Source organism: Capsicum annuum, chromosome 4, assembly GCF_002878395.1.
Source record: "Capsicum annuum cultivar UCD-10X-F1 chromosome 4, UCD10Xv1.1, whole genome shotgun sequence".
Lineage (NCBI taxonomy): Eukaryota > Viridiplantae > Streptophyta > Magnoliopsida > Solanales > Solanaceae > Capsicum > Capsicum annuum.
This window is the reverse complement of record NC_061114.1, coordinates 8,991,431-9,063,519: the sequence shown is the minus strand read 5'-3', so window position 1 is coordinate 9,063,519 and position 72,089 is coordinate 8,991,431. Positions and strand designations below refer to the sequence as shown.

General features: G+C 30.7%; 6 protein-coding genes across 13 annotated transcripts in view; 2 read left to right on the top strand and 4 right to left on the bottom strand.

The window, feature by feature from the left end:
* Positions 1 to 9,751, bottom strand: part of LOC107868325 (F-box protein SKIP27-like) — a 10,647-nt gene extending 896 nt beyond the window's left edge. Inside the window, exons 1-2 of one of the 4 annotated variants that reach the window (XM_047410660.1) lie at positions 9,706 to 9,751; positions 236 to 462 (exon numbers count right to left, since the gene is read on the bottom strand). In XM_047410660.1, coding sequence (XP_047266616.1) covers positions 236 to 462; positions 9,706 to 9,736 — 258 coding nt within the window. In that variant the 5' untranslated portion in view covers positions 9,737 to 9,751. The other 3 variants (XM_047410662.1, XM_047410661.1, XM_047410659.1) reach the window with 3 other exon arrangements.
* Positions 9,752 to 30,628: 20,877 nt separating this feature from the next.
* On the top strand, positions 30,629 to 37,627 carry LOC107868327 (sphingosine kinase 2). Of its 4 annotated transcripts, none has more exons than XM_016714992.2 (10): positions 30,629 to 31,088; positions 34,222 to 34,344; positions 34,447 to 34,547; positions 34,872 to 34,944; positions 35,379 to 35,465; positions 35,593 to 35,670; positions 35,752 to 35,822; positions 35,940 to 36,209; positions 36,460 to 36,582; positions 37,281 to 37,627. In XM_016714992.2, the coding sequence occupies exons 1-10, from the start codon at positions 30,752 to 30,754 to the stop codon at positions 37,479 to 37,481; spliced, it is 1,464 nt and encodes a 487-aa protein (XP_016570478.1). In that variant the 5' UTR covers positions 30,629 to 30,751; the 3' UTR covers positions 37,482 to 37,627. The 4 variants fall into 4 exon arrangements, 3 of the variants coding, with proteins under 3 accessions (XP_016570478.1, XP_016570479.1, XP_047266614.1); XR_007054394.1 differs by having other exon boundaries at positions 30,723 to 31,088; positions 36,467 to 36,582; XM_016714993.2 differs by having other exon boundaries at positions 30,789 to 31,088; positions 34,869 to 34,944.
* A 1,181-nt stretch (positions 37,628 to 38,808) lies between these two features.
* LOC107869856 lies at positions 38,809 to 41,214 on the bottom strand. The gene is made up of 2 exons (XM_047410657.1): positions 40,062 to 41,214; positions 38,809 to 39,148 (listed from the first exon to the last, which is right to left on the bottom strand). The coding sequence occupies exons 1-2, from the start codon at positions 40,768 to 40,770 to the stop codon at positions 38,838 to 38,840; spliced, it is 1,020 nt and encodes a 339-aa protein (XP_047266613.1). The 5' UTR covers positions 40,771 to 41,214; the 3' UTR covers positions 38,809 to 38,837.
* A 2,929-nt stretch (positions 41,215 to 44,143) lies between these two features.
* LOC107868328 (ADP-ribosylation factor GTPase-activating protein AGD5) lies at positions 44,144 to 51,000 on the bottom strand. 2 transcript variants are annotated; one of them, XM_016714995.2, is made up of 12 exons: positions 50,651 to 51,000; positions 47,681 to 47,739; positions 47,489 to 47,579; positions 47,297 to 47,351; positions 47,119 to 47,209; positions 46,777 to 46,987; positions 46,627 to 46,707; positions 46,352 to 46,532; positions 46,075 to 46,226; positions 45,553 to 45,744; positions 45,409 to 45,470; positions 44,144 to 44,521 (listed from the first exon to the last, which is right to left on the bottom strand). In XM_016714995.2, exons 1-12 carry the CDS (start codon positions 50,699 to 50,701, stop codon positions 44,362 to 44,364), a joined length of 1,386 nt encoding a protein of 461 aa, XP_016570481.2. In that variant the 5' UTR covers positions 50,702 to 51,000; the 3' UTR covers positions 44,144 to 44,361. The 2 variants fall into 2 exon arrangements, with proteins under 2 accessions (XP_016570481.2, XP_016570480.2); XM_016714994.2 differs by having other exon boundaries at positions 46,075 to 46,229; positions 50,651 to 50,998.
* Positions 51,001 to 58,419: 7,419 nt separating this feature from the next.
* On the top strand, positions 58,420 to 59,618 carry LOC124897626. The gene has a single exon (XM_047410656.1). The coding sequence runs from the start codon at positions 58,635 to 58,637 to the stop codon at positions 59,586 to 59,588; it is 954 nt and encodes a 317-aa protein (XP_047266612.1). The 5' UTR covers positions 58,420 to 58,634; the 3' UTR covers positions 59,589 to 59,618.
* A 685-nt stretch (positions 59,619 to 60,303) lies between these two features.
* LOC107869857 lies at positions 60,304 to 64,605 on the bottom strand. Its single transcript, XM_016716266.2, has 2 exons — positions 63,075 to 64,605; positions 60,304 to 60,629 (listed from the first exon to the last, which is right to left on the bottom strand). Exons 1-2 carry the CDS (start codon positions 63,354 to 63,356, stop codon positions 60,507 to 60,509), a joined length of 405 nt encoding a protein of 134 aa, XP_016571752.2. The 5' UTR covers positions 63,357 to 64,605; the 3' UTR covers positions 60,304 to 60,506.
* Positions 64,606 to 72,089: the final 7,484 nt, after the last annotated feature.

Sequence of the window (72,089 nt, the reverse complement as noted above, 5' to 3'; positions counted from 1 at the left end):
AAACACAATCAAGCTACAATCTTGAACTATAAAAAAAGAATTAGGTTTGAGAGAACATGAATATTAACAAGAAACTTCGCATAAAAAACACAAAGCATATGCGACGCGACAGGTGAGGCTTGCTCAGGTAGCTGAGCACCTCCATCATAAACAGGCAGGTTGAGGGTCCGAGTCATCCTAAAGGGTAAGTGGGAACACGTAAGAAACACGAAAAGGAAATAAATTATGAACTAACCAAGATATCTTTAGGCAAGGCTTCAAGGACAGATTTCTCATTCGTAGAACACGAATTCTGACTGCAAAATTTCTTCGTTGGTGTTGTTGAAATGAAGTCGACGTCAACTGTGTTCGATAAAGTGACTCTTTTTCGCCCAAACGAGGTACTCCTCACAATGCCTAACCCCAAATCTTCACAATTGGTCCCCAATGCCATTTTCTTCTTCTTCACAAGAAAAAGCTCAACTGCAAGATCCAAATATTTTCACCAAATCAGACAACAGAACGAATAACCAATCACTACTATCCCAATAATCGACCCCAAAACTCAGCAGAAATGAACAAAGTATCCACGCTAAATAATGAATTTTCGGAAATGGACATAACTATGATGCAAAACCAATTAGCATTACCAATAATCAACCCCCACAAAACAGCAAAATGAACAAAGTATCCAAGAACCAAGAAACCGAAATCCGATTAAACTCTAAGCATAATCCAACAGCCAAACAAATGAAATCTTTGGAAATGGACAAAACTAGCAAATACCGGAAAAAACCAACTGCAAGATCCAATTTTTTTTCACCAAAGCAGAAAACAAAATGAACAATCAATCAGTATTAACCGATACTCAACCACCAAACATCAGTAAAAACAATAAGGTGACCAACAGCCAACAACAACAACAACAACAATATACCAGTGTATTCCCACCTAGTGGGGTTTGCGGAGGGTAGAGTGTACATAGATCATACCACTACCTCGGGAGAAGTAGAGAGGCTGTTTCCGATAGTACAAGGTGACAAACAGCCAACAAACCAAAATCCAATCAAGTTCCAAGCATAAACTAACACTAGAAGATGAAATCTTTGGGGATGGACCAAACTAAAAGTACCCAAAACCAAATCTTTGGACATAAAAATGAAATCTTTGGAAATATTGACCAAAACTAAAAACACCCAAGTAACCGAAAAAACTAAATCAAAATCAATCTATCAATCAATACCTAAAAGATTGTCTGTATAAGTTAAGCCAACTGTATCAAACAGCAAATGTATATATGCACATAACCAACCCAAAGCTTAGCAAAATGAATGAAGTATCCAACAACCAAGAAAACAAAATCCAGTCTTAAAAAATGCAATCTTTGTAAAAATGGAACAAAACTAAAACCACCCAAGAAATCCAAAACCAAAATCTTTGATAATGGACATAACCAACCCCCTAAAACAGAAAAATGAATTAAGTATCCAACAACCAAGAAACCAAAATCCAATCAATTAAAACAATGAAATCTTTGGAAGTGGACATAACCAACCCCCCACCCCAAAAAAAGGACATAACCATCCCCCAAACTCATCAAGAATGAACAAAGCATCCAGCAATCAAAGCTCTAACCATAATCTAGCACCATAAAAATAAAATCTTTGTAATTGACCAAACGAAAAATTACCCAAAACCATATCTTTAGACATAACTAGCCCCCCAAAACAGCAAAAATGAACACAAAGTATCCAACAAACAAGAAACCAAAATCCAATCAACCTCTAAGCTTAATCTAAGTATCTAATACAATAAAAATGAAATCTTTATATATATGCACCAAAACTTAAAACACCCAAGTAACCAACCAAAACCCAAATCCTTGGAAATGACATAACCACCACCACCACCCACCACCCAAAAAAAGGAAAAATGAACAAAGTATCCAACAAACAAGAAACCAAAATCCAATCAAGCTCTAACCATAATCTAAGTATCTAATACAATAAAAATGAAATCTTTATATATATGCACCAAAACTAAAAATACCCAAGTAACCAAAAACCAAATCCTTGGAAATGACATAACCACCACCACCCACCCCCACCCCAAAAATGGAAAATGAACAAAGCATCCAACAAACAAGAAACCAAAATCCAATCAAGCTCTAACCATAATCTAAGTATCTAAGACAATAAAAAGGAAATCTTTATGTATATGCACCAAAACTAAAAATACCCAAGTGACCAAAAACCAAATCCTTGGAAATGACATAACCCCCCACCCCACCCCACTCACCCCACTCCACACCCTCCAAAAAAAGGGAAAATGAACACAACGTATCCAACAATCCAATCAAGCTCTAACCATAAAAAAATAAAAAAATGAAATCTTGGAAATGGACATTAACCAACACTCAAAAGTATCCAACAATCAAGAAACAAGAATCCAATTAACCTCTAAAACATAATCCAACACCATAAAAAATGAAATGTTTATAAATATATACCAAATCAAAAAAACACCCAAGTAACCAAAAAAACAAATCAAAATCAATCTATCAATTAATACCTAAAAGATTTTGTGCATAAAACAGCCTATGTAAATGTATATACTTCAAAAACAAAAGTGTATAACATGTATATATAGAATACAAACCTTGTAAAAAAATAAGACTAAATTAAAGGGCAAATAATAAAATTGATAAATTTTGAAGTAACGGTTGTTACTGAAGAAGGAAACTCCAACTGCAAAATCCCTCTACTTGCTAGACAGTATACTGTAAAATGAGCAAGTTTTTTCCTTATATATACACACAACTTCTTTTTTTAATTAATTAATAAATAAATAAATAAAAACTTTTTATTATTTGCTCCAAACTATTGTACTCCCTTCGTTTCATAATAAATGAATTATTAAATTTTGATTAAGGAAGACATAAATTTAATACAACTTTTCAGTTTTACCCCAAAAAAAAAAACTGATCTTGTAATACCTTTTCAAAAGTTAATTGATTGTCAAATCATAAGGGTAAATTTGAAAAAAAAAATTTAATAATTCACTTATTTTGAAATACAAATAAATATGAATAAAAGATAACATAATTATAAAAATATCAACTAATTATGTATATTCTTTAAGTACATCGAGAAGCTAATTATATATCTCGATAGATCTAAAATTGAAGAAAATATATTGAAATCTAATTATTTATCTTTATAAAGAAAAAAGTATATTCATTAGATGTATTATGTGTCTCGACTGACTCAAAATAAAAAAAAAATATCAAAAGCTAATTATATATCTTTATAAATGAGAAAATTGTATCTTTACTAAATATATTGGGAGCTAATTACGTATCTCGATAAATTTAAATTTAAAATTTTTAATTTTACCCTTTAGTTGACAAATTTTAAAACTAGACAAAATACTTCTCAATTTTGTGATTCTGAGTAAATATTTTTTGATTAAGTAATGCACATATATTTTCGTCGTCTAATAATAATATCTTTTTAGTTTCTAAATAGTTGTTATAATTTTCTTTTTGAGACTTATGCGGTATAAATTTTAATTAATATTTTAAGTTAATAATTATTTTGAAATGAAGAAAGTAGATATTTACCCTACTCGTCTAATAAATGATGCATATCTATTATTTTCATAAATTTTTTCCTTTCTTTTTTTTTTCCTCCCATACTGTATTATTTTCTTTGCTTCTAAGAAATTATAGGAGTACATTTAAAATGGTAATAAAAGATTGTAAAATAACATAAAGATTCTTTCTTGATATAGAAAAGGAAATCGAATTTTCTTGTGATTCTTTTTTATTATTTTATTTTTTGGGTTATGTAATTAAATATTACTACCAAAATTAAATTTTAAAATTATGTGGTGATTTATTCTGTCCACGTTGGTATGTCGGTGTAGCTTCTATCATGTTCTATAACTTTTAATAAAGGTTATAAAATTACCTTTATAAAAAGTTCAATAATTGAGCAAAATTATTTTTATGAATTGTTTTTTTAATATATTACTATCTATAATAAGTGGGGATAAGCAGGCACGTCTTGGACATGCCTGTGTGTGCTGCCTGCTTTCAGCTGCTTTAATTATAATTTTATTATATTATTCCTAATTAATTATTATAAGTTATTTAAGTATTAAAATTTATATTACTTATCTATAATAAGTGGAGATAAGCAAGCACGTCTTCGACATGCCTATTTGTGCTGCTTGCTTCCGCTGCCTCAATCGTAATTTTACTATATTACCCCTAATTAATTAGTATGGGTTATTTAAGTATTAAAATTTATAATATTTAATAAAAAATATAGAATAGACATAAAATAATAAATTAATATTTGATTTTTTAATTTAACTTGATGTCTATATATGAGACCTATTTATGTTTTTTTCACAAGTATTTTTTATAGTAATTTTATTATATCACTTCTAATTGTTATAAGTTATTTAAGACATGTCTTCTTCGCTGCTTCAATCGTGATTTTATTATATCAACCCTAATTAATTACTACAGGTTATTTAAGTATTAAAATTTTATAATATTTTATAAAAAATATAAAATAGACATAAAATAATAAATTAATATTTAAAATTTTAAATTAACTTGATTTCTTAGCTCATTTATGTTTTTTTCCACAAGTATTTTTTATAGTAATTTGATTATATCGGTTCTAATTAGTTGTTATAAGTCATTTAAGACATGTCTTCTTCGCTTCTTCAATCGTGATTTTATTATATGACTCCTAATTAATTATTATGATCGCATTAGAAAATTAGTAATATTTCATAAATGGACACAAAATGATATGTGTTGACTTTTGAAATTATATTAGTGTCACTTAAATTGGAATAGAAGAAAAAGTATTATAAATCACAATAAAATATTTGATTGACTATCGAAATTATAAAGTGCCATGTAGGTTAACTTTTGAAATTATATCAGTGTGTGTATATATATATATATTGTGAATTGGTTTTGATGGCTTTTTTAGTCAAGATTCATTGAAAATAATCTAAGATCTACGCATATTTTATCCTATTGAGATTCATTTTATGAAATTGTACATAATATGTTATTGTTATTGTTATAATAATTGTATTATCATGTGACGTTTAGCTTTTGAGTATATTTGAATGGTCGTTAATGTTGTTTTTATCGTATTTGGATGGTTGTTGCATTCAGAATGTATTTGAATAGTTGTTAATGTATTGTTTCGTACTATATTTGGATGGTCGTTATATACCGTTTCATAATATATTTGAATGGTCGTTAATATCGTTTAATAATATATCTAAATAGTTGTTAATGTACCGTTTTCATAATATATTTGGATGCTCGTTACGTATCGTTTCATAATATATTTAAATGGTTGTTACATACTATTTTATAATATATTTGAATGGCCGTTACATACCGTTTTATAATATATTTGAAATGATTGTTAATATACCGTTTCATAATATATTTGGATGGTCGTTACATACCGTTTCATGATATATATGAATGATCGTTACGTACCGTCTTATAATATATTTGAAATGATTGTTAATGTACCGTTTTATAATATATTTGAATAGTTGTTACATACCGTTTATTATATATTTGAATCGTTGTTACATAACATTGCATAACCTTTGGATGGTCGTAACGTATCATTTTATAAGTATCATACTATATATTTGAATAGATTATATTATTTTTTGTCATTATGTAATGTCAAACATCGATAGTTTAAAAGAAAAATATAGGAAAAAAGTACGATATAAGGTAAAAATATTATAAATTAATAATATTTTGTCACAAAAAATATTTTTTACAATAATTAATTTTTAAAATAAAATAGAAAAAAAATTATAAAGATTATAGAAAATCTAAGAAAATATTTTGAGAGTAAGGTAGGTGGAGATCGATTCAAGGGAGTTTGTTTTTCCACTTTTTTCTTTTTAAGAAATTCAATTTTTTAATATTTAAGAAACAGTAATTCTGGTTTAGCTATAGATATTGAAATTTTAAATTTTTAAAATTTGAAATTACATGCATTTTACTTGAAGAGAAATTTAAATTTTTGTGAGGGAAAGTGAAATTTCTTTCAAAATTAGTACGGTATTTTTCAACGAATTTTCAAAATTTATAACCAGATAAATATTTGCTGATAAATTTACAAAATCTTATCCAAAATATATGGTCAGACATTAATTTATTTCTAGAAAATTTTGGACTAACCAAAAATGGAGAAAAGTTAAAACAATTTTCTATATAAAAACATATCCTAAGTGAAAAAAATATGGATATAAGACATAATCTTTGTTCATTCTACTAGGTGTATGTTGGGAAAAGTACTACAATATTGATATTGGAACTGAATTAATAATAGTAAAAGATTTGTCACAAACACTGTGTTGTGGCAAGCCACTGCCTTGAAAGCGATTTCGGCCCGACTCCGGTGCAAATCCTTCTAGTCGGTCGCTCCCTAAGGTTCCACAGCTACTTCCAAATACGTGCACTCGTAGCTGGAAGTTTGAAGGTTGCCTAAACCAATTGCCCAAAATAAGGAACGTAGGAAGAGGAAAGGAGGAAAATATTTTTCTTTCTTTTGTTGTGTATTTTGTTCTCCAAAGATATGTGTTTATATAGGATGCCAAAAAATTGTTTGCAAGAAGAGTATTAATGGCATTAAATTATCATTAAATCAAAGTATAATTAAATCAAGTTTATTACAGACTTTTATTTTTTCATTTGGAACCGATATGTAGGTTCATCTTCTTGATAACGGATATTTTTTTCCTTTATTCTTTGCATTACAAAATGCTTTATGAAGCATTAACTCCACAATCCCCCACTAATGCAAAGATAAATAATATGAATAAATTTTGGACAAAAGGAAGAAACATGTACTTAAGCGTCAATATCTCTCGATTTGAATTGACACGTAGTGATATGAGGCAACAACAAATATCCAAAAAGTGAAGTACTCTTGAACTAGATGGACATAAGTTGAGACCCCCACAACACATACCATATTCTTGATTTTAAGCAACCTCCGCGATACTATAAAGTTCCTTTTATGGTCATGCACACAAACCTTGAGTCTCATGGGTGCTCTAGAAAGATAATCTAAGTCTTTCATAAAAAGGTGACCAACCTTTTACACTCACATAGGTGATCCATCAAGTCTATCTCATAGACCATCTTAAGGCTATGGATCATTAGGAGCAAAAGTAAGCCCAACCTTATAATACACTACCTCACACCATAAGGATAGGATATGTAGTGTTTATTGACGGCCTATATGGTTTTGTTTGACCATAAATAGGTATCCACCATATTACCTCAATCCATGGACTTTAGCCCCATCTCCCTCGGCGATTCAAGGACCATTTTTCTTGTCAAACCCCTGGTCATAGGATCCGTCAAATTTCTTTCGGATCTTACATATTTCAAGAAAATAACACTATGTTTCAACAATTGTTTAACTGCACCATGTCTGATGCGAATGTCTCTTTTTACCATTGCATACATTATTTTTAGCAATCCCAATTGCCGCCTATGAGTCACAACGTAAAGAGACTGGTGACATTTGTCTTCCCCATAAAGGCACATCTGTCAAAAGATTTCTCAGCCACTCAGCTTCTTGCCCTACCAACTCGAGAGCAATGAATTCAGATTTTATAGTAGAACGTACTATACAAGTCTACTTTGAAAACTTTCATGAAATAGCACCTGCAGCCCAAGTAAACACATAGCCACTGATAGAGCTAACTTCATCATTGTCAGTCACCCAGTTTGCATCATTAAAACCTTCTAAAACAACAGAAAATTTATTAAAATGCAAACACCAATTCATAGTACCTCCCAAGTACCTTAACAAGCGATGAAGAGCATGCCAATGTTCATTACTGGGATTATGAGTATATCTACTCAATCTACTAACAACATAAGCTATATCAGGCCGAATATAGTTCATGAGAAACACTACACTCCCAATTATTTTAGCATATTCAGTTTGAGAAATACTGAAATCTTTATTCTTTTTCAAGTGTATGCTAGGATCATAAGGAGTTCTCACTGAAATTATATCAAAACAATTAAACCTTTTCAACATTTTTTCAATATAATGAGACTGACTCAAAGAGAAACCATTAACATTTCTTTTGAATTCAATTTCTTCTTGAATACCCACTTGTTACTTATGGGTTTACAACCTTTAGGTAAATCATACAAGTCTCATGTGTGATAAGAAAGTATAGAGTCTAATTCACTTTTAACAGTCTCTTTTCAAAATATCGCATCTATTGAACTCATTGCTTCATCATATGTTTTAGGGTCTTCTTCTATTAAGTAGATAGACATTAATTCATCATTTAAAGTATCGATATCAAAATTCTCAGTTAAGAAGATGGTGATAAAATTAGGACCAAATCTAGTCTCAGTTCTACGTCTTTTCCTCCTTCTAAGTTCATTTTCATGCTTATTAGCATTAACATCAGAAGCAGGCATAACATGGGAGTTAACAGACACAGATATAGAAGTATTATTTTGCATACCACTAGGCACATCATTTTTCAAAGGAAAAACATGCTAAAAAAATTTTGCATCTCTAGATTCACAAATAGAATAATCATTTAAAGACATAAATCTACATGGAACATTGTTTTGAGAATAACCAATAAAGACAGTATCAGAGATCTTAGAACCTACATTTACTCGTTTAAAATCAGGTAGACCAATCTTAGCCAAACACCCTCACACTTTCAGAAATTTCAAGTTAGGGGCAAATCCTTTCTATAACTCATATGAGGTCTTGTCTAAATTTTTATGAGGGACTCTATTAAGAATATAGCATGCAGACAAGATAACTTCCCCCACATATAGTCAGGTAGACCTGAGCTTAAAAGCATAGAATTCATCATTTCCTTAAGAGTTCTATTCTTTCGTTCAGCTACACCATTTTGTTGGGGAGTATAAGGAGCACTAAACTCATGGATAATACCATTTTTCTCACAAAAATCTTTTAGAGTTTTAGTATTATATTCACCGCCCCTGTCAGATCTAAATCTCTTGATTTTTCTGTCTAATTGATTTTCTACTTTTGCTTTGAATTTTAAAAATATATTTTCAGCCTCATCTTTAGACTTAAGGAGGTATACCTTAGTGTACCTAAAAAAGTCATCAACAAAAGTAATGTAATACTTCTTTCACCTTTACTAATAGTGTTCTTAAAATCTGTTAAGTTTGAATGTACTAGTTCAAGCAATTCGATCTTTCTACTAGTAACATATTTAAAAGGTTTCTTAGCATGCTTTGCTTCTACACACACAGGACATTTAAAAATATCATCAATATTTACTGTAGGAATTAATCCCATTTTTTTAAGTCTTTTAATAGCAACAATATTAACAAGACCTAACCCACCATGCCATAAATTAATAGACTCAGCAATATAAGCAGAATTAAGAATATTTGCATTATTGCAATCTCGTGATCAATGTTCAGTACAAATAAGCCCCCACTAAGGTATCCTTTCCCAATAAAATTTTCTCCACGAGAAATAATTATTTTATCAGCTTCAAAAACAAGTTTAAGGCCTACTTTGTTGAGAAGTACTCCAGAAACTAAGTTTCTACGGAGCAAGGAAACATACAGAACATTGTTCAAGGATAATATTTTTTCAGAAGTTAATTTAAGTAAAAAAAATTCTTTACCCATAACTCCAGCAGTAGTGGAGTTACCCATGTAGATGCACTCTTCATCGGTATATTCCTCAAAGTCATGGAATAATTCTTTGTTAGCGCAGAAATATCTTGAAACGCCTGTGTCCAACACCCAATCAGTCTTGTTAGCTATCAGATTTGTCTCGACGATTACTGTAGCAATTACTTCATCACCCTCGGTAAGATAAGCTTAGGCATCATCTTGTCCTCTCTGTTTTAGTTTTTGTCCTTTTCTTAGATAACATTGGACAGCCCTGTGGCCAAATTTTTCGCAGACAAAACAAGGCCCCTTTGATTTTTTAATTTGACTCTCTGGCTTGTTGAGATTATTTTTCTTCTTCACTTGTTCCTTACTATGGACATTCTTTTGTTTGCCTCCATACCTATATTTTTTAATAGTACTAGAAGATTCAACAAGATTAACTTTAGAAGAATTAAGAGAAAGAGCTTTCATCTTATCTTTAAGACGGTTTGCCTCCTCTGTTCTCATGAAACTGATAAGTTCTTGGAGAGTTAAATTCTTTTTCTTACGTTTCAATTGATTTCTGTAATCACTCCAGGATGGTGGAAATTTTTCAAGCAGAACATTAACCTTAAGAATCTCACACATCTTCATGCCCTTATTTAGAATATCAACAGTTAAATTTTCATATTCGTGGACTTGTTCCATGATTGATTTATTATCAGTCATTTGAAATTTAATCCATTGTCCGATAACATATTTTTTCTTTCCTGCATCATCGGCACCATATTTCTTTTCTAAACTATCTCATATTTCTTTAGCAGATTTATAGGTAACAAATAAATCAAACAAATGATTAGTCATATGGTTCAACAAATGTCCTCTAACTATTTTGTTATCCTTTTCGAATTTTTTTTTAGCAATGTCATCAACCACAACAGTGTTAGATCCAGTAGTAATATTAGAATCATCAGTTGGAGGTTCATTAAATAAAACATAATCAACTTCTAATTATTCGAAAAAAATCAGAAGTTTTTGTGACCAACGTTTAAAATTATTTTCGTCTAATGGCTCTATCTTTGACAAATCAAGAAAAATTTTATTCAAAGAAATAGCCATTTATCAATATTGTATGTAAGAAAATCGCTTTCAAATTGTTGGAAAAAATACTACAATACCGATATTGGAACTAAATTAATAACAGTAAAAGAGTTGTCTCAAACACTGTGTCGTGACAAGCCAATGCCTTGAAAGCGATTTCGGCCCGACTCCGGTGCAAATCCTTCTAGCCAGTCGCTCTCCAATGTTCCACAGCTACTTCCAAACACGTGCACTCGTGGCTGAAAGTTTGAAGGTTGCCTAAACCAATTGCCAAAAATAAGGAACTTACGAAGAGGAAAGGAGGAAAATATTTTTTCTTTCCTCTAGTTGTGTATTTTGTTCTCCAAAGATATGTGTTTATATAGGATGCCAAAAAACTGTTTGCAAGAAGAGTATTAATGACATTAAATTATCATTAAATCAAAGTACAATTAAATCAAGTTTATTAGAGACTTTTATTTTTTTTCATTTGGAACCTATATGTAGGTTCATCTTCTTGGTAACACTTATTTGTTTCCTTTATTCTTTACATTACAAAATGCTTTATGAAGCATTAACTCCACAGTGTAAAGTAAACACATATAAATAATTTATGTGAAAGTGTGTGATTGAGCATCTAATTTAAGAATGATCGTTTATTTTATTTAAAAACAAGAGATTTAAAATAAGTCAACGATATTTGTGTTAATTATTAGTAAATCATCTTATTTAGAATAAAATTAAAATTTGAAAGCTAAATTATAGTACTAATAAGTGTTAAAAGATGTCAATATTCATTTTCAATAACAACTACATGTTCAATATAGTCTTTTTTTTCCTTTGTTAAACTGATAATTTAATCAATAATAACTAAATAGTAGGTTCAGGGGTTGCTCGATATTGTTTGGACCACAATTTTTCTAGTTGAAAAAAGTTCTTGAATTGTTAAGCCGTGTTTTTGCCATGACATCTGCCACACTATTTTGCTCCCTCTATATATGTCTGGGAAGTGGAGCATTCAGCCGGAGCATTAGTGACCATGGTGATCATTAATAAGCATGTGAACGGCTTCTACGGAGTCAAATTGGATTTTAAGGCGAGCGAGCCTGTAAGCCATGGCAATCTTGAGGTCCTCTAGTATAGCCACAAGTTCAACTTGAGTTGAGAAGATAATGAAATTATTTCCGACGAACAATACACATTTCGTTCTATATTATTTGGCGCTTTGACTTACACACTCTTAAAGAAGGTTTTATTTAAAAGTTTTTTTTTTTTCTACTGAACTGACCTTATTAATAAATATTTTAAAACTCTAGATCACATGCCCCAACGCTGAACGTTGATTTGAAATTATGATTTGAAACATAAGATGAAATGACATGTCCAATGCTAGGCTAAATATAGAAAAATATTATTTTTTGGAAATCGATTAAAAGGAAAGATCTAAAATAAACAACAACAACAATAACAATAAATCCTGTATATTTACATAAAATGAGATCTGTGAAGGTAAGTGTACGTTGTTTATACCGCTATCTCAAATACAAAAAAAAAAAAGGTTGTTTCCAATAGAAAATTGAGAAACTATATTTGATAAATAATATTCAATTTTCATATTTTTTTTATTATAAGATTCTTAAAATGAAAATAAAATAATTTGATTGAAATTACAATATGATATGTTGGTTCTATGTAGTGGAGTGGGTAAGGGAGACAATAGTTGGCAACTTGCAATTTGCAAATGGGAAAAGAATTATAAATGTGCGGCTAGTAATATAATAAGAGTATTTTATCCCTTCCATTTTACGTGATATTATTATTTCTAATTGTCTCAAAAGAATATCGTTTTATCCTAACTAGAAATAATGTAACTTTAAAAATTTGCTTTTATACTTAGTGAAATAATTTTTAATTATATAAATATTTAAAAATTATTTTAAAATATAATTTTTAAAAATTATTTTATCTTGAATATTGTATCGAATCAAATGGTGTCACAGAAAATAGAACGAAAAGGGTACTTTTTTCTTTTATCTTTACTTGTCCGCCATGATAAAAATAAATATACGATGATAGAGTATATGTTTAGTTTGAAAACTTAATGTATAATTATCCTTTTTCTATCCATTTACTTTTGCTACTATTAAATTGTTTTCACTACTCAATGCATTTCTCACTGTATTACATGTATTATAGCCAAAGAGTGATATAATAAAATCATACCTATTATTTATACTTTTTGGTAGGAGTTCCACCAAGAAAATTTTTTCACTTTAGAGAAAAAAGTAAAAATTGTAATGTTTGGGCATAAAAATAATTTCACTTTAGTATAAATTATTTTTAACACTTTTCTGACTCATATTTCTCTAACAAAATTTTTAAAATAACTTTAGTTTATATTTATGACCAAATATAACACCACTTCAATTTCAATTCTAACTCCAAAAAAAAATATTATTATTATGAACAAACAGACCTTAATCTATATATTAAGTTAAAAGTGAATAAATATTATTAAATAGTGAATATTACTTAATTTTTATTAATATTGGTGGGAATTTAGGTCACCCAGTTGGCCATTTTTTGGTGGGGGTTGGTGGGGTCAAAATCTGTTTTTAAAGTGGCTATAATCTTAAGACATTTGTTGATTGAGATTTTTGGGTGGGGACAATTAAAAATTGAGCCACATGTTAATGACCACCCAAATTTGATTGTCCATTCATTTCATTTTATTTTTTTATATATAATTTCTAGTTTCTTCTTCTTTCTTCTTGCTTTAATAAATAAGTAATTGATTTTTAAAAATTTGTCAAAATGTTATTAACTCGAAATCATATTTCAATTATACTGAGTACTTTATTGGTGTATCCCACTTTTTAATAAAATGTTTCAATTAATTCAAATTTATTTAGTTAATTTAATTTGTATCCCACTTTTTAATAAAATGTTTCAATTAATTCAAATTTATTTAGTTAATTTAATTATCGAATAAACGAAGGAATACATACATATATATATATATATATACATATATATATATATTAATTGAAACTCTTTATTACGAATTGGTGTGGAACATGGTGTAATTTAAGTGTCTAAATAAAATATTCTGACAAATTAAAAAGATTGAACATGTATTTATCCTTTTTATTTATTTGTCTTATCGGAAATAGTTAGAAAGTATTTAAACTACAATATATATATATTTAATAATCAAAATAAATTTTGATGGGATGACTAGAATTCTTTTATTCTTAATCAGATATTGCGGATTAAGACCGTAAAAACAAACAAATTCCTATTAAAAATGTCACCCTAAAAAATAATTCCTACAATGAAAGACTTTAGATTTAATCTGACTCTAATACATGAACACACACCACATGAAAAATAAATAAAAACTCAAATAACTAATGAGTCATATCACTTTATCCAACAAAGACAAAAACAATATATCCAATATAAATCCTCAAATAAAATCTTGGCAAGCTAAGTATAGACAAATCCAACTTCAATATTTATGAAGCATAACGACTATTTTTGATAGATCTTTGACTCACGATCTGAGTATACAGAATCTATTGACTAGAACGGGCTAGCTTAAGTCAAAGCCGAAGCTAGCCTTTGACATTGGGTTTCACTGAACCCCTGTTAGCAGCAGAAAATTATATTATTTATATATCACTAAAATTCTAACATTTAAGTTTTAATTAAGACATTTGTTTCACTTGTGTTTAAGATTTTTGTAGGAGGGGAGGCAAAATGAAATTCAGCCACAAAGCCAAAAATAAAACATTTTCTATCCAGAGACTTCAAATCATGAATGATCAACTATTTTAATCTGAAAATTTATACTGATTGCTCAATTAATATATTTGTATTACTACTAATTAATAATGTTTGAAAAAAAAAAGAATTTTGGCGTAACTAGTAAAGTTATTGTAATGTGATTATAAGGTCGCGAGTATGAACAAGTCGTAAAAACAACTTCCTGCAGAAATGCAAAATAAAACTGCATATAAAAAATCTTTGTGACTCATTCTTTCTCAAACCTCATACATAGTGAAAGTTTTAAGCGTTAGCTGTTGTACCTTTTGTATTTTATAAATGACGATTAACATTTGACTGTAAAAATAATACTCTCTTCATTCATTTTTAGTCGTCACATTTTTTGCTAGACACATCCATTAAGAAAATAATTATTAATATGTCTGTTTTACTATATTATCTCTATTAATTGATGTTTAGAGTACTATGTTTTGAAAATAATTTGAAAAATAAATAGTTAATGTTAAAAATATAATATGATTTTTTTTTTGTCTTTTCTTAATATGTCAAAAGTGACGAACAAAAAAAATCATTTTAAAAATGATTCACAATTAGTTGCTTAAGCACTCATAACCAACACTGTAGTTGTGTCATTAAGGTGGATAATATTGGACCAAAAATTTAATGTAGATTAACATTTTTCTATATTAAATAGTACATAGATGAATTAACTTTTTTCTCTTGATCAAATATTTTTAAAATTTTAAATGGCATAATATGTATTATATCAATTATTGTGGAAGTTAGTTATTGCACTTATATTATGTATTACTATATTAATCCTTAAATGTTAAGTCATGATTGAAGGTATTAAAAAGAATGAGGTGAACTTGTTAAATTAATTTACATAGCATTATTAATTTATTATACTCCTACCAAAAATTTAAATTAATAAAGACTTGAATAATTTTGAGTTTTTCTAAGTTGTATAAAACTATAAATATAATGTTCTATCTATTAAATGATGTCAAATATTTTAAAATGTTTCAACAGAAAAAGTCAAATAAATTCAAAGAAAGAGAGTAGTTTGAAACAAATCAAAAATAAATTAAAAAAATCATAGTACCTATATTGCTATCACATTAAATTATGATAATTAGATCATCATAAATGAGAATTTTGAAAGATATGATCTAGAAAAAGAAGTATTATTATAATATTATTATTATTATAATATAAGTTAAAATTGGGTAGTGATTTTGTTCAACTAATACAAGATGTTATGTGGAGTTGGTTCAACTACCGCTTTTCTCAAAAATTAATACTTTTAATTGTAGAAATTTCCTTTATGGAGAAAAAAAATTAAAACTAGTGAATTTCTTTTTTTTTTTTTAAAGATCATTTAGTTATTACTAATTATTTAGAATATATTGATCTAATTAATTTAATTTCATATCACAAAAAATACATTATAGAGGACATTAATAATCGACTTCATTTTTCACATATGAATAACTTCTCGATTTATCTTTAAAAATCAAAAGTTTTTTTTTTTTTTTTTTTTTTTACTTTCATGAGACACAAGGAACTATACATACAATAGTTAGTAGAAAGTATAGTAAAAAAAATTTGAGTCAAAATATTTATATTTATTGACATTATCTAAATATTGATTGTTTAATAACTATTTTGTAATGCATGGGACTCATGGGAGTAACCATATGGAGTTAGATTGAGAATGTGCCATGTTTAAGCATGTAAGGCTTGACCTTTTTCAAATACTATATATTTTAGATCACAAAATTTAATAATTTTATGCAGCCACACAAATATTATATTTTATTATATTATTATATCATATTTGAGATTATGGGTTCGATCCCCAATAATAGTATAATAGTTTTTTTTTAAAATAGTTCATGCTTGTGGATATGCAAAGTAACGTAATTCTCACCTCACCTTCCACATACCGGAGTCGAAAGAGATAACGTATCCACAAAAAAGTTCTTTTTTTGGAACAATTTATTCTTGTGTTTAGCGCGTCAGTTGCCTTCCAAATATCGTTCATCTAATATAAAATTAATGATTAGATCTGACCTCCCCTTCTACGTATTGTATTCATAGAAGGAATAACTTATCCGCAAAAGATTTTTATTTTTTTGAACAATTTATTCTTGTGTTTTTCACGTGAGTTGTCTCACGAAGACCGTTCATCAAATATAAAATTAATGAGTAGATTTTACCTTCTTTTCCACGTACCATCACCGAAAAGGATAACGTATCGCAAAAGATTATTATTTTTCTGAACAATATCTATTCTTGTTTGTAGCGCAAACAATTCATTCTAGTGTGTAGCGCATGGACTCATGTCTACCGAAATTCGTTCATCTAATGTAAAATTAATGATTAGATCTGACCTCCCCTTCTATGTATCGTATCTGAAAGGAATAACTTATCCACAAAAGATTTTTACTTTTTTGAACAATTTATTGTTGTGTGTAAAACAAACAATTCATTCTTATGTTTAGAACGTAAGTGTCTCACGAAGACCGTTCAACAAATATAAAATTAATGAGTAGATTTCGCCGTTTCTTCCACGTATCATAGTCGAAAGGAATAACGTATCGGAAAAGATTATTATTCTTCTGAATAATTTATTTTTATGTGTAGAATAAACAATTCATTCTTGTGTTTAGCAAGTGAGTTGTCTCGCGAAGACCTTTCATCAAATATAAAATTAATGAGTAGATTTCACCTTCCCTTTCACGTATCATAACCGAAAGGAATAACATATCACAAAAAAATATTATTTTTCTGAATAATTTATTTTTATTTGCAGCGCAAATAATTCATGTCTGTTGAAGTTCGTTCATCTAAGATACAATCAACGAGGAATAACGTATCGCAAAAGATTATTATTTTTCTGAACAATTTATTCTTGTTTGTAGCGCAAACAGTTCATTCTTGTGTACACCTGAATTCATATCTATCGAACACCATTTATCTAATATAAAATCAACAAGTAGATCTTGAATTTTTTATTTCTAGAACTTTTTCTAGATCTCTTGTACTTTATTTTTCTTATGTCAGGGACATTTTTTACACCCAAAATATATAATTTATTAAACCAAAAAGGCAAATGATGAAGTAACATGCTTTCAACTTAAGAATGTATGTGTATAAATCATGATTTTTAATTATTATTTCAGTCTTTAGTTAGGATAAAAATAATAATTGAGAAAAAAAAAACTTAGGAATGAAGAAACTCCAATAATAATAATTACTTATAATTAAAAGAGAGATACTCAAAGATAATATTGATTATGATAAAATCACATACGCCTAATAGTTCAAGTATGAAACTCAACAAATTGAAATATTTGATATATAAAAGGTACATAAATCTTAATCATTTTGGAGCTAATTACTTCCTATTCTAATTTTTTCAAAATTTACTTAAAATCTCTGATTTTGTCCATACAGATATATTACATTCTTTCGGATACATAACTTAATTTTACACAAATACATCATTTTCTTTTGAATAAATCACTTAATTTTTACATGGATACATCACATTTTTTAGTGATGTATTCGAGTTTTTAAGTAAAAACAGTAGTTATGGTAAATTAAATAGAAAAAATAACATAAACATACATCTTAACTTATCATATTCATATAAATCTCCATTCTTAAAAAGTAGTTACAAAAATTTTCAACTAATTATATATCTTCGTTGAATGTATCAGGGAGCTAATTATGTATCTCGACAGACCCAAAATTAGATAAATGCATCTGGAGCTGATTATGTATCTTTACAAAGAAAAAATGTATCTTCGTTTGATTTACCGAGAGTTAATTATATCTCAACAGGTTCAAAATCGAATTTTTCAGTAATTATATAAATTTTGAAATTTTCTGAAATTAAGTTCCAAATTGGAGAATTTATTCCATTACTGTGCCATTAATTCATGGGCCTATCAAATTGGGCCTTTTTCTGGAGAACATAAGTCAATTGGGTTTTTCTTTTTTAAAAAAATAAAAAAAATTCTTTTTGTTTGTAGATAATTTCAAAGATTTTCTTAACAGTTTATCGTCGTAATGTTTAACATTCTTTGTAATTTGTGATATTATTTTTCACTCTAACAACACTAATTTCAAATGATAAACTTTCTACAATATCCAACAATGTGCATTTGTGGTTTTAGTAATTAAATAAACTTTAGTTTTTTTTTTTTTATAAATGGTTATCGTCAATTTGAAACTGCGATATCAATTCAATGTTATAATTAGGCAAACTCAAGAACAACAACATATGAACACTTCTAAAAAAAAAAGATTTAGAAACTACATATAAGAGAACGATACAATAACCCCCAAAAGGTGAACACATAAATTTTTTGCTCAACAAAATACCAAAAAGAAAGTTCAGCACTAGTAATTATCTACGGTCTAATGAAACACACCTGCAAAATACCATAAACAACAAGATAATTATGTTATTTTAGAGTTAAACCAAAATCAAACCACATAAATATCTATTTTTAAAATTTAAAACTAAATCAAACCAAACCTAATTAAATATCGATATTTTTAATCAATTTAATTTAATTCGCGATTCGATTTGATTTTTAACCCAGCCGTGAACACCTCAAATCACAAGTCAAAATTTTCAAGAGTTACCTCTTTTCGTTGTTGGTCCAAAAGTACATTAAAACAATGGAGAAAATATTAGCTTAAAAGAATTATGAAAAATACTTTTATGTCAAATTCAATAAATAAATCAGTGACATTTTCAATAATAGTATGCTCAAATTAATTACAAATGTTATATCTTGGTTTAATTATAGGAATCTTTGATAAGTCATGTCACAACAAATCGTATAAAAAACAACTACCTCTTATACTTTGTTTGGATGATTGTTTTTTATTTTATTATATAGTATTGTTATTTTAAATATAATATTATTATTTATTTTAACTGAAAAATATTTTAGTTATTATTAAATTTATTATTTTTCATCGTTATTTTTTATTTTATATATATAAAGCTAAAAAGTATCTTATTTTGTGTAGTAATTGGTATATTCAGCAGTATCCTCCATTTATGCTTAATGAAAAATATTATTTTATTTTCAGAAATAGACCCTATAATACATATACGTACACACAATATATTCGTTGTCATCTTATAAGCGAAATTTGAAGAGGATAAAATATACACAAATCTTATTTTTATCTGTACCTCATAAAAATAAAGAAATTGTTTCCCTCGACCCTCATCAAAAAAGACTCTACAATATACAAATTCATATTTAATCGAGACACAATACAAATTTCAAACATATAACAAACCTATAATACATATGCATACATATAACATTAAGTGGAATTTGAACACAATAGAAAAGTATACATAAACCTTATTCTTATTCTCAAGTCATAAGAATTTTAAAAATTATTTTCAATAGATCATTGACTTAAAAAATCATACAATATATAAATTTATATTTAATCAAAATCCACTACACATATCAAACAACCCATGACTATCCAAACAAGGAAACAAACTCTTGGGTACAATCCCAAGAAGAACCTTCCTCTAAATATCCACACTTTTGTTTCATACTAATACCCTTCCCTATACATATATTAATTTTTTTTTGTTTGTTTTTACTTGTTACTTTTTTTATATGATATATTTATTAAAAAAATAATTATTGATAAAATTATTTTATTACATTATCTCTATTAATTGAAAGTAATATATTACGAAAATAATTTAGAGAATAAACAATTAATGCTAAGAGTAAAAAAAAAAAAATTATCTTTTTTTGATACATTAAAAACGTCAAGAAAAATGAAAATTCAATTAAGAAAATAGTAACAAGTAAAACGGAAGGAGTATATACAAAAAAATATAATTTATCTAATCACACAAATATAAATATTATATTTATTTTAAATTAATTACTTTTCTTCGTCCTATTTTATGTGACATATTTTAACAGAGTATAAAGTTTATTAAATGAAAATGTGTGACACTTCAACTTAGGAGAGAGAGTCCCACATCGGCAAAACACAGGAGGTATGTTGGGTATATAAGTAAGCAAGTCTTATTCCTTAGTGACGCATTTTAGAGCTGTGCGGGCCTGGACCCAGAGCGGACAATATCACTACTGGACTAGGCTAAGGGGTCTCTCGGGCCTTCGTAGTTCAGAATTCTCTTCGCGGCCAGGGCTTCGGCTCGGGTCATGACAAAATGAGATAAATATATCCCAAATTATAATAAATATATATACTCTTCATCATACTTTAAATACATATATACCCCTATCGTTATACCGGACCATTTATCATAGTTCGAATGTATATTTGTTCCTTTTTCATTTTTTTTAATTTCAAATAACTAACCCCAATCCACTACTCAACCCAATAAACTCGTTGAACCCTTTCAAACCAACTCAATTCATCCTTTTTTTGTTTCAAACTCGATACTCCCTGTGTTTTTCTCTTAAACGCGAACCTCAATTAAATTGCAGTAATTGATAACTGCTACTAGTTAGTGTTTATTGATTGAAGGGAGTGAAAATTAGACCGGAGATGACCGGAGCTAGGAGTGTGGCGATGGTTCGCCGGTGGGTTATTTTCGATTCGACGAAGACGGTGGCTATGTGGTGTTGATTGATGGTGGATAATGTTTTTCCGATGAAATTGTTAGTGTGAGGGACATATATGTTCCATTTCTTTAATAATAGGGGCATGTGTACCCAAAGTTTGACAGACGGTATATATGTACCATCTATCATAGTTCTAGAGTATATTTGTTCCTTTAATAAAGAAAGACTTTGTGATGTTTACCAAATTATCGTTTATTAAAAAATGTACTGCTACTATCTTTAATTGAATGTGTAAGGATAAAGGAATTAACTAATAGATAATGATATTGTTTTGATTTTAAAATTCAAATGTATATGTTGCAGTTGTATTCCCTTATCTAGTGGATATAGGTATACTGTCCTTTGTTTTGAGCCGGGGGTCTATCGGAAACAGCCTCTCTACTTCGTTAGAGGTAGTGGTATGGTCTGCGTACATTCTACTCTCCTCACACCCCACGATGTGAGAATCTACTGGGTTTGTTGTTGTTGTTGTTGTATCTAGTGGATATAGGATTAGCTTAAACTCACATACTAGAGTCCTACTTGGACTCTTCATAGCAGTAACTTAGTGTATATATAGAGAGGTCTAATCCTCTAAACTTGATATAATATTGTCAAGGATTAAATCCTTTCAGAATGAGACTTTATAAGTGACTTCAATAACGATAAAAGTGAAATTGTGTTGCTAAATAAAAAGATATGACTTTTTTTTTTAGAATGGACTAAAATAAATGACGATATGTAAAATAGGACGGAGAAAGTAAAAGCCAACATAAAGTGTACCAAATATAGCAATTGTTTTTTGAAATTACCAACTATTACAAAGTGGTTCAACAAAAACTCAAATTATTGTCATTTCTCAAAATTTCCCTATTATATATAATGAATTAATGATCCTTACATGGAGTGATATTAATTAACTATTTTTAATATACAGAAATCTTAAGAAAATCACCAAATATATACAACAAAAATTCAAATTATAGACGTTTCTAAGAATTTCATGGCAATATATTTAATCCCATTAAATTAATATGGACAAGACAAAAGAATTGGACAATGACATAATCCCACCAAATCAATCATTACATAAAAAATTTAAAAAAAAATAAATTTCATGACAATATATTTAGTACGAATTCAATATAATACAGTAATTAAGTAATAATAAAAATTAATATTATATTTAAAATAAAGAAAATTTCATAAAGCACTTCTACTTTTAGATAGATGCTAATTACTCAATATAACAAACATGAGTTGTGGTTTCACGCACTACTCCGCTCTTAATTAGAGGTCTCAAATTCAAGTTTTGGGTATGGAAAAAATTCTATTGAGAGCGTCACTCCTAGAATGGACCCTGCAGTGCTTGATCCAAATTAGTCGGGACTCCAATTCGAGTACCGAACACCGAATGAAAAACTAAAAAAAAATTTAAAAAAATTACTCAATGTAAACACAATTAATTTATATCTACAACTTAAGCCTGGCGAACAATATTTATCTAGCAAATTTTTTGAATGAAAGGCTACTTTTAAAAAAAATTATGCAATGAAAATAAAAAATCAAGACCAGTTCATTCGAGGATCAAATTTACAAATTTAACCTCATCATTCAGAGTTTTAAATATTTTTTTATAAAAAAAAAAAATCATTAAAATTGTCAAAAATAAACCTTAAAATTCTCAAAAGAGAACATTCCACTCTAATCCACCTATTTGGATAATAAAAAATTTAGAAAAAAATTATCTAGCGAATTTTCTAAAATAAAGACTAAATTTAGAAAAAGAAATTATAGTTTGGGACCAAAAGGTCAAAATGGTCCATCTGAAAGCCATTTGTAAACTTAACCATAGTCCTTTGATTAAGACATACATAGGTATATTTCAATACAATGAATTTACATAATTGATCGGAAGTTTTATCTTATAATTAAAATTTAAAAATTAAATACATTGTCAGTAATTATTCATATCTAGCAGGAACATAAATTCTGAACTACACATTTCGAAAGATAAAATTCAAGACTAGATATTTTAAAAATAAAAAATTAAGATCAATCACTCCAGTAGGCAACAGAAGACATTCTAACTATTACCCATAAGACATAGTTCGTACATTTTAGGATAACGAACTCACACAATTGATTAAAAATTCTGTTTTATAAGCAAACATTAAAAATTAAATATGTTGCTGCACATAAAACATACGTTCTAACTACTATCAAGATCAATCGCTTTGAGAGATACTGGGTGTAATTTCCTGAAATATAACTACCTATCATTTGTTTTTTTGATTTCTCATTCGATCTTCGGTATACATATTGAAACCTCTATTAATCCAGATCGCATATTGCAGGGCCCATTCCAGGGATGACACTCCCAACATGATTTTTTTTCGTATTAAAACTTAAATTCAAGATCTTTAATTAAGCAGAGAATTTCATCACTATACCACAATCCATGTTGATAGCTACCTACCAACCATATAGAATAGCCCATGACTAATATCTTTTTTTTCTTTTTTTGGTTAGAAAGGATTAATATAAATAACAGAGTAATAGTTACAGGATAGCCGGTTAGTCCGGCTCAAAAATAACAAGGTCCGCATTAAAGTTTGTGCTGCTGGCTTTCACAGATCTATTAAAACAAGTTTCTAAAATATCTGCCCAGACATGTTCTATTGCAAATATAGGAGGAACTTCAAAAATGTATGTGGGTCCAAAAATCCGCTTGCGTGCTCCTTTCTTTGTCAGTGAGTCTGCTACTTGATTTTGTTCTCTAAAACAATGCTGTACTGTTGGTCGTCCCAAACAAGGGAAAGAGCACAACTTCAAGTAAACAACAAACTCTTGCGTGCAATCCAACAACCACCTTCTCTATAAGTCCGTCCTTTTATATTTTTCGTGTATAAAATATTTTATATTATTAAATAAATTTAATATTTTTTTTTATGTAAAAAATTAGGTAAACAGTAATATCAAATTAAGTTTATCTGATAGTATAAAGTAATTTCTGAAAATACACAAAATTTAAACAGTTAAACTCCACATCATCTCGTGTTTTCCTTACCCATTATAAATATTTTCTTCCTTCATTTTTTTTATTCATTTCTATTTTCAAGGCGTAATACGGGTAATATAATAATATAATTATATCAATAACTTTTTAAAATTACATGTTCAATCAAACTAAGCCATTTGGAGGGAGTAAGAAAATTACCAAATATATACAACAAATATTCAAATTTATTGACATTTCTATGAATTTTCCCTACTATTATGTAGTCCATCCATCTGTCTTATTTTATTTGTTTCAAATTTTTTAATTTAATTTTTTCTTTTATTTATTATTTTTTATAAATTAAGAAAAGATAATTTTTTTTATGTTTATCTTTTATATTAATTATTTTTTTTTAAATTAAAATATAAATATTATTTAATAGATTTACTATGTAAACTAGTTATGCTATTAATTATTTTTCTAAATTAATGTATGAGGTTAATTTGAGACAATTAAAATGAGATGGAAGGAGTAAAATAATGATCATTACATATATAGTTGATACTAAATTACTAATCAACTAGAAATAATTTCTATGAAGCTTATCGCATAAACGTACGAATTAACTTATCGCATTTACACAAATTCCCACCCTAAGTAATTACAAAAATCTCGACTGATTATGTATCTTCATTGCATGTATAGTAGAGTTAATTATGTATCTTGACAGATTCAAAATTTTTTTTAAAAAATAACGGGAGTTAATTTTGTATCTTTACAAGAAAAAAATATATATTCGTTGAATGTATTATGTATTTCGACATACCTAAAATCGAAAAAAATATATCTTCGTTGGATGTATCAAGGGGTCTATTGGAAGCAGCCTTGTTACCTCTCCGGAGGTATTGGTATGGACTGCGTACATTTTGCCCTGCCTAGACCCCACTGTGTGGGAATACACTGGGTTTGTTGTTGTTGTTGTTGTTGGCGACAGATGTAAAATTAAGATTTTCAGTAATTATGTAAAATGTTAGAATTTTCTGTAATTAAGTTCCAAATTATCGAAATTTATATTGTTTATCCATAATGATAATCTCGAGATAAAATTTTGATCAACTTTATTTTCATATTTATTTGATGCATTAAATTAATTTTATTTTATGAGATATTTCATTAAAAAAAAGGAATAAAAAAAATTAATAGCAAAAAAAAAATGTAAACCTTTATAAATATTAATTGTTCATGTTGTCTTTCGGTGCAATGAAATACGACCCGATTACACGACTTTCAACTTATTCAATCCACGATGTCACACATTTGCTATTCTTATTTTACCCCTTACAATAAATGCATCCTATCAAATTCTTTTCTTATGCTCACAAGTCACAATTTTCAAGAGTTTAAACGTGTACTTCTTTTCATTGTTGGTCCAAAAGTGCATTGTTTTTTTTATGTCAAATTAAATAAATTAGTGTTAATTTCCATCCCTTTTGTGTTTATAACAATTACTACAATAAGCTTCATTTTAATATTGGTATACATTAATAGAGATCTATTAATAGTAATAGCTAGTAAGTCAATAATAGTAGTCTCAAATTAATTATAAAATTTTTTTATATCTTAGGATGAATTAGAGGAATCTTTGATAAGTCATGTCACAACAAATCGTATAAAAAACAACTACCTCTTATACTTTGTTTGGAATTTGGATGTTTGTTTTTTGTTTTATTATATAGTGTATTGTTATTTTAAATATAATACTGTTATTTATTTTAACTGAAAAATATTTTTAGTTATTATTTAAATTTATTATTTTTCATCATTATATTTTACTATCTAATAAGAGGCAAAAGGCAAGAGAAGCAGGTAGCTCTCTGTCGACACTCCTGCTTCATCAGCTGCTTCTTTCGTAATTTTAATTATGTGATCTCTAATTAATTATTGTAAGTTATTTATATATCAAAAAATTAATAACATTTAATAAAACAAAGTAAAATAGATATTTATGATCCTGCCTGCTTCATAAGCTGCTTCCTCCATAATTTTATTATATCATCTTTAATTAATTATTATAGGTTATTTATGTATTAAAAAATTAATAATATTTAATAAGAAAGTAAAATAGATATTTATGACATGTCTGCTTCAGCTGTTCCACCCAGATATTTTTGTAAAATAATTTTGTTATATCACTTCTAATTAGATATGTCTGCTTCGCTGTTTCAATCGTGATTTTACAATGTTACGCCTAATTAATTATTATGACCATTTAAATTTTTTCATAAGTATTTTTTATAGTAGTTTTGTTGTATCGCTTCCAATTAGTTGTTGTGAGTCATTAAGACATGTCTGTTTCGCTGCTTCAATCGTAGCTTTACTATATCACCTATAATTAATTATTATGACCATCTAAGCATTTGAAAATTACATAAAAAGTATTATAAATTATAATAGTTAACAATTTAAAATATCTAAAAACATTAATATGTTATACTATATATTTTTTTAAATGTTATAAATCACAATAATTAAAATAGATTTTTAAAAAATATTTGTTGGGCCTGTGCCTTGCACGGGCTATTAGGAACTAGTATTTTTATATCTAAAAATTACACAAATACACAACTTATGTTTTCAATATTACAAAAAGTCTCAACTCTCTAAACATATTATAAAAATCCCAACATATACATGGAATGCTATGCATATGTCCGCTATGTTATGTATATTAATAGGGAGAGAGAGTAAAATAATTAAAAAAATGGGAGAGAGTGTAATTAGTTCCAAAAAGATTGATATTTATGTTATTTATACTTTTTATATAAAGCTAAAATGTATCTTATTTTGTGTAGTAATTGGTATAGTGTGCAATATCCTCAATTTATGTTTTTTTTTGTTTTCCATTCGGTATTTGGTGTCCGCATTGGAGCCCCGACTAATTTGGATCGCACGTTGTAGAACCCATTAAGGTGGCTCCCAACATACAACCTTATAATACACATGCATACATACAACAGGGTAAAATTCAGAAATAGTATACTTATCCCTTTAATTATGAGTTTCATAGCAACAGTTTCATAATTACATAATATAGCAAGTTGTATTTGTATATTTACAAACTGTTGCTACAGAAATACAAATACATATGATTTTTACTGCCCTTATAATCGATACGTATTTTATATTTTTATAAACGGTTGCTACAAAAATACAAATACATATGCTACAAATGTAATTTGATAAAAGTGTTTCTATTTTCTATAATTTAATATTTAAATATGCTACTTTATATATTTTTTCTCATACAATATACTCAGGCCAATACCATCTTATAAGTGAAACCGGGAAAGAATAAAAGCATGTACACAAATCTTATTACTATCCTTACGTCATAAAAAAATAATTTAAAACTATTTTTAATAAATCATTAATTCAAAAAAAATTGTGCAATATATAAATTTATATTTAATCGAGATCCAATATGTATACCAAACATATAACAAATAACCCATGACAATCCAAACAAGGAAAAGAACACAAGTTTGAAGTAAACAACAAACTCTTACGTGCAATCCAAGAAGAACCTTCCCATACCCATCCTTGTACAGATACTTTTTCTCTGTTGGTTTTTATTTATCATTTTTTATATGACGCATTTATTAAAAAAATAATTATTAATATAATTATTTTTATTAATATATCATTAAATGATTGAAAAATAAATAATTAATATTAAGAATAAATTAGAAAAAAATTATTTGTCTTCTTAATATGTCAGAAGTGATAGAAAAAAAGAAATTCAATTAAGAAAATAGTGACAAGTAAACACGAATAAAAGGAATGTATATAAAAATTATAATTATGTAATCACACAAATTTAAATATTACATTTATTTTAAAATGAGGATTTTAAGAAAGATTATTATGACGAAACTCAAATTATTACGTAATATTTATAAAAGTTTTTTCAGCAAATTCTTTTCTTTTTTTCTTTCACGCAAGTCGATTTGAGTAAACTTTAAAGTTAAGATGAGGTAGATTAATTTAAAGGAAAAAGATATTGTGTAACCTTTATAAAAAAGAACAAGTTTGGGCATATGAACATATAATGTTCAATCGGGTAAAAAAATGTCATTTTATGGCCATTTTCTATTCTTTCCTAATTTGGGTCATTTTGGCTTACGTAATCCTTATACAGTCCATATATAATAATGATATAGTATTCAACTTGGGTAATTCGGCCCTTTTAAAAATATTTCAATTTTTTTTTGTTATAAATTTTTTAACTGATCAAATATTCTGTTTTTTTATTATTGAGAAATAATAATTAAATTATATAAAAACGATATAATTGTTAAATAGAATATTTATCTATATAAAATATATGTATAGAAATTGTATAGTTCTATTAAATATGTATATGTATAAAAAATATATAAAAATATATAGAAAGTGTCTGAAAATTATATAATTATTGTATAAAACGTGTAAAAAAATGTAAAGTTATTGTATAAATTGTGTATCAAAAATTTATAATTTTCATATAAAGTATTTATATGTATAAGATTTGTATAGAAACTGTATAGAAGGTGCGCAGAAACGGTGTAGAACAAGCCAGTAAATTGAAATGATTAGAAAGTGAAATTTAAATTTCATGATCATTTTCATGAAAATAGTTTAATTTGAAGTGTTGTTTCTGTCATTCCCCTTTTTAATATACAGACCAATAAAACAGATGGACTATAACAAAAATTTTAAGAAAATTACCAAATATGTACAAAAAAAAATTCAAATTATTGACATTTCTAAGAATTTCATGGTAATATATTTTTGGACAATGACATAATCCCATCAAATCAATCATTACATGAAATAACGTTTAAAAAAAATAAATTCATGACAATATATTTAATAATCTAATAATATTTAAGTAATAATTAAAATTAATATTATATTTAAAATAAAGAAAATTTCATAAAGCACTTTAATATAGATGCTAATTACTCAATATTGAAAAAAATTAAATTTATATCTACAATTTGAGAAACTTCCATTCTAATCCACCTTTTTGGATAATAAAAGTTTTTTCTAGAAAATTTTCTGAAATAAAGACTAAATTTAGAAAAAAAATTGTTGATTGGAATCAAAAAGTCAAAATGGTCCATCTGAATGCCATTTGTAAACTTAACCTCCCCCATCCCTCTTAATCATAGTTTTTTTATTAATACAATAAACTTACATAATTGATCAGAAATTCTATTTTATAATTAAAATTTAGAAATTAGATAATATTGACGTTCTAATTCTTATTCATATTTAGTAGAAACATAAATTCTGAACTACACATTTTGAAAGACAAACTTCGAGACTAGACATTTAGAAGACAAAAATTCAAGATCAATCACTATTATTCACAGGATAAATATTCATACATTTCAAGACAATGAATTCACATAATTGATAAAAAATTTCATCTTATAAGCAAACGTTAGAAATTAAATATGCTGCACATAAAACAGAAATTCAAACTATTCTTCATATTTACAGACACAAAAATTCCAAACTACATATTGATTTTATCAAATATTTAAGAGATAAAATGATCAAAACCAACCGCTTTTAGACACTAGGCGTAACTTCTATGTAATATAGCTACCTACCATCACTCTACCCTTAAACAGAAGTCTCGAGTTCGAGCTCTGAGCATGGAGAGAATTCTGTTGGAAGCGTTATCTCAGAATGAATTTTGCAATGCACGATCCAAATTAATCGAAGTTTCAATGCGGATATCGAATACAGAGTGAAAATAAAAAAAACAAAGTAGCTACCTACCATATACTACAATAGGCCATGATTCTATCCAAACAAGGGAAAGAGCACAACTTCAAGTAAACAACAAACTCTTGCGTGCAATCCAACAACCACCTTCCTCTAAAACTCGGTCGTTTGTATTTTTCGTGTATAAAATATTTTATATTATTAGATAAATTTATTTTATTTAATTTTTTTGATTTTTACATAAATAATTAGGTAAGTAATAATAACAAATAAAGTTTACGTAATAGTACTATTAATGTACAAAACTTAAATGGTTAAACACTTAAACCCCATATTCTTTGGTGTTTTCCTTATTCATTCTAAATACTTTTTTTCGTTCATTTTTTTTTTTTTTTTGGTTTCTATTTTCAAGGCGGAATACGCTAATACATTAATTAATAGAAATAATATAATAAAGTAATTATATCAAGACATTTTATTAGTGCGTTTTCCTTATCCATTCTAAATACGTTCATTTTTATTTATTTATTTTAATTCTTTTTTTATTTATTTCTATTTTTAAGACATAATACTCTAACACATTAATTAATAAAAATAATATAATAAAGTAATTATATTAATAATTTTCTTAAATTATGTGTCTAATCAAACTAGTCCATTTGGAGGGAGTAAGAAAATTACCAAAATAGATACAACAAATATTCAAATTTATTGACATTTCTAAGAATTTTACCTACTTACTATATATTATATAAAGTGATACTACTAATTAACTAAAAACATAATTCTATGAAGCCCACTCCAACTACTCCGATCATTCTCTCCGATAATATTAAGGTTAACGGAGTTGAAACTCCGGTGACTTTCACGGCTGTTGACGGCAAACTCCGGTGGCCGGGAAATTGCTTGTCGATTGATAAACATGTACTCGGAATTTCTATCGAAGGCTTTACGATTAAAATTAGGGCGGTTAAAGAGAATAAATGTGAAGACGAATTCGGCTGCTGCTGCTGCCGCCGGTATAGTACTGGAGGTACGATGAGGAAGAGCTATAGTTTTGAGATGGTCGATGAAAATTCTGCGAGAATTTGGAGTAACAAGCTTGAAGAGTTCATTGATTCGCTTGGTAAGTGTTGGATACTTTTTGAAAGAAAAAATGAAAAAAATGTTCCGTTTCATCCTGAACTGTAGACGAAATTACTGAACACATTTGAACTTTAGGTCTATTATCTGGACTAATTAAAACTATATTTTTGATAATTTTAGTGCCCTGTTTAGCATATACGTGGCTAGAGGCGGAGCCAGGATTTCAAGTAAAAGTTGAATGGTTCAACACCAACTATAACCACATAAAAAATAATTTTAATCATGTATAAATAGTATATTTTTCAGTTTGGCTCCGCCTATGTTAATGTGGTACATAAGTGAATTAACACACTAAAAGTCTATGCAGACACACGTATGAGTCATGTAGACACTAAGATTGTCAAACTCTTAATTATAGCATTTTCTGAAGAAAAAATATCATGATGATGATCATCCATCTTTTTGTTTCGTTTTATAATAAAGTTTTGGATACGTTTGAAAATGCTTTAAGTGATGGACAAACCTTCGTTTGAATAATTTACTTAGAACCTCAACTAAAATTGATACGTATTAAACACTTTAATTAATTATTAAGAGTGGGTATATGTAGAATACAAAATGATGATGTGGCAGAAAAAAAAAATGTTTCTCGCTTTTGTTAAGCGCGTGAATTGAGTTCCTTAAAAATAATGAAGACTATCATTCATTTTTTTTGTTTTGTTTTATAATTGTGGTTCGATTTTTGTTTTGTTTTATAATTGTGTTCGATTCAGCTAGTGCGTACTTCAAATTTGGTAATTATGTATACCAAGGCTTTGACATGACAAATGATAAGAAATTAAATTATGATAGATTAGTCTTCTTTGTGTTTTTTTGAATTTTCTTTTATAATACGGTTCGATTCAACTTGTACATACCTCAAACTTGATAATTATGTGTAACCAAGGTTTTGACATGACAGATGATAAATTCTTCTTTGGTTCACTTTTGCTTGATTTTGGCTTTTTGACCAAAAAAATTAAAGATGTACTCTCTCCGTTTATCTTATCTTTACTTATCACGTTTTGCTTTATGAAAATTAATTTGACTAAATTTCGAAACTAAATTGAAGTAGATCAATTTAATATCTTAAATTATAAATTTAGATGTTCGGGAACTATATAATTAATTTAAAATATTAAATTAATTTTATCTAGTTTAGTTTTGAAGATTAGTCAAATTACTTTGTGGAGAGAAATATTACAAGTAAAAGTAAACAGAGGGAGTACATAGTATTTTTATTTTTTTTTCCTTTGCTTGATTTTGAACTTGAAACCTTGTGCTTCTCATCCTAGTTCATTTAGGGGCATAGCTAGAAGCCCCGATCAACCTAGTAACTTTTGCTGAAATAATATATTTGTGTTAAGAAATTTATTATAAATATCCCATCTGTCCAACAATATTTGACCTCCATTGATTTGACACACAGGTTAAGAAACAACAATTAATTGAGTAATTTTACTGTATCACCCTTTGAATATAATAAATGTAATGCTTTGGGAAATGCATTGAGTGATGAATCATATTTAATAACAAGGGTAAAGTGGTCAGAAAAGGGTAAATTATCCATTGATTTTTCAAATTGGACAAGTATTGTTGGGCGTCTGTTTTTAGTATAATGGATAAGTATTATTGGACAGAGGGGTATTAGATTTAGGACACAGTTATTATCTATGTTGCTCGGACTCTTCAAAAATGTCAGCAGGTGCGTGTCGGATTCTCCAAAAGTAGTGTATTTTTGGAGAATCTGACACAAGTGCAACATCGAATGTGAAAAGTCTATGCAATTTAGGTTATTATTACTTGAAATTATCATTAAAATTTTGAACTCATAAAGTTAAAATCCTGACTCCATCACTTTATTAAATGGTGGACCACACCCTTGGTGCTCTGACAATGGTGTTCTATTTAGTGTTGAGTAGTTGCAACTTAATATGGCACCAGAAAGGACCAGCTTTATTGAGTTGGTACGGGTTTAGATGAACTCAATAACTTTTGCTTAGAACTTGTAGTTGTATAAATATTGAACTGCGAACGCATTTAACTGAAACAAGCTACAAGTTCGGTCACAAGTAGTGGCGAAGTCAAGATTTTTAGTAAGGAGTGACGAAATGTTGAGGAGTAGTAAACCTAGCTACATAGTATAATTTTCCGTCCAAGACAAAGAGCCCGTTTATATAAGATTAAAAAAATAGTTTTTCAGCTTAAGTGATTAAAAGTTTAAAATAAGTTTTATAAATTAAGCAGATAAGTGTTTGGATAGAAGTGCTGAAACTGAAAAAAAGTTGTTGATGCGTTTTGGTAAACAAGTGATGTTAAACGTTTTTTTGTTGTTAAAATCACTTAAATGTCCTTAAAGTTGTTAACACCGTAAATAAGGTGAATTATTTATAATTTTTAATTTTTAAAATAAATTTTTTGAACAAACCTCCGATTAATGATGGATTCGATAAAAACAAAGAAGAAAGATGAAGAGGAAATTGAAAGAAAGAGATGAAGCGAAGCAGCAAAGTAAAAAAATTATATATTTAAGGATTATAAGTTTAGGATATTGTTGGAATGAGAGGAAATTACAAGGGATAAAAAGGTAAATATTTTGGTCAAACCTAAAAGAATTTTAATCTAAAAAACAAAAAGCTGGGGTACCAGCTTCTTACTTTTTGATTTTTTTAATCAGTTTTTAACTTTTTTTTAAGCACTTTTTAGTTTTACCAAACACCTTAAAAAGTTAAAAAGAAGATTTTTAATCCTATCCAAACAGGCTCAAAGAATTATGGCTTTTTGGATTGTCAGTGTATATAAGACAAAGGCTTATGTTGCTCGAACTCTCCAAAAATCTTGCCGCACCTTGTGGGATCCTCCAAAAATGCACTACATTTGGAGGATCCTGTATGCACCCGATATCACACAAGCAAATATTACGTAATTAATGTTTGAAAAGAGAGGTTGTAAAGCATATTCTACCGCAATCTCTTTAGCTAAGTTGCTTTATCTCAGAAGAAAGAAGCCATTTCAGGCATGCTTCATGCCGATTCTAGTTTAAAGTGATCGTTTCAGTAGCTTTCGACAATAATAAAAGCATTACTTGACGATGCAAATATTGACTATGGATTCGTAACTTCATGGAATTTCAGGTCGGCCAAAGAGACTTTTTGTGTTTGTGAATCCTTATGGCGGAAAGAAATCTGCGTCAAAGATTTTTGTTGACAGTGTAAAGCCATTACTTGACGATGCAAATATTGACTATACAGTGCAAGGTTAATAGGGACGATTTTTCTTGCTATCCGCTTCTAGTTATTGTTTGTTATATGATTTTTCAGTCGTTAGTCATGGTTCTTATTCTTAATTTTGATTCGCAGAAACTAAATATCAGTTTCACGCGAAGGAAGTTGCTACATCGTTGGATATTATGAGATATGATGGAGTTGTTTGTGTCAGCGGGGATGGAATTTTGGTTGAGGTAAGCTTTTGTTGCCTATTTTTATTTATTATTCCCTTATTGATTTGTCAGTCCTATTTGTTATTTGGCGTTTGTACGGTCATATTTGAACAATTATGCTCAAGAGCGTCTTTCATTGTATACTTGACGAAGGAATGACTTTACTTGTTTGTGGATTGGCGTTATGCGCTCTAACATGTGTGCCAACTTAACATCTATGGCATGAGTTCAAATGATAGAAACATCAGAAAGCTCGAACCTTAATTTTCTGTCGTGAATGCATGTATAAACATACCAGTGATGATCCCTCACTGTTACGCTTTCTCTTTTTTCAACGTTTAGTAGGTAGTTAACGGACTACTTGAAAGGGAGGATTGGGAATCTGCAATAAAGATGCCTCTCGGAGTAGTACCTGCAGGTTTGTCTCCTTTCCTTTACGCTGTTTTCTTTTTGATAAGCACTACGCTGGTTTTGCATATTTTGTTTAGCTTCTTGATATCTCTACTTCTTCGGATGTTGTGGTATGGACTGCGTACATCTTACCCTCCCTAGACCTCACTTTGTGGGAATACACTGGGCCTGTTGTTGTTGTTGTTTAGCTTCTTGATATCGAGTGATTTGGTTTGTTACCAGTACTCACATAAAATTTGCAGACAAGTAGTGAAATGTACGACCTGCTGCTACACATTTCTATCACCTGTACGGCTGTACGTATAGGATAGACATTGGATATTGGTTGATATTTTACCATCTGATATATGCGTGCTCGTTGGTTACTAACTTTTAGGAAAATCTTGGTACATAGGAACCTCTAACTGTCTTTGTAATCGCGTGCCATATATGTTAATACAGGTACCGGAAATGGCATGGCGAAGTCTCTTCTAGATGCTGTCGGTCTATCTTGTACTGCGTCCAATGCAACGCTTGCTATTATTAGAGGTGGAGAATACTAGGATTTTTTGGAAGAAAAAAAAGACCGTGGTTTCTTCATGGTGAAGTTTCGATTACTTTTTTTTCTCAAATAAGGCTAAGAAGCTTTCTTTGCACGCGTGGTGGTTTCTTGCAGGCCACAAGCAATCACTAGATGTAGCTACTATTTCACAGGGGCAGAGCCGGTTTTTCAGTGTGCTGATGCTCGCGTGGGGTATTGCGTCTTCCATTCTTTCGTGTGGTTTCACTTGCACTGATTTGTGTTTTGTCCTATAATTAAGTATTTGTTTTCCAGGTCTAATAGCTGATATTGATATCGAGTCTGAGAAGTATAGATGGATGGGTAGTGCTCGAATAGATTTTTATGTACGTTTTACTATCTCCTTCCTTTATGGCAGTAATACCGGGTACTTTGAGTACATGGTTACCTTTAAAGCATCATCATTATACTCGTTAACCTCTAGTTCGATGCTATTTGGCCAGGCAATGCAACGAATATTCCGGCTTAGGAGGTACAACGGCTGTATAAAATTTGTGGCTGCACCAGGTTATGAAACTTTCGGAGAACCAGCTGAACCGGAAGGTGAAACCATTAGTGAAGTTAAATCGAATTTCGTTCAGCACAAGGGATATCGTGGTCCTGCTTTGCATATGAAGGAATTCAACCGTAAGATTGAGGGGCCTTTCGTATCAGTTTGGCTTCATAACGTACCCTGGGGAGGTCAAGATGCTCTCGCAGCTCCTGACGCCAAGGTTGGTTTTTGTTTCAATTTGTTTGTCTCGTTTTGACACGGCATTAAGTTTAAGAAAATAGTAAGACTTTCGAATCATTTAGTTTTTACTAAAGATATGTAAAATGTACCAAAATGCCCGTACCTCGATTTTACTGTTTCTGTCTCTGCTGCCTTGGAAGCATACTCGATAGAATGGTCTTTCTTCGGAAGCACTAAGCTGCAACTATCTTAACTTTCAATACGGGCATTATAACTCGGCGCTTTTGCAGTTTTCAGATGGTTACTTGGACTTGGTGTTGATAAAGGAGTGTCCGAAGTTAACATTGCTATCGTTGATGACCGAGTTAAACAAAGGCGGCCATGTGAAATCACCACATGTCTTGTACTTCAAGGTAAAGTTACTGTTTCAATAGTGATCTAACTCGGCAATCCCACCCGTAAGCTATCCATTCTAACCCGTCTTTGCCTAGCAAGACTTGTCTAGCTCTCGATCTGAAATTTATCTGTGTTGTTTTCTGTCTAGCTTTGCAAGCAAACCTTCTAGTGGCTAGCATAAAATTTCTATATCTAAGGATCCCCTACACTCCTAGAAGCGTTGTTCCGTAAAAACTTGTTAAATCGTGTGATCATTTCTTCTAAAAGTTGAAGACTATCAAGAGAGCGGACTTTTGGTCCGATCTGAGCCTTGGAGTAACCGACAAAGTTGCTGTCATGCAATTAGGAGGTCATGGGTTCAATCCTTGAAAATAGCCTCTGACAGAAATGCAAGGTAAGGCTTTGCACAACACACCCTTGTGGTGAGGCCTTTCCCTGAACCCTACGCATGGCGGGAGCTTTAGTACACCCGGCTGCCCTTTTTTTTTAACTTTTGGTCCGATGTCATAACTATTTGTAATGGACATTCTTTGTTCTTGCTTTTTGTTGTTTGTCTAAATGATATTTGAAAAAAAAAAAACGATTCTCTTGAGTCGCATCCTATCAGAACCAACCTCTCTGCCCTACAAAGGCAGGGGTAAGGTCAGCGCACCCCCCCCCCCCCTAGACTCGACTCGTGAGATTTTACTAGATATGTTATTGTAAATAATAACAGGTTAAAGCGTTTGTTCTGGAGCCGGGCGCACGAGTAGATGATCGATCAAAAGAAGGGATTATAGATGTAGATGGTGAAGTTCTTGCAAGTGGTAAAGGAACATACAAATCAAATTACAAGACATTGATGACATATGACAAGATTTATATAAAAGTAGATCAAGGGTTGGCTACTGTATTTTCTCCTAGTACTATTTCTTAAAAAAAAAAAAAAAAAATTGGCTGTTTTGTTTTTTGAAAGAGAAACTTTATAGTTAGTTCTTGTGATAAAAAAGTAATGTATATACTATGATATAAAAAGGGTAAATAAAAGAAAGAATAAAGAATTTGGAAACAACTTTTCTCCAAGTTTGTGAATTGGTTTATGTATGCATATCCTTGAGCCGGGGTCTATCGAAAACAATCTCTCTGTTTCTCAAGGTAGGGGTTAAGGTCTGCGTATATCTCCAAGTCGGATTGGGTAGGGTCGGATCGGGTTCTACACCATGGCCTCCCATTTTTGTGAATTGGTTTATGTATGCGTATCCTTGAGCCAAGGTATGTTGAAAATAATTTCGCTAATATCAAGGTAGGGGTTAAGGTATGCGTACATCTCCAAGTCGGGTTGGGCCGGGCCCTACACCATGGCCTCTCATTTTTATACTCACCACACAAATTATTGACTGATAAATTATTTGGGTTAGGTTTATATTGAAAATGATCTAATTGTGTGGAGGAAAAAGAAACAAGGTTTTTAATGTGCTAAATATTTTTGAAACATATATTTCTTTTGTTTTAATTTATCTGTCTGATTCTAATTTAATACGGATATTAAAATGCCTTTTTAGAACCTGTTTGGTTGTGCTTATAGCTTATGACTTTTGATTTGTTTTTATTATTTTGGTTTTAAAACACTTTTTAATTTACCTAAATACTTACAAACAACAACATATCTAGTATATTCTCCCAAAGCGAAGTGTACACAATTTATGATAAAAAATACTAACAAAAGAGCTTAAATATATTTTAGCTTAAAAGTACCTAAAATAAGTCAATTCTATAGTATAATATCCCTTTTTTCAATTCTCCCAAATTTAAACAATAATAAAGGAACAATTTGTACTTCTAAAAAAAACACTAATTCTTTCATTTTGTTGAAAGAAAAAAAACAATATAAACATATACCTTTAACTTATCATATTTATACAAATTTCACCCCCTACAAACTACAAAAATATCAATAAATTATATATCTCGATAGATTCAAAAAAAAAAAAAAATAGCAGGAGCTAATTATATATCTTTACAAAGAAAAAAATGTATCTTCGTTGGATGTTTTATGTATTTCGACAGACATAAAATTAAAAAAAATGTATCGAAAGTTAATTATGTATCTTTACAAAGAAAAAAATGTATCTTCATTAGATGTATTGTGAGCTAATTATACATCTCAACAAATTCAAAATCGAAATTTCAGTAATTATGCAAAATATCAAAATTTTCTATAATTAAACTTTAAACTATCAAAATTTATGTTTTTTTTTAAAAAAAAAAAATAGTATAAACTACTAAAATAAATTTAAACCCCACGATTAATCATTTCCATATACTTTTGTAATGATTGTTCTCTTTGTAATTTCATTTCTTCATTAAATTTTTTTATAAATGCTTCAACCCGCCGGTTCAGCTCATCCTGACTCGGTGACGGTTCAAGTGTTGTTCTTTTTGTGTTTTGAACCGGGGATTCACTTCCCCGGTTCTGATGTCGCCACGTATCCGTCTTGTTGAAGTGTCTCGTGAGCGGCACGTGGCGACCCTCCGTTATCTTCTTCCACGTGGTCTCTAATGTTTCTTGTCTTTTTACTCTTGCTACCCGCAACGATTTCGCCCCTGAATAGTTTAGTTATTTATGATATTAGCCTTAAAAAGAAGATCGAAAGGCAGAATACATCAATAATCTTTAAATTCGACAAACATATGAATATCTAAACACATGATAATATAATTTTATTAGATATATTTTCAACTCAATTTTTTTAAAAAATAAATTAATTAAAGAAAACATTTTATCTCTTCTAACTATACACATCATGTTTAGTTAGACTATATCCAAGGCTTTATGACTTCTATAATGATGTTAAAGCATTATGCATAGAAACATTTTATCATATATTTATTTAATTGTTGGAAAATATGTTGCATGAATACAAAATATATATAAAGAAAAAAATAAAGATGAAGACTTGACAATATGAACAACGAACACAAAATTGGAGGCTTGAAACGCGTGCGAAATGCTTTTCTAAAAACTATTTTTGTTTCCTCTCTTTTGCGAGATTGTTAAGGGGATTGTATGCAAATAGTTTTAGTGGAAAAGGACAAGCTTATAAAATTCTACACTAAACAAATAATGAAGAGAGTTTTTTAAAAAATAAGAAATCAAGAACTTGATTTTTTGGAGAATAAAAGACTTTGTAAAATATATATGAAGAAGATAAAGATGAAGGTTTGATAATATGAACAACGAACATTGATTAAATAGTTTTAGTAGATATGACAAATCTATAAAATTCTGCACTAAGCAAATAGTGAAGAGCAGACTGTAATTTTTTTTGTAAAAGTTACTATAGAAATAGGAGAAGGTTAAATTTAAATAGAATAGGTGAAAATTCAAACCTTTTCAGTGAAAAGACACAAATTAAAAGGACACATTATTTTACTAAAATACATTTTTTTTTAATTAAAAAGACACTTCTTATAATTATTAATTTAATTTAAACAAAATTCAGCGTCAATTTCATACCTTGGGGACTGGACCTCGTCAGCGTTTTCCGCTGACTGAACCTTGAAGAAACCAATGGTTTCTCAATCACTAACTGTTCAAGAAGCTCCCTTTCAGCTTCTGGCAATGTTGAAATGACAAACTTAGCTTCTACCGCTTCAGTCACATGCTCACACATCTTTGATTCAGCAGAAACTGATGGATTGTCAGAATAATGTTCATTCACAACATCAAACATCTCCGGTTCAAATACCGATTCAGTCACATGCTCACACATCTTTGATTCAGCAGAAAGCGATTGATTGTCAGAATGTTGTTCATTCACAACATCAAACATCTCCGGCTCAAATACCGATTCAGTCACATGCTCACACATCTTTGATTCAGCAGAAAGCGATTGATTGTCAGAATGTTGTTCATTCACAACATCAAACATCTCCGGTTCAGCTACTGGTTCAGTCACATGCTCACACATCTTCGATTCAGCAGAAATCAACGGTCGTGATCGATCATCATCAGAATATTGTACCTTAGTATGTGGCGATTGCGAAGTAGCAACTATGATAATGATAATACTGTTAAGTAAAATGTAAAGGTACGGAGGTTTAAGCCATGAAATTAAACCAGACCATATAATAGAAAATTCGTGTAATATCGATGGATTAATAGAGGATGATTTAATTGCAATGACTAAAGAAATCGTTACGATTGAAAGTAATATAACTTTCATCGATGGATAATTTTATTTTCTTCGATTTATTTGAGAAATTGCAAGCTTTTGTAGGTGTGATTTTTGTAAGTGAGAATGGTTGTTGTTATGTGTGTGAGAATTTAGAGTAAAAAGTTGTTGAAAAATATTCGTAATTCACGAAAACTCTCTAGCTTGAGTTGTGTCTGTGATACTGTTCTTAAGGATATTTCAGACAGTTCAAGTGTATATACATGAGAATTGTAAGCTTTGTAGGTGTGGTGTGATTCTGGTAGATGCAAATGGTTGTTATGTGTGAGAATTTAGAGTAGAAAGTTGTTGAAAAATTGCGGAGACTCTTTAACTTGAGACATGGTGTGACGCTGTCCTTAAGAATATTTAACTCGATTTAGATATATAAATATGGGAATTGCAAGCTTTGTAAGGTGTGATTTTTTTTTAGGTGAAAATGGTTGTTGTTTATGTGTGAGAAATGAAGAGATTAGAGAGAAGTATATGAGTAAAGATGGTGGGGTGGGGGGTGGGGGTGGGGGTGGCGTGGGGTGTAAGCAAATGGTTGGTTTCTTTTCTTGTATTTTTCTTGGTAGTAATAATTATGATTGTTGATTAATGATAACTACCATTCTATTTGAGTCAGAATTTTTATTATGGGAGTTCAGAAGTAAACATATAAATTAATCGAATGAGGTTCAACATTTATCATATATACGTGAAAAATAATTTAAACTATATATAAATAATACTTCTTCCGTCCCAAATTATGTGTCATCATTTCCTTTTTAATCCGTCCCAAAATAAGTGTTGTCTTTCCTTATTTGGTAACTTTTTAAAAGCAAAATTACCCATTTATCCTTATTGGTCCCACTTAATTAAAAAAAAAGATATTGACACATTTTTTGATAAAGAATAATTTGGTAAACTTTACCAAGTCTTCCCTTATTTCTTAAACTCTGTACCCGGTCAAATGCCGACACATAAAATGGAACGGAGGGAGTATTAATGTTTCGTCGAAGGTCGTTCGGATGAATCCCTAACCTAAGGACAGTTCTGCCCCTAATTCTATCTATTCGTTTCAATTTATTTATCTGATTTTAACTTGATATATGAATGTAGCGTAGAGTCTGGGAAAATAAAATACTTTTGAAGTTTGTCATCTTATTTTATCATAGTTACTATTTTGTTTTGTTACCATCTGATGTTTTTTTTATTTCTGGTACTCATTTTTCTAGATTATTTTGATTTTTTTTTATGCGGAGGATCTATTAAAAATGATCTTTCTACTTTTGAGGTCTGCATCCATTAAACCTTTTTCACTTCTTATTTTATGAAATTATACTGAATATATTATTATTATTGACTTTAAATTAAAAATTTATAAATCGTATCAAAATATTTTTTAATCTTATTATCTCTTAGGCATGTCAAAATATGTATACGATTGTGATTGGCTGCCTCCCTTGCCGACATTTTGCCTTTTGTGTACATTAAGCCATTGGTCAAACAAATTTTGAGCAATGTATTATTACCACCTTGGTACCAAAATTTTGACTTTAATTTTTTTTTTTGTTTTTATTCGGTATTCGATATCCGCAGTGGAGTCCGACTAATTTAGATTCGCATCGCATAGGACCCCATTCGGGGGGGAAGCGCTCCCTACCAAAGATTTTTTCATACCCAGGGCTCGGATTCGAGAACTCTGATTAAGAGAGGAACAACACCATCCATTGCACCACATCGTTTGGTAATAATTTTGACTTAATTTGATTGAATATAAAGTTTATATATATATAAAAAGTTTTTTGAGTCATACAATAAACATGGAAAATATAGAGAATATTAAGTCATGAATGGGAGCTTTGGGTAATTGATAAAGTTGTTGTCATGTTATCTGAAGGTCACGAGGTTAAATAAAAAATTTTCCTTTTTTATACATTGATTAAAAAAAAATTTGAGATAGTATTATTACACCTTGGTATCAAATATTTGACATTAGTTTGATTATAAAGGGAAAAAAAGTTTTTTGAGTCATGATAAACATGCAAAATAAACATTATCTTTGTTTCAAATAATTTGTATTTGTATTTTGTGGGAAAATTGAGTCGAGGGCCTACCAGAAACAGTTTATTTACTTTTGAGTTAAGAGTTAAGGTTTGTGTATATTTTACTTTTCCAGCATTCACTTTGTGGAATTATATTGAAAATGTTACTATTATTATATTTTATGAAAAAATTGAGTCGAGGCTCTGTAGGAAATAGTAACACAACCTATCTAAGCTAGATATGAGATTCTATTAGATAAGATTTATTAATTAATTAAGATGAGAAAAGATAAGTGATTAGGTCAATCAAGAATACATATAGGTCAAATGTTAATTATTATAATGTTAGAAATTCTTCCTATAACTTAATAATGATGGGAACAAATTAGTCCAAAATAGTTAGGCCAACAAATAATCCATACATGATGGTTTTTGATTTTTCATCTAATGTTCCTATTCGTTTTGAGTTTGAATAATTTAGATTCGTGTCGAGAGGTATCAATTTTGAGGTGAGAACGTTGTCTATCAAAGGCGATTTAATTCTGACGCTAGCAGTATGTTGGAGTACTTATCATTCCATCGCAACCTCTGGGGTCATATACGATGTTGACTATCGAGATAAGTTCAACGTAATGCTTCTTGTATTAAAACACACCTAATTGAGTAGATGGTGATAGTTCAGGTAGGAAATAATGAACGACTGATAGTTGGTTTAATCAACTTTAACGTGTGTGTTAGAGTTTGTGAATAGAATTTTGTTGATCCGATCTTGAAAAGATCGCGTTGCGGCCCATGTTTGAGATTTTTTGGGAGGTCTGTTTCGGGGGGCTCACAAATTAAACAGGGAGACCTGCATGTTTTTGGGCTTGAGATTTGTTTGTACGCACGTATTATATAAGTGCGATCTAGTGGGTTGTTTTTAGCGGTTTTAAATATACATCATTGAGACTTTCGTCTCCTCCTTGTACTCCTCTCCATTATAGTGAATTTCCTCCTCCTCTGCCCGTGGCTTTTCCTGTCAAGGGTTTCCACGTAAAATCTTTGGGTTCTTATTTTCTTTTGATTGTGGTATTGCTTATTCCTGTCCGTTCTATAACAGATTAACTGTGTGTTTTAATACATAGACGGTGATAATACAACAACAACAACATACCCAGTGAATTCCCACAAAGTGAGGTCTGGGGAAGGTTAGAGTGTACACAGTCCGTACCACTACCTAAGATGAAGTAGAAAACTGTCTCCGATAGACCCTCGGGTCAGGACAAATAACAATATAACAACAAAAAACATAGAAATAAACAACGAAATGGGATAATTCAACTTGAAAAAGAGAACAACTGAAAGTTGAGATGTGAAACTCGCGAAAAAATAATAATTCTAAGTATATATAACATGTACCAACCAATAATTCATTGTACACAAAGTATAGTATTATAGTTCCCTTTTATGCTCAACACCTCCAATGAAAAAAATGGGAGAACTCTCTGTGTAACTTTTTATACATGTACAATAGTATTTGCAGATTCTAAATAAATCGAAAAAAAAAATAACGATTAATCGACTAGTATATAGTTTATCGTCTCGATAACATTTCGTGCGTTATCGATGAGAAATCGTAATGGTATGGTGATTGCATTGGAACAACAGAAACTGTTGGCAAACTTGACAAAGGCCTAATAGCTCCTGTTGATGTTGTTGCATGCATTGGTGCTATTGGCATTGCAGAAAACATGCTGCAAATTCGGAAAAGTGAAAACAAGTTATTAGCTTATCGTATAGCGAGCCAAGATATTAACGGTCCATATTCACACACATGAGATTTGAACGCGAAGGCTGATCCAAGCTACGCTGGAAGAGTTTGTTGAATCCTCGAGGATACACCTAATCATTTTACTTAACTAAAAGGGCAGCCCGGTGCACTGAAGCTACCGCTATGCATGGTGTCCGGGGAAGGGCCCTACCACAAGGGTGTATCATACGCAGCCTTAGCTTGCATTTCTGCCCGGGGCTGTTTCCAAGGCTTGAACCCGTGACCTCCTGGTCACATGGCATCAACTTTAACAGTACTCCGACGCTCCCCTTCAATCATGTTACTTAACTGTGTAGGCGAAATGTCCTTAAGGACAGTGTACTCGACATGCCTGTAGTATTATTCTGTTCTCCATACTTTCTCCAACACTTCTCGTATAACATGATCTACATTCTACGATAACAACAAATCTTTCTGAATGAGAGATCTTAGGCAAGGCTGAAAGTTCAAAGCCTGGCTGCGTATCGCTGGTCTGGTTGTAATGGGACAGTTAGCGGATCCTTACACAACTGATGACGGACGAGTTGCAGCATTCACTAACGAGCGTTATTTTTCTTTCGCTGTTTCCTGTTTTAACCCATTTCAGAAGATCACCGTCTCTCAGCTGTTGGTTAAACATCAGTTTTACGTACAGATTAGGCTTTAAACGGTGGCTGTTAAGGTTTCCAGGTTGTTTACTAATGGCAGCAGGTTTGTCTCGCAGATAAAACTATAACCTTTATGCAACAGGAAGAGAATACACATGGTCTCAACGAGGAGGAGAATGCGTGGTATGAGTAAATTGCAAACCTTAGATAATGCTTCACGTACCTCGGATTCATAGCAGCATAGGCTGGTGACATAGACGCGTGTAAATATTGAATGCCTCCCATCTGGATGAAAGGTTCAGTATCAGTAAGAGAGAAGGCATGGTTTAGGATTTATAGAAAAGTTCGTTAGATTCAATAGGCCGACCTGTTTAGTCCCATGGACCTGACCACCAATGCTTCCCCGGTTCTGAGAAAACAACTGGTTACCGTTTGAAGATTGGTAGGCGGTTTGTGAACCACTGAAATGCTTTACCGTAGTAGGTACGAGTTGAGGCTGATGTGGAGGTGGCGACGCTTGCTGCAGCTGATGGACAGAAGTAGGACATTCCATGCGGGGCTACAATGAATAAGACGGATAAAGAAATAAATTATGCTGGGCTACAACGTCTACTGCTTCTCTCCGAATAGTAAAACTGATTGTATGGTTGTTTTTTGACCTTTAAACATGCCTACAAGGGGCAGGATCGATTCTGTCAAGTATTAGCCCAGTGCTATTCCAGTAGTCAGTGGCGGAACCAAGATTTTCACTAAGGGGATTCAGTATACAAAAGAAGCAAATAACACGAACAAGCCAAGGGATTTGCCAATAGCGATTGCGATAACTGATGGATTTTGCAATTATAACTAGAAATGATAAAGGAAGCACCTCGTCGAAGAGATCCATTACCTCATTCTTCACACTGTTCAAGGGGTTTGCTGATACCGGCTGCGTGTTCCAGTGAAAATCTTTAATTAGTTCCTCAATTCCAGCATCAAATTTGTTCTTGTTTTCTATAGCGGCAGAGCTGGCATTCTGTTGGATTACTGCTTTTGGTTCCGCTGCTGACAATTTCGGAGACAATGTCAGCGGTGAAAGATTCTAGCATCGATCTTACATCAACAATTCTAGTCGAGTTATTTAATAGGTATATGTTCCGAGGAATAAGCAGTGGATCGGATCATACGCTGGGGGCCTCCAACGGAATGCATCTTGGAAACAGATCCGTTTTCCTTCATGGCCTCAGCATGGATTTTAGAAACGTTAGCAGCGTGGTTGATGATAGCGGTTTCTGGTTTTGCTTTTGCCACTTGCGGGATTGAGGGTTCTACCTTCTGAACAACGCTTTGTCGGGGATCAGGTGAAACCTATTAACCATGTCTAAACATCAAATTCCTTATCAATCTTAAAAGTATGAAAAGAAAGTCGAAAACTTCAGTTATTCAGACAGCGACGGATTACATTAGCTTTTCGCTTTGCTTCTTCCGCGGAGGCTACCGGTTTTGCATGCTGAACAACTTCCGGCTTCGGATCAGGAGCAGCCTGTTCGGAACATTGAACACTCATACTAGATATATAACAATCCAAAGTGATTCTAAAAGTTGTATTTACCTGCTTAGGCGATCTGTTCCTCAACGCAAGCGTTAATCTATCTGCATCGGAGAGCTGAGTAGATTTCCTATCGGGAGAGAACGACATGTTCCTTTTGACATACGGTGCAGCCCTGTCGGTTCCAGGTTTACTAGCCGAATTACATTCCCCTCTGGCTCCTGGAGAAGATTTCACACTCCCATTTCGCGGTATCCATTTCTTCTCCACATATCTAGCACATTCGCGGTAGTTAGTAAAGTTGATCTCGAAATGAAACATTTCCAAGTTCAGCTGAAGAAACTTAGAGCTTCATTCCGATGACAGAAAGATAATTACGGAACAGTTACAACTACGATGTCATACTTTGCTCGGATAAAATTTTCAATACCAACTCTGTCGGATTTGGTAGGCAACTCGGCTTCCCAATAGCTATTCGATTTCAGATTTCCCATCGCTAAAAGCAAGACGAAGTCAGGTTATTCAACGAGAAGAAGCAACTGATGATCATAATACGAAGAAAAGGAAAACACGGTTGGCTCACTTTGAATAAACGCAATCTGATCTGGAAGCCATGTATCCAATGTAGCAGATCTTACCTGCATACAGATAATGCATAAGTTCCATCGACAGGTTATGAGAATACGTCTAAAATTTAAAATCGCACTTCAATGTGCAAATGAACAGACGTGAAAAAAGAGTCGTAATGGGATAAGCAGAACTGTGAAACCGGCACCTTTGATATATGTACTCCAAGACTCCTGTGAACACCCGAACAATGCAAGCATATAAAGATTCCGAGGTTTACACTAGCCCATCGTGGACCTCTGCATAAAATACACAGTCAATACAATGAAAGCAACCTAAACGACATTTGAGTGTGTCATTTTCTAGTCCACGTTACTGATAGTAATGCTCGTAGATGTACCTGGCTTTGCAGTCAGCGCATTCTCGATTCTCTGGCAATTTGAGTAGTCCCTCAAGTATCTACAAGAAGGATACAATAGAAAAGTTCGTTTTCATGTAGAGGTAGTAAAACTCGAGAGAAACAGTATTCGCTCTTTAAGCTTCTGCAAGGGGGAAATGGAAGACTTCAAACTGAATATACGTTATATAGATGTTTTCTCTGCGTTACAACAACAGTAACAACTACTATGCCTCGGTCCCAAACCAACTCAATGCCGTCTACAAAGGACTAGCCGACTTTAGTAGCTAGAAAAAGACTACCTTTTACCGATGCAACAGCACCGTGAAAGAACACTTGATAGCTATGTTGTTTGGGCTCTACTAAAACGCTCTCCCACCTGTGTCGGATCCTCCAAAAAAATGCCCTACTTTTGGAGTATCCGACACGCACCTGTCAACATTTTTGGAAGGGTCAAGAGTAACATAGCTTGACAACACTAGATTCTACAAATTTGTACTCTCTCAGATCGATGGTTCAATTCCCGGATAAGCTAGATCTTGTTATAATTCTCAAGAGATGCCATATAATCGACACATCTCACTGTCAAATTTTCTTCCTTTCTCGCTTCTTCCTATCTTCTTGCGGCTTTATGCTAACCAAATGACGCGAATCTCAGCAATTACTTGTTCTGATTCTACATATTGATCGCTTTGAACTAAAAGCCAACTTTTGGGTGGAATATTCACATTGTATTAGAGTGTATGACCATGGAAATACTTCAGACACAGTTCACCGGATTTATTAACGGCCTAATCGTATGGCATGTCCTCTCGGCATTTGGTTAAAAAGACCGTTACATTGATATCGATGCCATACATTTGATTCTAGTATTCTTAGGCATGACGATATTCTATTAGGTCATTGTGGTCGGACTCTATTATAGATTTCTGACCACATTCTCGACACCTGCCTCAATAAACAAATCTCAGAACTCAAGTAGGACTAAGATCTAAAACGGCAGCCCGGTGCACAAAGCATCCCCCACTCACACAGGTTCGGCTAAGGGCCGCATTCCAATGAGGTGTCATGTTGGTAGCCTACTCTGATGCCCATGACCTATAGGTCACACAATGACAACTTTACATGTAGGACTAAGGGCCGCTTTTGCTAAAGCCTCAATAAACAAATCTCAGAACTCAAGTAGGACTAAGAGCTAAAGCGGCAGCCCGGTGCACAAAGCATCCCCCACTCACACAGGTCCGGCTAAGGGCCGCATTACAATGAGGTGTCATGTCGGTAGCCTACTCTGACGCCCATGACCTATAGGTCATACAACGACAACTTTACGCGTACGACTAACGGCTAAGTGCTAAGAAAAAGGACAGCAGAAAACAGGCAAAATATTACAAATGATTGAACTTCCATTTGCACCTAACACTACTATTGTTAAACAAGTAAACAAAATCCTCAATGACATTCTCAACATATACAGCTGTTTACAGCAACAACATAATAATTTCACACAACATTTTTTTGTGATAGCTCCAAATTCAACATGAATCACATTGTGGCGGAGCCAGGATTTTCGTTGTAGGGGTTCAAAAGTAAACATACGAACTAGCCGAAGGGGGTTCAACATCAACTATATATACATAAAAAAAATATTTTTAACCATGGAAATATAGTATAATTTTCCGACGAAAGCGGTTAGGATGAACCCCTCAGATAAAAGGTGGCTCCGCTCAGGCGCTCACAACTCAGGAGCAACTGACTCTTCAAAAATGTCGACAGATGTGTGTCGAAGTACATTTTTGGAGGATTCGATCTTTGGAGAGTCCGAACAACATAACTTATTCACATATTGATTATTTTTAGTACTTTCAATTGCTAAATCCAAAAAGGTAAAAGAACCAAAAAATCTATATAGTTAATTTATTTTATTTTTTTGGACAGAAAAGTTGGTCTATTATGCTCAACCAACCTCAGACATATCAAATAAATAAGATCTGTATTAATCAATATTCATTGAAGTACAGATAGGCATATATTTTGGTAATCTGTCAAAGAATAAGTCCAAATATCATAACACCTACTTGTCAAGCAAAGTCAAATAACAATACAACACCAACACCAACATATCCAGCGTAGTCCCATAAGTGGGGTTTCGAAAGGCTACAGTGTACGCAGACCTTACCTATACCTCAGAGGTAGAGAGGCCGTTTCCGATAAACCCTCGACTAAGAATGACTTCTTTTCCTTTTTCATTCTTTTTATCAAAAAAATACGACATGCTCAACGTAGTCCCACAAAGTGAGGTTCGGGGAGGGTAGAGCGTACGGACAACTTACCCCTACCTCAGACATAGAGAGGTTGTTTCCGATAGACCTTAGAAACAACAATAGATCAAAGTTATATGCACACAAGCAAGTGAAAAGTTTCTCCAAATAAAACAGCCAATAAGAACAATTATGAACATAATTCAATACCAGAAAATAAAAATAAAAATTTTTAAAAACTCATTTTTTCCTCTTATTTTTCCTCAAAATTTCTCAAAAATACAACAACATACAAAATTTCATGAATTAGCGACGGATAAATTCTGTAACTACACAACAAAATCCATCTATAATCCTATTTAGCGACGGATTATCAAAAAAAACTATTAGCTACGAGCTATTTAGCAATAGATTAACAACAAAGTTCATACTAATTCTAATTTTTTTTTGTTGTTAAAGATTGTTAAGTAATCTTATAACATATGAACAAAACAATCTATAATCCTATTTAGGTACATATTAGCTACAAATTATCCAAAAAAAAAAAAAAACATTAGCTACGAGTTATTTAGCAACAGATTAACGCCGAAGTTCATATATAATTCTAATATTTTTTTTTGTTATTGTTGTTGTACATACTTAGTAATCTTATTACAACATATGAACAAAACAAAACAAAAACAAAGACAAAAAAAAAAATAAAACATAAAAGTACCTTTGTATGTTTAGCATTAAGCTCTTTTGAAACTCTTGACTTCTCATTCATGGTTGAAAATATCACAAAAACTATAAAACTCTCTTTATATTCTCTTTATTTTTTTATCAATTGCAAATTTACGTAATGATGACCTTCAGTGACTAATAACTATATACTGAAGTCAATGAATCTTTTAATATATAAATAATATATATAAATATAAACATTTGAATCAAAGTTACTGAATTTTGTGAATTAGTAACTGAGATTCTAACCTCTACAACATTTTTTTTTTGTGATGGTAGGAGAGATGTTATGAAAATTTGGAGTTGGAAGATATATAAAGGAAAGAAAGTTTGAAAGTGTTTGATGTAGAATACTCACCAATAAAGACTACTATTTAAATTATTATTATTACTACTACTATTATTTTTTTTATTTTTTTTTATAGGTGTTCGATGAGGCGGAGCCATGTAGGACCAAGGGTTTATCCATCCTAAAATGGTAAAAGTTTGTAATATTAATGTATTATTAAAATTATTTTTATGTATGATATAACAGACGTTGAATCTCCTACATCTATTTTTTGATATTTTATATCCTCTTATTAATAGAAGTTCTGACTATATTATTAGTGTTCGGTACATGCATGCATTGGATCCAATTAAATTTAGATTCATGCACTACAGAATATTCTTGCTCGAATTTTTTCATTCATAGAGTTTCAAATTTCAGAAAACGCATAGAGAGATATGTGCAGTCTGATGGACTAAAGTTTTCATTATGCCAAAATTCGTGGAAGAGTCGGACCACAAAAGTGTATGTTATGCAGTCTTAACTTGCGTTTTCTGAAGTTGTTTTCAAGATTTAAATCTGTGACCTCTTGGTTATATGGCAATAACTTTAACTGTTGTTTTTTATTTTTGTTTTTTTATTTATTTATTTATTTATTATTATTATTATTATTTATTTGTTTATGAATAAGAAAATCATATATTGCGGCTATTTTTGGAATCTTACGCGTGGAAGAGTAGTTATTCTTAGTTGGAGAATTTCCATGCATAAGCTAACATATTTATTTAATAATATTTTTTTCTTTTTTTATTAATTTATTATTGGTGGTGGGACCACAATAATTAAATCTTTTCATTATAAATTTTAATTTTTTTACTTTATTGACAAAAAAAGGTGTTAAATGAAATAAATACTATTCTAAAGTAAACGTAGACCGAATCGTTCACTCCTTTTTTTCATTCTTTTTCTATATAAGTAAAAAATCATTACAATTTAATTGATTAGAATAAATAATATATGTATGATAAGATGCATTCATAGCTAAGTCAAACGTATCCACACTATACATTTTCCATATATTTTATTTTCTTTTGTTTCAAATAATAATATTAATCATTTTGATCAATTGAATTTATTTCATTAGAGTTGGATGTTTTTTAAAAAGATAAAGAGTACTAATTAAATCAGTAATATCTTTAAGGGGAAGATAAAATAATACTACATAGTTTAGGTAAATACTTCAACAATTATTTTTTCGAATACTCCAAACCCCCACCCCACCCCACCCCCCAAAAAAAGGAAACAATTAAATTTATAAAGACTTGTTAATAATACACTAAAATAATCATCTTTTCTTAACAATGTATTTAAGAATAATTATTTGATACGTTGAGAAACTTTTCAAGATTATGAAAAGGTATCTAACTCCTTTTTATATGTACAAAAGAGTTTTGGAATGTTCATTTGAATATTAAGAATTTGAGTTAAATTTTTATCATATTTTTCAAATATTTTAGTAGTCAATTATTGTGATTTATAGTACTTTTTACGTAGTTTTTAAATATATAAATTTTATTTCAAAAATATACTAATAGATTTCATGTCCAAATTCATGATCAAACTTACCTTGTTTGATTCTCGAAAAGCCAAATATGTCACGTAAATTAAGCCGTAGAGAATATTTATACTAAAAGAAAAGAAATTGCATACATGACTCACTAACATGGCAAAATGCTTCACACTTCACACCATGATGAAGTGGAGAAAAGATTATTGGATGTGATGGGAAATCTTATATATATATATATATATATAAGAAAAATAAAATTATTTGTAATGTCTATGGTGTCAGTGATGAAGTCAGGATATTCATTGAGGGGATTCAAAAATAAATATACGAACTAGTCGAAGAGGGATCAACATCAACTATATATGCATAAAAAATATTTTTAATCATATAAAAATTGTATAATTTTTCGTCGATTGGGGTTCGGATGAACCCCTGGAGCACAAGTAGCCCTGCCCCTATGACGTCCCTGACAAATTAAGTAGGAATAACAGATTTCTACACCGGCAAACTTCTGAAGATGAAGTGTGTTTAAATGATATCTTACGCGAATTTCATATTGAAATGGAAAAGAAAGTGAAAAGTTTTATGAAATGTCGTTCAAGTTCAAACGGCACACGCGATTTGCAGCTCAACGTGACATAGCCCAATATATAAATCTACTTGACGAATAATACGTGCTATGAACTTGGACCGTAATTTTGTGATAATATCAAAGCAAATTCTAGGCAAAGGGATTAGGTTGAATTATTCTTAATTTAGGCTCCATAATTAATTAGGAGTTTCAACAATACAAATGCATAATGACACAATAATAATTTGAATTCCAAATCATGTTTCATATGATTAGAGAGTATTAAGAATAGGACAGAAAGAAAATTATAAAACATACCTAATCATGATTTTTTGAGATTAGAAATAGTGCTTTGACCATAGTATATCACAACTGACTTTTATTTTCTCCGTTCATTTTTACGTATCCAATTTTCTATTTTAAGATATCCAATAATATTTGTTCAGTTTATAAAAAAGAATCTGAAATTTATCTAACCTTTGGCGAAATTTATTGTAACACACCTTAAATTTGCTGGGAGCCTATGGCCCCATAGACCATTTATTACCGTATTTTTGTGGTATATATTTGTTTATTTAGACCCTCACGCGCTCAGTGTTTGTGGATTCGCGCAGTGGTTCAGCTAGCAAACATAAGTCATAGAAATACGGTAAAAAATAATCTTTGACCCTCGTAAAGTTGAAGCGTGTTACAATAAATTTTGCCAAAAGTTTAGGTATACTTCAAACCTTTTTCTCAAAACTAACGAATAATTTATCTATTTCTACTCATTTTTTACTTAGCATTAAATATGATTCATTATGTAATGCATTGGAAAATGCATTAAATTTATTAGGGTAATGACAAAATTATCCGTATCAGTTACTGCTTCTTAATCTCTATGCCAATTGAAAAGTGAACAAGCAAAGATGGAGGAAGAAAATAATATTTAAATTTAATGAATTTCTTAATAGAAAAATAAACGGTACAGAGCACAAAACATTTCACATTCACTTAGGATTCGAGAAAGGATTGCAACCCAAAATGAAATCAATTAATATGAAAATGTTTTAGATGGTAAAAGACAAAAGCTGGACAACAAAAACTTTGATAAGATTTTGGTGATTTATCTCCCAATAAATTTATTTCTTATAGTTTGGTATGATGAAAAAAATGGGAAATTGCAAAAATAGACTCTATTTAAAAAATAGCCACAATCATAATTTTTTCTAAAGATTAACTCGCTCAAAATAAAATATAGATTTGTGGAGTTGAAGTTAAAAACTGTCCAAAATTCTCTAAATGGGCCATTTTTTAAAGTCTAAATGGGCCAAATTAGTCATGTTATCTCTACAAGTGGTGATCACCTTTGTGTAAATGGGCCATTTTTGAAAGTCTAAATGGGTCAAATTAGTCATGTTATCTCTACAAGCGGTGATCACCTTTGTATAAATGGGCCATTTTTGTAAATCCTCTTCCTCATTACTTCTCATGGGCTATTTTTTGTAATGAAGAGTTCTCTTCCTTAATATTTCTTATTGGGCCATCCATTTCTATTGGCCCAATAAGTTCAAGAAATCAAATTCTTCTTCTCTATTGAAATGGGCTGATGGTTTATACTAAAGTGCCCTTTTATAGTGGATGACAAGAGGTGGCTACAATATGAATAATTCGTCAGAAAATTTTATTTAGACACCTTAATTAAATTTATGCTAACACACGAAAAATCGCATTTTTTTTCAATTTCTATTATTTCGCTCATATGTCTTAAAAAATCTTGGAAATGAATTTTTGCAGATCAAATTGAATTTTAATAATACACTTTAAAAATTAATTATCATATTTATATAATATTTTGTTCTTCGTTTTGAATTAGGAACTCGATTTTATAAAAGGAAAAATTATTTTCTCATGCACATATTTTTAGACAAAATATGCTAGAAGTGATATAAATATACATTCAAATAAATTATTGTCTAAGAGATAGAAGGGGTCTGGAAGTAGCATTAAAAGAGTTTAAACTTGAAAAAATGTTGGAGGAAAATGGGATAAAAAAATAAAAATAAGATAATAAAATTAAATAAAAATAGGCTAAAATAAGGCTGTCACGCATCAAAATGCGAGTGTAGAACACTCACTTTTCCATGTCAGTGAAAGGGACCAAAATGACACAGTTTGTAGCTGATTTAGATACATAAGATGAAAAAAATATACTATCAAATAAAATATTAATAATATATAAAAATTAATACATGCATTATTTTATTAATACACTCTATCAAATGACTTCTTCGAGGACGGAGTAAAAATAATATATCATATTATATAATATACCATCATATATATAAATTGAGAGAAAATAAATAATAATCTCATATATATACCAAACAAAAACTAGTAGGTGACATATATTAAATGCAAAAGTGACAGGGTTGAATGTTAGATGTTGAAACTTGATGGACCATGTTGTCACCTTTAATAAATGAAATCTTCATCATGAATCCTTTCCTAAATTAAAGTATAGTCTTGAACATTAAGTTATACTAATATTTGTTAAAAATTATAATATTTATCAAATATATTTAATCAAGTTTGTTGTTTTAAATTGTCTCGACTTGAAGTGAAATCAGTTCTATTTTCAAATAATTTTACGAATATCTAAGAGCCAGTCGATAGACGCTGATTAATGATATTATCCCTGACACTTTGATTTGCCTATCGACTGATAAAAGCTTTAAATGTTGAGTAACTTAAAAGGGATTAATTTTTTCCGAAAATAATAATATTTTTTATACTAAAACTCCTTTAACTTTAATTCTTTTTAATTTTATCCTTCATAACAATGTTTTCATGACCATACAAACATCGATCACTTATTTAAAATAATTAGTTCTAAGAATCAGTGGAGGACCCATGATTTACGCGTCGTGGGTGCTCAGAGGTTTTGATTACATGTATTGACACGCAAAATTTTAAGATTCCGCATGAAAACTAAAGTACCCAGCTATCTTTTTGATTTTGAGGGTGATTTTTTTCATCTTATATCAATTTTTATACATTTTTTGTATAATTTAATCTATTTTGCATCGAGCTTAATGGATGTTGGAGCACCACCAAATTAAACCTAAGTCCACCTTTGTTCTCAATTAAGGTCTTGAACTTGAGTCTTTCAAAATGAAAAAAAATCATATTGGAAGCACCATTTTCAAAAATAGATCCTACAATACGCGAATTCAAATTTAGTTCAATCTGAATACGAACATCGAACATCACATTAAAACGGAAAAAGAATCAGAAATATACCTAAATTTTGACGAAATTTGTTATAACACGCCTCAACTTTGCAGGGATCATAATGACCTCCCTCGATTATTTATTACTGTATTTCTGTGGCATATATTTGTCTAGCTGGATCACTTTAAACCCTTACGCGCCAGTGCGCATGTATTCAAGCAGTAGTTCAGCTGGATAAATATATGCCACAAAAATATGATAATAAATAATCAAGGAAGTCATAAGACTCCCGCAAAGCTAAAATGTGTTAGAACAAATTTCACCAAAATTTAGATACGTTTCGAACCTTTTTCCTAATTAAAAAACAATATATAAGTCATTATACAAAAGACAAAGCCATGAACTAAAATCATGATTGTTTTATGTCATGGACCAATCTTTGCATTGAAATGTCAATGTGTTATGAAGAAAATTCAGAAGCTCATTAATTGTAAAGATGTAATTGTACTCTATCATAATTAATTGAATGACCAAGCATAGACGAATTCAGAATTTGAAGTTTGATGATTTCAGCACACCAAAAATAAATAGATATGGATATATATACACACATTGTCGAACATCCATAAAAAAATTTCTTTGTATAAACACTTAAGATTTTTATATCGTGTCTCTAGCAGAACGAAGATTTAAAATTAATGAATTTGGAACAAAAATAGTACATAAATTGCAAAAAAAAAAAAAAAAAAGTAATATGATTTGAGCCATGTGAAGTTGCACATTTCTTTTAATTTTTAAAAACTTTCAAAATATTACTTATTAAAATATAATAATAACCTAATTTAGAGGTTTAATAGGATTAGATCAGATCTAATTATATACTCATTAGATTAATCCAAGTCAAAGTTTTTAATTTAAAGAATGGAGTTTTCTCTAACATAAGGAGAGGGATCTAATGTCAACAATCAAAATTTGCATACATGTAGCGCTCGATTAAATTTGAATTCACGCATTTTAAGATTTATTTTTGGGAGCGGTGCTTTTAATATGATTTTTTTTTTAACATTCCCACATGTTTGAACTTTCCATTGTTTACAAGAGATCTCATATTTGAGCTCGCGGGAATGGCAAAAAAATTTATTTCGAGCATCGCATTCAGAAATGAGCTACGCAATATGCGGATTTAAATTTAATCGGATTCCAACACAGATATCAAACGTGAAAAAGTAAAAAAATAAATAAAAACATATTCTCATCTATCATTAGTTGTTTTAATCTTCTTTCATTATATCAGTTTAACTAATTTCACATGTATTTGTTTCTTAAATCATGCATGTGATTAGTGGATGGATTACTATTAATCCAGCAGCAATAATCATAAATGTGACCATTACTAAACACTAATCATTTGGAATCTAAAGTTGCTTTGGGTAATGAGAAAAATATTTTTGAGAAATATTGATAGAAATATTTTCTTTAAGCTATAAGTTTCTTAAAAGCGAGAAAAATGAGCTTTCTAGTAAAAGTAGGAAAATTAAATTCTTCAAATAACATTCTGCGTTAATTGTATCCTCTCCATCATTTACCACACCTCATTTTCAGTCCCGGTCCCTACTTTACCCTACCTCTCGTAGGATGGTCGTGATCTGTCACCCTTAACTAGATGTCTTTTGTTCGAATTTCTAAAAATGGTAGCTCGGTGTTCTAAAGCTTCCGCTATGCGCAGTGTTCGGAAAAGGGCCCCACCACAAGAGTGTATTGTATGCAACTTTATCTTGCATTTCTGTCATAGGCTGTTTTCAAGACTTGGACTCGTGACCTCCTGGTTACATGACAACAACTTTATCAGAATATCTAAAAATGAAAAAAGTTATGTCGAGAAAGCTACCCCTAGAAAGACCTCTATAGTGCACGAATACAACTTTAGTCAAGTTCTGATATAGAAACCGAACATAAAATAAAATAAAATTGATAGAGGGTAGAGGATTGGGGTAGGTGGGGTTGGGGGTTGGTCCACGCCATTAATTATTTATTTATTTATTTATTTATTTACTTGATGTCACCACCAAGCAATTAATGAAAATCATATCAATCCTACCTGTCTATACATATTATATACACAAGATATAACAAATAGATACACTTGATTCACTTTTCATTCTCCTCCATTTCCCTCCATTCAATTCATCTTTGTAAGTTTCACTTCATTACTTCATCAATTCTTCCATAGTTTTGTTTTTTAATATTGCTACTACTTAACCATGACTCGAATATCCTAGTATCCATTTTATCGAATTTCGAATTTTTTCTTTCTTCATCAAACTTGTATATCCTCTATTTGTCACATCCAAAAAATGGGTTGTTTTCTTAGTTCAACTAAAAAAACACCACCAAATTCTAACACCAAATTAGAAACCACAACTATAAATAGATATCCACCAATAACACTTTCATTTCTTGAGGAACAAAAAGAAGAAGTCAAAGAAATTCTTTCAGAAACTCCAATTATTATTAATAATAATCCCATTATCCATCGTACTAATGAAAAAAATAATATTCCAAAAAAAGATTTATCTCCGGAGGAAAAACAATGCCAAAATAATATTCATGATAGTCATGTTTACAAAATAGCCAGAATTTTCAACCCGAGAGAGCTCGGGGTCATTCGGGCCGGGCCGGGCTCGGAAGAGCCCGTGAAGGAGCTGGACAGAAGCATTTGGGCTGGGCCCGGTCAAAATGAGACATCTAAAGAACTCAGCAGACATATTCGATCCGGGTCGGGCCGGATAGAGATGAAAGGGGAGCTTAGTAAGAGCATACGGGCCGGGTCAGACCCGAAAGAGAGAACCCGACAAAGGTCCCCCGCGAAGTACCGGAACACTTCTCCCGCTGGAAGGCCGGGTCAACTATCCGGGTCGGGACAGACCCGGAACGCTTCTCCAACAAGAAAGTCGGGTCAACTATCCGGGTCGGGTCAGGCCCGGATCATTTCTCCATCGAGAAAAGATAGTGGGGAGAATTCATGCAGGAGATCGAGATCACCAATAATGTGTGGAGATCAAATTAACGGAGGAACAAAGAGCAGTATAAGCAGATGTTCGTCTATGAGGAAATCCGGTAAGTCACTCGGAAGGGTGAGATCTGAACTGGGTGACTGGCGCCGGAGTACGGCGCCAGAACCCAGAAATGGTAGTAGGAGTAATAGGGAAAATAGAGAAAATAATAATTATAGGAAGCCTTTGCCAAGTGGAATTAATGATTCTATTGAAAATCCACTTGTATCCTTGGAATGTTTTATTTTTATTTAGAAAAAAAAAATATATATATATATATATATATATTTGGGTTAGAATTTGATAATTCTTGAGAAAAATGTATCATAATGTATTAATGTTAGATTTGGATATTTAATTAATCTATGATCTTTTTATTTTCAGTGTGTTATTTTTCTGCTTTATTTTAGAAGTTAAGTTAAAAAGAAAGTGATCGAAAATACATGGGACATTGAAATAACAAAGTTTATATTTTAGTATCGTAATATAGGACAAGTTATGATTCTTGCAGAACTTAATTATGTCGAGCGAGACAGAAGTTTAATTTCAAAATCCACAGGTTATACTTATGTCTTGCAAGGTATAACTATTCCTACAGAATTTATGTCGAGTGAGACGAAAGTTGTCTAACCATGACTGACTTTTTTGTCGCCGATAATGTGATCGTCTCCAAAAGATAGAAAATACAACAACATACACCAGTGTATTCTGACAAGGTGAGGTCTGAGAAGGGTACATTGTATGCGGTCCATACGACTACCTCAAATGAAGAAGAGAGGTTGTTTCCGATATAGTATAGAGGTAGAGAATAGGGGGTCTGGGGGTATAGTGTACGCCAGATGCCCATGTTGGTACTGTTGCATGATCTCAGCTGCAAAATTTTGGACTAGACCTTTTACTCGACCTCGAGGTATTAGGGTTTTTGTGCTGATTTTTTTTTTACCAAGTTTAATACATGAAGACAGATAAATCAGATGACAAAGAAAAACATACCAAAACATAATATTGTTGTGCATGACTTAACGAACAACTTACTCTATATAACGCGATATTCATTTATATAGAGGCCACCAATTGAGCTAGAAATTCAATGCCTGTAAAAGCTATGTACATATATTGAGCTAACTAGGATTGTGGATTTGAGTCGGAGTTCAAGAAACCGGGTAAGGAATTCTATTGATGAAGAGGCCATGGATCGCGTTCAGGAGGACATGGTACGGGAGCAGGATTGGCGAGGAAAGTAGGGACGTCTTCTCCTGGCATCAACACAGAAACTTCTCGTGCTCTCATCGACACCTGAAGCAATAGCCAAGTCGTAACATGTTATAACCGGTTAAATAAACTAACTGATTCGCAACATTGCATAAGCTCAAAAGTGCAAATGCAAACAGAAACGATGGCATATGGCTGAAGAGCGCATCTCGTGATGTGTGAGTTAGCGCACTAAAGCATGCTATATGAGTAGCGAAGCATACTCATCATAGTGTCACACGTACTGACTGGTGCATCTATAAGTCGACGTAGGACATGACCACTAGTCCTTAGATGCCACATTTTTGCGATACTCATCTTGTCGATATGAAACATGTAATTTAAGCTGGAAAAGAGATATACTCTAAACTAGAAAAACAAAGTTTTTCGACGAGGCTGGCATCCTATATCGACTGTCCAGCAGGACATCATTGTAGATAATCGGACTGTTCTTCCGTGGATCGCAATCTTGAGGGAAGTCACATGCAAGTAGTACATTAAAGCTTGTAGAATTTTGTTTTTACGATTCTTTTCTGCGATATTTGGTTAATGGAAGGTTGTGTAAGCTTCACAAATTGTGCTTCGAATTGGACAAGGAGCAAACGACACAATGTAGCAGTCACCATGAACGCTAAGGTACAGATTTTTGTCCGAAAAGCACAGAATAGTGCGTTAGAAATGTCCTTGTATTATAGATTTACCAATGCGAAAACTTGCAGTTTTATACGAATCCAGCTATTATCGAGAGGTAGGTGACTTACCTAACCAACGAGTATTGTGGTGGAGTGGTAAGTACTCCATCCTTGACGAAAGCCTAAAGGTGACTGGTTCAAGCCTTGGGTATAGAATCGTCTTTGCTATAGGACAAGCGGTTTACCACTCAATCTGGGACTTCCTGGCACAAGTTCGGAATGTGGGCGGATGAGAAACCAAAAACATAAATATAGGTGACTTACCTAGAGTTCCATGGAAATGTTTGCTATTCCAAAATCAAGCTAGATCTAAAGTAGTTTACACATTCCTATATGTGTGGTGTGTCGATCATGGCGTTCTCCCAGAGCAGAGCTTAAAACAAGAGTCAGAACATCAGGCGGGGGCTTCTATCGATAAAGCTAAAGCAGCCATTCATTAATCCACCCTTGACATACTAAGAAAAGCATTCCTATATACGAGAAAGGCTACTGACTTGGCTGGTTCAACGAGGGAAAATGGCATCCGTTCAAACGCTGGAGCCTTCCTCTCTATACATTCCTTTTCCATAATCGTAAAGGTTCCTAGATTGCTGCTTTACGATAAAGATATGGTACCAGAAGTGGATTTTGAATATGGCTAAAGGAAAGACAAAAACAAGCCCAAATAATGAAACTTGTTTATGCTGAATTCCTGCGCGATAGCAGCCGGTTCTTATTGCATTCACAACAAGATAGTGTGCAATGTTGAAACTTCTTAGGTGTTAGTAGTAAACTGCAGTTCTTTGTAATGTAGAGAGGTAGTTTCCGATAGACTGTAGGTTCAAGGAAAAGCAATTCAAAGCAGTTTGAGAAAAGGAGTGACGGAAGTGGAGAAATGATGGCAAAATACTATAGAGAGCATGACAAATCAGTATGAAAAAAGGATCAGCAGTAGTCGAAAGTACAAGAAACAACAGATAGTAATGGAAATCGAAGGACAAGAAACTCTAAAGAGTAATACTACAACAACTAACTAATTTCTACTTGTAGCTTTCTATATTTGTCTTTAAAAGTCGATTTAACGTATAAACAATTTTATTGAGAAATCAATAAGCTACATTTTCTAGAATCTGAAACTCATAAACTCAAAATCCTAGCTCCGTCTTTGAGCTAATTATGATTATTTACTTGTTGATTTAACAAACTTTTAGTAACCAAAAACACAGACACAAATGAATTACAAGGAACAAAAAGACAACATAGGTATCTTATTTACCCTCATAAAACAACAATAACAACATACCCAGTGTATTCCCACAAAGTGGGGGTCTCGGGAGCGTGAAGTGTACGCAGTCCAAACCACTACCTCAGATGAAGTAGAAAGGTTGTTTCGGATAGACCCTCAGCTCAGGACAGTTAACAATATAACAAACAAAACATATAAAAAGCAAACAACCACAAGGGATATCAACACCGCTAGATAGTAAAGGACAATAACGGAAACAAGACACGCACAAGGTAATACTATAAACTATCTATTCAAAAAACATAGATATCACCAATACACCACGAACAAAAACTACAGGCAAAAATTCCAAGGAAAGACACTTGCTTTGGGAGTTTGATCACCAAGTTTTCCATTGAAACTCATCTGAGACTCAATGTCACCAAGATTCACACCGCTAGATAGTAAAGGACAATAACGGAAACAAGATGCGCACAAGGTAATACTATAAAATATCTATTCGAAAAACGTAGATATCACCAATACACCACGAACAAGAAACTACAGGCAAAAATTCCAGGCAAAGACACTTACTTTGGGAGTTTGACCACCAAGTTTTCCATTGAAGCTCATCTGAGACTCAATGTCACTGAGATTCCGGCCACCGGAAGGCGAAAAAGCAGGTGAATTAGGTCTGAGAAACCTCTCAAAAATGGCCATGACAAGGAACATAGATATAAGAATGGCAGTAGCAACAAAACCAAAAGAAACAGCATTAACAGAATTGTCAAAATGAGTCCAATGATCATCTTTTGTTATGTACATTGGTGATCCACTTGGTGATTGTGCCCAACCCCACCCCTCTACTTCTCCCATTCTCCTTTTTTTTTTTTAAAACCAAAATCCCAAAACCCCAAAACCCAAAAAGGGTCAAAAACCAACTAACATATGGTATTATAATTACCAAACCAAGAACTAAAAATGTTCAAAAACCAACCAAGATCAAGTCTTGAAATTGGGATGAAGTTATGCTAGTTTTATGAGCATTTCAAGAATTTGACACCATATAATAACCAAGAACTAAAAATGTCAAAAAAAAAACAATTAAAATCAACATTTTGGCACATTATAAACAAAGAACTCAAAATGTCAAAAACCAACCACGATCATTTCTTTTTACTCTTTTTTCGAGTAACTTTACAATACTTAAAAGAAATTGGAAATTTTATGAGCTTTTCAAGATTTTGAAACCATTAAGAATTACCAAAAACAAGAACTAAAATGTTACTTTTTACTCTTTTTATCTTTTCAAGATTTTGACACCATTATAAACAAAGAACTCAAAATGTCAAAAAAACAACCAAGACCATCTCTTGTTACTCTTTATCTTTTCAAGATTTTGACACCATTACAAACAAAGAACTCAAAATGTCAAAACACCAACCAAGATTATGTCTTTTTACTTTTCAAGATTTTGACACCATTATAAACAAAGATCTCAAAATGTCAAAAAAACCAAACCAAGATCATGTTTTTTTGTTCTTCCTTTTCAAGATTTTGATACCATTATACACAAAGAACTAAAAGTGTCAAAAAAACAACCAAGATTATGTTTCTTTACTTATCAAGATTTTGACACCATTATAAACAAAGAACTCAAAATGTCAAAAAACCAATCAAGACTATGTTTTTTTTACTTATCAAGATTTTGACACCATTGTAGACAAAGAACTCAAAATGTCAACAAAAAAACAACAACCAAGAAGATGTTTTTTTAATTTTCTTTTTCAAGATTTTGACACCATTATAAACAAAGAACCAACCAAGATCATGTCTTTTTTACTCTTTTTTTTCTCAACAAACTTTCACAATACTTGAAAGAAACTGGGAAAACAGAAACAGTTGATGATAGTTTTATAAACTTTTCAAGATTTTGACACCATTATATAAAAGGAACCATGTACCACTAAACATGAATGAGAAAGTGGAAAAAACATGAGGGGTTGTTTTATGTTTCACTTTATTATAGATAGAAATGACATGAACTTTTTTTTTTTTTTTGAAACTGAATTTAGCACAAGCCTGTGAAGACTTGTGCAATGTACTTCAGCAGCAAGTCTCAAAGGTTGTCCTTGTCCTTGGCACTTTTTAAATACTAGTAGTATTACAAGTTGGAAATATCACCTGTATTTTGTAATGTTGAAATTGACATGTGTATCTGCTACCGAAAAGAGTCAGAGATATATCTAAACTTTGACGAAATTTACTGTAACACGCTTCTAACTTTGTAGGATTCTATGACCCTCCTCGACTATGTATTGCCGTATTTGTACAGAAATATGGTAATAAATAATCGAGGGGATCATACAACCCCGCAAATTTAAGACGCATTACAGCAAATTTCGTCAAAGTTTAGATATATTTCGAAACCTTTTTTCCCTATCTGCTGCTTTACACATAATAAAAGAGCCATTTTAGTATGATACACTTGACCAGGATTTATCGAAAATAGTTTTTCTTTATTTGAGGTAGGGGTGCGATTTGCATGAACCGAGCTAGGTGACGAAAGGTGGTTCGTCGGAAAAGTACACTGTATATCTAATGACATTTGTTTCTGCCAAGGAAAAGAGTAAAAAATATACCTAAATTTTGGTGAAATTCGTTATAACACGTTTTAACTTTCTGGGGATCCTATGATCTCCTCAACTATTTATTACTGTATTTTTGTGGCATATATTTGTCCAGTTGGACTACTGCGTGAATATGCGCACACTGAACGTGTAAGAATCTGAAGTGGTCCACCTTGGCAAATATATGCCACAGAAATAGGGTAATAAGTGGTCGAGGGGGTCATTGGATCCCCGCAAAGCTGAGACATATTACAACAAATTTCGTCAAAGTTTAGATATATTTCGAACCTTTTTCCCATTAAAAAAAACTTTTTATTATGATGCACTCGATCCAGGATCTATTGGAAACAATTTTTTTTTCTTTGAGGTAGAGGTGAGATTTTTGCATGCACTTTATAGGACTACATCAGATATAAGTAACCGAGCTAGGTGCATGACAAAAGGTGGTTCGTCGAGAAAGTACACTGTATATATAAGATCATTATGTGTATATATTTCATATCGAACCCCCTTGACACAACTTTAAAACCTATTTCGAACCATTTCGATGAAAATCTTGCCTCCTTTTCACCGAGTATGCTGTTGTATATTAGTAAAATAGGCGAAGCTAGAATTTAAACTCTACGTATTTTAGATTCTAAATACAACTTAAAGTATTAATTATTTAGTTTATATGCATATTTAATAGTTGTTTTTATCTTTAAGTCCTATTTAATTAGTACACTTTGTGATCTTAATTTATAACTTAAAGATATAATAATTAAGCAAAGGTGGATCTACAATAAAATAAAACCATGCGTTCACTTGAATTCATTATTTTTTTTTTCTTGTCTAGATCTTTTATATGTATTACGAAATTCACTTAATATGTATAAATATTTGTTTTTGAACTTTAGATATCATTATATATTAACTTAAGCCCGCTATAGGCACCCCTAAACTTGAAATCTTAGATCGAGCTCCATAAACTTGACCTGCTATTTTCTACACGATAACTGGACCTGTTATTGCAGGTTATTTAATTTTTATTTTTTTTATGTAAAAAGCTAAGTAACCTGCAATAGCAAGTCAAATTTATCTGATAGAATATTTTGTACACTGATAATATACAAAACTTGAACTCTTTGGGCCCTTTCAATTGGGCCTATTTGATTTGCTTTTTCAGATCAAAGTTCATCATACATGGCCCAGCCCAATAACTACTCTTGTGCTTTTGTCCAACTTTGAATAGCCCTCCTCTCCTTGTTCACTATTTTTGGCAAATTAATTTTAGGGCAAGCAACACAAATTCCGGCAGTTTAGAATTTAATTATAGAAAATTTTGATATCTAGCATAATTATTAAAATCTTAATTTTGGATCTGTCGAGATACATAATTAGCTCTTGATACATTTTTTCGATTTTGAGTCTGCCTTGATATATTTTTTCTTTTGTAAAGATACATAATTAGTTTCAGATATATTTTTTTTATTTTGGGACTATCGAGATACATAATTAGCTCTCGATACATTCAACGAAGATATATAATTAATTGAAATTTTTGTAATTACTTTATAAGGGTGGAAATTTGTACAAATATAGTTAAATTAAGGTGTATATTTATGTTATTTGCCCTAATTTTAAAGGAATTGAACTTTTCAAAATGAACAAATATATAACTCAAGAAACTTTTTTTTTTTTGACAATCTAGATCTATAATACATAAAATATATTTATTGATTTGATATAAATATCTGATTTATTGTGAAAATCTAAATGAGCTGTTTTTTCCTTTTTTTAAAAAATTATCCATAAACATTATTTTTAGAAGACATGTTAGTGGTCCCTTATTGTGACAAAAAGCTCAATTTTGGTCCCCTTTTGGTACACTTTTCAATAAACTCATGCTTAGAAATTAATTTTTATATATCAAATTATTTATCATGATTTTCTTTTAAATATTTCTTAAGATAATAGAAATTAAAAGGAACTTTTAATTAGTTTATTCTTATTTGATATATTTCTTAAGATATAATTCTGTTCATTAAATATTTATTCTATTAAGGTATTTATAATCTTTAAGAGCAATTATCACAATAACAATGATAGTAATAAATGCAGTGTAATCTCATCCCGCTAATGAGGTGAACAGATAAGATATACACAAAACTTATCCTTATCTTTATGAAATAAAGACGCTATTTCTGATACTTCTTTATAATTCATTCAGTTCAAGATTGGTTCTGAACGTCGCGTAACATCATCTTCAACCAACTTCCCCCCTATTGAAATAAAATGTTATCAAAGTAGAATGGAATTTTTTTTTTTTTTGAATTTTTAAAACGACAAATGACATTGAGATAATTATGTTAGAAATTATGACACATAATTTAATACGAAAAATAAATGTAGCACCAACAACTCTAATGAATGTAGCCCATCATTATAAAATAAAGTTCACATCCCTTTCGGTTAAAATTTCAGCTAAAAGGGTTTAATATTTGAAGAAAAATCAGTCGAAAAGGTTCAACACATACTGTCTATACATAAATAATAATTTTAATTTTGTATAAATAATATATATTTTTATCGTAGAAAATTTGGATGAATCTTCTGGCCAAAAGCTGACTCCGCCCGTCTCTCTCATTGGTCCCACTAGTCACTTTTATGGCACGTGTCAACAAATGTACTCCAGCTCATCATTATCCACGTGGCATAAGTTGCTCTTGTCTAGCTTAACATATTAGTATTACTTATTAGTCAGATTAATAAATATATATTACATGGTTTTTAAATAGTATTCATGTCGTTTGGTTGGGTTGCTAGGTTGCATTACTATAACCACGTTTATTATTATTATTTATTTATTTTCAATTCATATAACAAATTATTTAAAAAAGAGTTGAGACTTAAGAGACAATAAAGTTCGATTAATTTGAATTTGAATGAATCAAATGAAATTAGATGCTAAAAAAAAGATTTCTCTATCTAGTATGGACATGTGTCTACATTGGCGGAGTCAGTATTTTCATTGAGGTGGTTCAGAAGTATATATTCGAACTAATTAAAGGGGGTTCAACTATACTAAATATATATAAAAAATATTTTTAATCATATAAAAATAGTATAATTTTTCGTCGAACAAGGTCGAGTCCGCCACTGCGTGTATACACATGCACATAATAAGTATGTTTTAACTTATCTGCTTTAGTAGGTAATTAGTAAATGCGATAAATAACATTAAAGATAAAAGTTCAGGCATAGTAAACTTTGGCATAAATTAGATGGGTATCAATTTTTCTAAAATTTAAATCCAATCAAAATCAAAATAGAATCGATTTGGATCGATTTTTGATCAAATCGTGAACATCCCTATCCACAACCTTCGTTCTACTATCTGTTAAACTTCGAACTTTTGTGCTCCCCAATCTCCTATAATGACACGTCCTTGATAAATTAAAATTATATTCCATCATATATTATGTCTGCTATCTATTTTCAATATTTTTTCGACGCATCTCTATGAATAATTTGAGTGGGTGGGTGGGGTACCCAACATGTCTATCTAATTGTCTAATTTCCCATGTTTCCAACCAACAAAATAGGGACAACACAATCTCTAGGTACATGTCCTACATTGTCAAGGGCTACTATTACTTACAACACTTTTTAGGGTCGTTTGGTTGAAAAATTAACTATTTTGAGATTAATTATCTCGAAATCGGTTATTTCAAAATTAGTTATTTCATTATTAAAAAGGAATAAAAATAATATTATAATTCTGGAATAACTAATTGAAGAATGAATTATCTCATGCATTTTATCCCAATCAAACATAGGGTTAGCTCATCTTTAAATTAATTTCAAAATTAATTATCCCTTATCCTTCCTACCAAACGACTCCTTACCATATAATATCCACCGTAGATCATCTTGATACACCAGTCAATTCAACAACCAGTGACGGAGCTAGAAATTTTAGAAAGAGTGTTTAATAAAATAGAAACTCCTTTAAAAATATTAAAATGATTGCAATCGCTGGGAGTCGAACCCGTGTGGCGGACCCACTCTAGCGTTTACAACACACCTTTCACCACTAAGCTACATCCCTCATCTCGTATGTGTTAAAGTTGTTCAAACTTTTATAATTAACCAAATAGAATAACATTTCATCTGTATACACGATATAATTTTTCGGCTAAGGTTGTTCATCTGACCACCCTTGATACAAGGTGGCTCCGCCCCTGTCAACGACATAAATTGAGTCAAAAAAATTAAGAAAACAAAGGCCCATGCATGCAAATGAACAGTTCATAACTAAATTTCGTGTCTTCTATCATATTCTCGATAAGTTAAAATTATATCATATCATTTTTAATATTTTTTCGACCTACCTCTGCCGATAATTTTAGAGGGGTAGTATCATGTCATCTAATTGTCAAATTTTCCATTCTTTAACCAACAAAATCTCTAGGTATATGTCCTACATTGTCAACGGCTAGGATTACGTACAATACTTTTTTAGTACGATATGCACCGTTAGATCTTCTTGTCAATCCAACAGACAAGCATGCAAATGAACAGTTAATAACACACGTGAGATGGCGCGTATGAAATTTAGGGTTCGTTTGGTTATATTAGATGAAATCATAATTTAAAGTGAAAAATATTTTGTACTTTTCGAATTATGGTCAAAGTTGTTACGATATGCTTTAACTTTATCGAAATCCTATTATCCTCTGAACTCAATTTTAACATATTTTTATAACCTTGTGCGCTGACGTGACATCTTTATGACATAAAAATAAAGCTCATGTCAAAGGTGTCATGTCAGCTAAAAAGATTTATAAAAATACGCTAAAATTTAGTTTAGGAGGTAACAAAATTTCCGTAAAGTTAAAGTATGTCGTCACAAATTTAGTCATAGTTTAGGAATACTAGATGCTTTGCTCTGATTTTAAATCATGATAGAAAATTATAATTTGAAATATTTGGGTATTTGGACATACAATTTGAACTTTTAATATTGTATATTTTCTCATAAATATAAAAACTTCATAAGTTGTTAGAACTAGCAAAATTGCTCTAGTTCTTTATATAATCTTATCAAATAAGCAAAAGTTTATAACAAAAATATAATACACTATCACAAATCTATTTTATAAAATAAATTATTTATCAAATGATAAATTAGGCAGATAATAAATGATAAAGTAAGAGTTGATTTGAAGTAATAATAAATTGTTTAGGCGTTTGACTATGAAAACTAAAAGAAAAAATTAAAGTAGAAGTTAAAGTCGGAGCTGTGTTTGACCATATCTTTTTAGAGAGATTTTTTAAACTATAAATGTGACGTTGAAAGTAGAAAAAAATGAAAGCAAGTTAAAACTTATTTTCATTTTTTCAAATAGAATTTCAAGTTGTATTTGGAGTTTTTATGACTAATTATAAATTTTTTTACAAAAATTGTATATTTCTCATGACCAAACAGGGGCTATATGTTGGTGAGAGTACTAATGATTAATGAGATATAAATAATTTAAAGATTGATTAAAGTAATAATATGAACTATAAATTTTACGGAAAAGGCTCAAAAATATCCCTAAACTATCTGAAATAACTTAAAAATACCCCTCGTTAGATTTTTGGCTCAAAAATACCCCTCTGTTAAATATTTGGCTCAAAAATACCCTTTCCTTTAACGGAATTCGAAAAAGGGTCAAAAATACCCCTGAACTATCTGAAATAAATCAAAAATACCTCTCGTTAGTTTTTTGGCTAAAAAATACTCCTCCCCTTAACGAAATTTCACCAAGCATATCACCTAGATAAAAAGGAATGTCATATAATTAAAAAAATACTAACATTTTACATGTAGACGGTAATGTGGCATAGTCACGTGATTTTTTTTTTTTATCTAGGTGGCATGCTTGGTGGAATTTCGTTAAGGGAGGGGTATTTTTGAGCCAAAAAACTAACGAGGGGTATTTTTGATCTATTTCAGATAGTTCAAGGGTATTCTTGATTCTTTTCCGAATTCCGTTAAGGGGAGGGGTATTTTTGAGCTAAATATTTAACAGAGGGGTATTTTTTAGCCAAAAAACTAACGAGGGGGTATTTTTGATCCATTTCAGATAGTTCTGGGGTATTTTTGACCCTTTTCCATAAATTTTATTTACATTTGAGATAAATGATTGATAAATATAAATGGTGGAGTTCTTTTTACAAAATATAAACTTGTGGGTTAATTTTTTTACTTGAAAATTTTCAAATCATGATTTGAAATTTTCGAATCATGCTTTTTTTTGGAGAATTTGAAATTTCATGTCATGATATAAAATTTTGAGATGAAATCACATGACCAAACGTTAATTTCATCTCACGATTTCACACCACAACCATGAAATCGTATGTCCAAATGCCTACTTTGCAGATACGTTTATTATGTGTGCAGTAACGTAAATTTTGTTACAATGATATTATGCAGGTCTGAATATTATATTCATTTTTACTTGTTACATTTCACCTTATGAAAGTCAACTTGATTAAACCTCAAAGCTAAATTAAAATAGATTAATTCAATACTTTAATTTACTATTTGGATGCTGAAAAACTATACGAATATGTTATAAATTGCTATCCTTCTCATATTAATATGATTGAAAAATATTTTGTCACACCAAAAAATTAGGGTAAAATAAGATCTTAAGATTATATGTTTCTAAAAATACAAGAAATAGTATCAATTATCTTTTTATTTCAAAAAGTGTATGCATGTTACCTAAAATAAAAGAAGGAAGTGATTGCTACTCATTGATGTGAATTTTAAAATCCACTCTTTAATCAAGTACCTCTCTATAATATTTTGTTGTAGTTTTTTTTTTTTTTTTTTACTTTCGTCATTTTTTCTCGAACAACTTTAAATTATTTTTTCTTGAGCCAAGGATCTATCGAAAATAACCTCTCTACTTTCTGAAATAAAAATATAATTTGCGTACAC

Bases quoted from the DNA above. Each gene is read 5' to 3' on its own strand.
- LOC124897626 (XM_047410656.1), top strand. From the start codon at position 58,635: ATGGGTTGTTTTCTTAGTTCAACTAAAAAAACACCACCAAATTCTAAC.
- LOC107868328 (XM_016714994.2), bottom strand. From the start codon at position 50,701: ATGAATGAGAAGTCAAGAGTTTCAAAAGAGCTTAATGCTAAACATACA. The intron at 46,988-47,118 runs GTATGACATCGT...CGAATGTGCTAG, and splicing joins GAAAATTTTATCCGAGCAAA to ATATGTGGAGAAGAAATGGA. The intron at 45,745-46,074 runs GTAATGGATCTC...TATTCATTGTAG, and splicing joins TGAACAGTGTGAAGAATGAG to CCCCGCATGGAATGTCCTAC.
- LOC107869857 (XM_016716266.2), bottom strand. From the start codon at position 63,356: ATGGGAGAAGTAGAGGGGTGGGGTTGGGCACAATCACCAAGTGGATCA. The intron at 60,630-63,074 runs GTAAGTGTCTTT...CTATTGCTTCAG, and splicing joins TTGGTGGTCAAACTCCCAAA to GTGTCGATGAGAGCACGAGA.
- LOC107868327 (XM_016714992.2), top strand. From the start codon at position 30,752: ATGAAGCCCACTCCAACTACTCCGATCATTCTCTCCGATAATATTAAG. The intron at 34,945-35,378 runs GTTTGTCTCCTT...ATGTTAATACAG, and splicing joins TCTCGGAGTAGTACCTGCAG to GTACCGGAAATGGCATGGCG. The intron at 35,466-35,592 runs GTGGAGAATACT...GGTTTCTTGCAG, and splicing joins AACGCTTGCTATTATTAGAG to GCCACAAGCAATCACTAGAT.
- LOC107869856 (XM_047410657.1), bottom strand. From the start codon at position 40,770: ATGAAAGTTATATTACTTTCAATCGTAACGATTTCTTTAGTCATTGCA. The intron at 39,149-40,061 runs GTATGAAATTGA...TAAACTATTCAG, and splicing joins GACGAGGTCCAGTCCCCAAG to GGGCGAAATCGTTGCGGGTA.